Consider the following 72,089-nt stretch of genomic DNA (forward strand, 5'->3'; position numbering starts at 1 on the left):
ATCACGAATGTACTCTTCAACCCACTCTGTGGTCTTTCCCGTCATCTTGATCATCTTGGTTATAAACCCTTTAGGTCGGATTGCCTTGGTGTAAATGGAATGTCTTCTAACATTCAGCATGGTCATCAAAGTCGTATACTCCTCTAAGGTAGGGGTCATGTCTACTTTACCGAAAGTGAAACACCTGTAAGCTGGATTCCAACACTCGGCAAGGGTTCGAACAACCACTAAATCTATTAGTACTCTCAGCAGCTCTACGCTGCCGTCATATATCCCTCTGAACAGTATCTTGTTATTATCATCCCAGGTGGACCAAATTCTTGATAACTCAGCCCAGTGTACTTGTCTGACTCGGTTAATTACCTTTTCTGGCAAAACTGAATCTTCGATAGTGACAAGGCTATCCCCAAAACGTGTCTGCCCATATTCAGACCAGGTCTGAACACTGATTGCATTCTCAGTCCCATCGGAAGACATTGTTGCCTTAAGTTTTTTTTATAATAACTAGGTAATCCGGGAATCAATACTGTTTATGAAATGATGTGATATGATAATGATACATGCAATCAGGAAACAAAGAAAATAAGTTAGTGATATTAGAATAATTCAAAAAAATATAAAAGAATAATTAGTAAAAAATTAAAGTATCGAATGTGAAATAATCAAAAAATTTAAAATCCTAATATCAGGCAATCTAGTTCTTCTAAGTTATCTGCATGGCTTTAACGAGGTAGGCTTACTAAATTCTTTATATGAGGTTGGATTCTAGCAAAGGGTTCCCAAGCCATATTTACAACCTGCTAAGGTTGCCTCCGATTATGGCCCTTTATAGACTTGCGAATCGGGTTCAACTCAGGGGATCGCACCACTAAAAGCGTATCTCAGATCTGGTATCCGGATAGGAAATTTAGGATGCTTTCTAGAGATACTTTGTCAGACCCACATAAGGAAGCCCAATGCTCCTCGTGAGGTGTGACGTTTCTATCTACTTAGGTAAATCGGGTTGAGCTCGGGTTAGAGCTTATGATATACAACAGTCCTAAATAGTCACGGAAATGTAATCATTAACCAGAGAGAAAATCTATTTTTTCTTTTGAAATAACATAATGAACCATAAATTAAATAAGATCGAACTCGTAATTTCTAAATAATAAATATGGGGTAATCAACTCGTCACTTGACTCTCAATTTGTTTAAGAAAAACAAAGGTCCCCAGCGGAGTCGCCAAGCTGTCGTCACCATTTTTCGCCCAGGCGGGGAAAGACAGATACAGACTCGGGGTTTTCTCTTTGAAAATATTTAAAAATGTGAAGAGTCGCCACTAATCATTTAAGGTGAGATTGGAACACCATAAAAAACCGGGTGATTCTAATAAAACATTTTATTTTAATAAAATATCGAGTTTTAGAGTCTGTGAAAATCTAGAAATCAGGTTTGAGAGTCGGTTATGTGTGGGGCAGGATTAGCACCCTCACAAGCGCCCAAAAATTGGTACCTAGTTGATTACCCTATATTTAAAATTAGAAATTTTGAGTTCGATCTTTATTTAATTTAAAAATCATTAATGATGCAAAGTTGAAAAGGGTATTCGTTTATTGAGACCGATAGCATTCACCCCCGAGCGTAAATGCGGGAGTTCAGCTGCTGTATCTAATAACCGAACATTGCCTTATTTTTCGAAAACCATGATGCAATTTTGAAAAGGATGCCGACTTATTTAGGGAATTACCAGCAGTCACCCCTTGAGCACAATCGCGGAGGATATACTATTAACTCCTTAATAAGTGAACAATGCCTTAAGTTTTAAAAATAATGCAATCAATCAAAATTTTATTTAATCCTAATTATACTAAAAATAAATTAAGACTTTTTCTAACCTACGGTGTCAAATTATGAAAATTAAAGAACCTAGGGGCTCAAGCCTAAGAACTTAGGCTCTAATATTAATCATGTTTGATTTTAATTAATTATTGAATCGAATAACCAAGATGGTCCCTCGAGCGTTTACGCGAGGGCCGACTCGAATTATCCCTTAAATTAAAAGACTAGTTTGAAATTTAAGCTAAAATGGAGGCTCTATTTAACCTATTTAATTATGTCAATATTTAAAGTCTAATCGAAGTTCGAGGGACTAAAAGAGCACATGACTAAAATATCGGAGTTCTAAAAGATTTAAAAATCTAAAGACCGAAATTAATAATTTCTAAAATTAAAGGACTAGTTAAAAATTAATTATTACTTAAAATATTAAACTAAGATTTTTAGAAAAAGATTAATTATTAATTAATTTTTAATCAAACAATTAATTTGAGTATTCAAGCGTATAATGCGAAAACTACTAAATTTAAACAAAATAATAAAAATTACAAATAATAAAGAAAATTAAAATATACAAGGATCTAACTATAATAAAATTTAAATATAATGACCAAATTACGAGAAAATAAAAGAAAGTAACTCAATAAAAAGTAAACAGGGACCAAAATGCAAGAAAATAAAATTCAGTAACTAAATTAAGACTAATAAGGACTAAATCAAAATAAAATAAAAATGCATACCAAAATAAAAATAAAAGGTGCAGTGACCAAAGTGTAAAAAACACGCTAAAATTAAAGGTACTGAAATAGTATATTTACCAAAAAAATAAAGCATGCATAGAGAAATGGTGAAATATCAATTTTGGTCTTTACAGTGGCTAAAATTTAAAAAACGAGAAAGTTAGAGGCATTTAAGATGTAATTTTACCATTAATCTAGCGTATATATACAAACCTTTACTCTTTTTGTTTCATTTTTACCCAAAACACAAAAAAAAGGAAAGAGCTCTTGAGAGCTCTCTCAACCATTCTACCGCCGGCTACCTTGCTCAACCCCGGTCACCGGCTGGCCGCCACTCCGGCCTCTGTACACGGTGGCCGGAAATTCTAAAATCAACCTAAATCACCCCAAAACAATATATCTACCCATTAGGAACCCTCCTCGGGGCTAAAACTAAGAAATAAAGCCTTAAAGTACCCAAAAACACCCTGAAACCGCTCGATTTCCCCGGATTCTGACAACCTCCGACGAGGCCCCCTTTGGCTCAGGTAAGCCTCGATCCCTCTTCCTTTTATTTTTTATTGTAAAATGCATGTTATTTATACTTTTTATTATTCAAAATTGAACAAAATAAATAAATAAATAAATACATATTATTATTATTTCGAAATAAAATAAAAAACTGAAGAACCGACTACCTTGCCACACTGATTTTATTTCTACTGGAAACCAAAAAACTCATTCCCTTCATGATACATTTTGTTTGGCTTTTATAGCCAAACGTTTACATAATTTAATCATAAAATATTACAAATGTTTCGGTGATTTTGCGCATGTTTCTGCAGGAATCACGGGATGATGGGAGCAGGTGTAGTGGGTAAGCTGCTTTTGACTTATTTGAAAATTGGTGATTACAATATTTATATTTATATTTATCTTTTAGTTATTTTATTTTTCTTAGAACTCTCGGGTTGTATCCGGTTGTGAGTAGCACTTAACAACTTTGGATACATTCTTCGATTTTCTAAAATCTAGGATTGGCAATCGGTCATTCCTTTAATTGTCACAACTCCTTCACTTCAAAAAGATGGATTAATTAGAAGATTGTTTTTATTTACTGTTGGGAGGAAAAATCGGTTGGTCATAATTCAACTTCTTGTGAACAAACTTAGTGACGGTCCGTTAAGGGGAATCAAGATCGGGTTTGATTCTCGATGGGACACTATAAATCGACTCGGGCTTTCCCAGCACTTAAAGTTGTCTTGGTGCTAACGGCGATAAACATGGTTAGTCCAACAAAGATTGAATTTCAAATATAGTCTAGGAAGTGTCGATCGACCGGAGAGAAAAATCAGCTGAAATGGTTGAGCCTTATTGACTGTAATCGACGTGAACCCATAAGACAAAATCTATTTTGATGATCAATCGAAATTGAATCTAAATGAAACCTAAGTCTAAATCATCATTATTGAATTATTTTATCCTTACTTTCTTTTTCACCTTTCATTATTTTTAGTTTATCATTTATATTTTTACCTTGTCATTTTTTATTAATAAATCAACTTCTTTTATTTTTATAGTTAATTTATTCACGAAACGACATCGAACTTCCTCAGTCCCTGTAGATAAACGCTACTTCTCTATTCTACCTTTATTTATTTATTTGATAAATAAGAATTATTTTTATTTGACAATTTCGACGATTGTCAAATTGACGCTGTTATCGGGGACTTCGACAAAAAATTACTAATATATTTTTTTGTTTTGATCTATGACCAGATCGCTTCCAAGAGAATTAACAAACTACGAACCTAAAATTGAAGCACTTGCCTAGAGATTACATGGAGAAAAACTTTGGAGAAGAGGCAACATCGCCAATTGAAACTAAATCCATATTTAGGAGAAATCTAAAAAACCGAGGCTTTATTCACATATAACGAAGAAGAATCATAACACATGGATGATCCAATGATCCGAGAGCTAACTGCTACACCTAATGAATAACAGTCGCTTTGCATCACATTCTTGAATGGTGAAATGCCGTTTGAATTAAAAAAAAATGGGACTAATCCAACGTTTACCAACCATCCACAGCTTACAAAATGAGAACCCTTACAAACATCTGAATGAGTTTGGAAGAAAAGAGTACCTCATATATATAAATAAAAACATAGTTCAATACAACCAACGGTAACAAACTTTAAGTGCACAACGACACCGTTACATAGCATTTACACCTTTGAGCCAAATTTATAAACATCATCACTCAATTCCTTTATTAGTTATTTATTTGCCTCTGAGTTTGGACTCTACCGCACAAACCTCAAAATAACCGTTTGATTCATCACCATCGTCACAATATCCCTAACAATAGTCGCAAAGTGAGCAGGACTAGACGCAAGATTATCAATCCACTCCAATACATTCTTGCAATCACACTTTAAGATTAATCTTCCTTTCGACTCCCATTCTGAATTCAAAAAGAAAGACAACCCTGCTTGTAACATCCATAGCTCGTATACGTCTCGAAATACTAGTTAAAAATATTATATTAACATTATAGAAATTTTTTGTACTTAATCCCTTGAAATTTTGTTTCTTTTTAAAACTTTTGTTTAACCTCTTTAAATCAGATTTTAGGAAGCAACTAGGTAGTTCAATGCTATTTTATAAACAACATAAAACTTCTTAAATTCAGCTTAATTTAAAAAACCATTTAAAACATAACACATATATATACATTTCATTTATAAATTCGGATATAACTAAAGCTAGCCAAAATAAAATGGTCCTAATTTACTATTACAGACCATTTTAAACAAAATCGATAAAATAAACCAACATATATAATATAAATACCACTAAAAGTCAAAATAACATCATAAATGTCTTACTGATATTGATAATAAGGATGATCTTCAAAAGATGCTTGGAAGGCTACTCAGTGTACGTCATTTCTTTTATCCGAACCTACGCATGAAAATCATTACATGCTAAGTAATATTTAGTGAGGTAGTAATAACTCAAGATGAGATAAAACAATTAAAGTAACATAAATACATTTAAAAGTAGCTCAAATAAAATCTTTAAACTTTCAAACTGATTTATTCAAGCCATTTCTTCATCAGAAACCCGTAAATCATCATCATCTCATGATTTTATAAAACTCATAACAAACATTGTCAGATATAATAATCATTTCATTTTCCTTTTCATTCAGACACATTTCATAACTTTCATATTTCATCTTCGTATCTAAAAGTGTATTTAAGAGAAGTCAAGGTGCGTGAGTCAGACAGAATGTGCACACTAAACACTTCACAGTGCAATCATCAGAATCAAAATATGCACTCCAAGTGCAATCATATCATTTGCACCAATGGTGCCATTCATAATGTACACGAATGTACCAGATCAGAATCAAAATTACTCAACTTAATGGCATGTCAAATGTACCTACGACTCTCAATACAACATACAACAGGCTTTCAGGTTATATCATATTCATTTATAAATCAAAATTTCGAAATCAGAATCATTTTCTATTCATTATCATAAAAATCATAATTTGGGCAGTTCATACCCTAAACCATTCATAAAACTTTTATGTAAACATTATAGAAATATTCTATAATTAAAATAGAAATCATACTTTAAAACTAATGTGAGGTTGACTTATCACAAGTCTTCCTCGATCAAAATAACTAAATAAATAAATTGCACTTACCTTTGCCTCACTATCAAACCTTTAATATGATACTCCTTTACTCACATGTTTTTTCCTTTCCTTTTGTGTCACTTTGATCACTAGGTTTATCATGATCTGACAACATCATATAATAACACAAAATATTCAAACTATATGTTAGTCTTATACTAACATAATCTAAACTTAATAACAAAAAAGTTCTATAAAATAAAAATTGATACTAAATCGATATAAAACTAAATCATAGTTACACCATAACTTCAAACTTCCGAAAATAGTCATTCAATTCCATAAATATTCATTTCCACCAACAACCCTTCATCTTTCACGAATTTGCATTTAAAACTCTATTTATGAATTCTTTTTAGAATTTATATCAACTTTTTCATTTAATTCATAATGGTCCTTCATCATTATGCTTACTACAAATTAATTACTAAAATTTTCAGCATATAAAATATACTCAGTCCAATACTTTAATATTTAAAAACTTGCAATTTCACCCTAATTCATAATACCATTCGAATTCAAACACCAATTTCCCAAAATTTTGCAATTTGATCCAAACCAAAAACTCAAACTTAAAATTCAGCATCCAAATTATGAATTCCAACATTCTAGTATTATTCTCAACTAATACCATCACATTTGTAAACTTACAATTAAGCCCTTAATTTCCAAAGAATTCCACCTTAAATCTTCACCAAATTTTCAATTTGGTCCCAAATCAATATTCTAACTTAAAATTCAACATTCAACAACTAATTTCCAACATTGAACACCCATAATTAAACTACCGAGATTAAGAAAAAGAATACTGAATACTAATACCCACACTTTTCTTGAAACCAGTTGAGTAACAAACATTTTGATGAATCCCGACCCAGAAAACTCTCGCATGCAACCGGAGAATAAACATATGTGCTCCTGCACAACATCAAAAACGGAAGATAAATGTCATTTCAAAGCTGTCAGAAGGTTATTACTTCCCGTCTATACATCGATAGCTCGCACAACATTGACATTTCCTTTCACCCTGGCAACATCCAGAGGCGTTTGATCATCATCATTCATAGCCAATGGATTTGCTGAAATTTGGAACCGTCACTTATAAGACAACTCTACGCAGTTCAAGTAGATAACTTGGTTTTCACACCGAATTAAAGAAATAGGTAAAGCACAACCTCCACGGGAAGTAATTTGACTGTATTTAGAAGTCCCCTCTTTGCTTCGTGGTGCAATGGAGTCCCACAAAGGTGACCTAAACACAGATTAAAATCCCAAAACTAAAATCAGTTCATAAAATTCATTTCACAAAGTCCCCAAAAGCTTAACTTAAACCAATATCATTAATGGCAAAGAGAAATTACCAGGTCAAAAAAGGGAAATTAAACTAAAAAAATTCCTTCAGATTCATACATTTCTGCTGTTACTTCCCAGCTAATGAACATTCAGATTCATAATAAATAAAAACTAAATCAATAAAAGCGAAACCTGGACGATAAGCGTTAACATTGGCTTCGAGTTCGATTAAAGTTTGGGCTACATCAATAAGCGATGGATTCAAACAAGTCAATATCAAGGTGATCAAACACGAGAGGAAAAAAGATTACTTATTTGATACCTCAAGGCTGGCGCCTTCACGGAAAAGAGATTTAATCCCTTCAACGTTACCGTAATTCAATTGATTGTATAGCATTTCATCTTTCGATTGTTGTTGCCCCATTCACAAACGCCTCTGTTTGGCCCAATGGAAAATTCGACGCGGATTTCATTTCCTTTGGTTTTCCCGGGAAAAACTGTTTCTCGGAAAATTGAAATGGAAATAAATCAGAAATTAGGATGGAGAAACTGGATTTTTTTATTTAAATAATCACATATATTTGGAGATTTGATTTCTTAACAGAAAATAATTTTGGGTAGTCAAGGAAATGGTGATGATCTCAATCGATTCAAAACATAGTTATTGATAGATTTTCATATCAATCATTAATTTATAATCCATTAACACATAAAATACCTTTTGGCAAATGCAATTTTTGAATCATTTGGATAATACATGTTTAAAAATTTCTTAATCACTTATATCCATAATACTCAAACCCGAAATTTAAAAAAGTAATAATAATCTTTTAATCATTAAAATTATTTAGTTCAATAGGTAGAGAATTCAGTGTAAATGAGGATAGATAAAATCATTAATAAATATTATGTTAACATTAATTTTAACATCGACTATCATTTTATTATAATATGAGTAAGTTTAAAACGGAGAATTGAGAAGATGTATGTAAAGGTAGAATTAAAATATATTATTTCAACCATTAGCTTTGAAATTCCAAAAACTTCAATTTTTTTTTGTAGTTTTAGTTTAGAATAATACAAAATAATAAATTCAACCATAAAAGGCAACGGGGTTTTCCGTATGAAATGCAACTTTTAATATAAAAATATATTGTGTCAACGTGAATGCATTACCAAAACAGAGAGAAACAAGGATGGAATAGATGAGAAGTCAACAATGGAGTGGACAAGTGGGGTTCATATACCATTTTCGCTCTTTTCCCATATTTTTCTTTAGCTTTTTCTATAAAAATTCCAAATCCATGTAGTTCCCACTTTTTCCTACAATCTAATTCGTTTCCTTTTTTTTCTATTTATTTAAAAATTTGTTTTTTTTTCAATTCTTTTGATACATAAAAGGGAAAAATTATGTTTTTTCAATTACAAAGCCCTCAGCTATGGCTATTGCCTTCTAGAATTTCAGGGCTGACACAGCCCTCTACTTCTTCTACTTCAGCCAGTTACATTTTCATGTTCAAGTTTTTATCTTTTTCTTTGATTGAACATGAATTGTTTGGATTTAAGCATATGGGTGTGATTGGAATCCCTGGAGTAATTTGCATTGGTGATCATATGATTTTAACACTCCTTTTTCTCTCAACTTTTATTGTTGGTGGATTCAAAGAATGAAATGAATTTCTCTGTATTGATTGTTCATTGTGGTATTGGACCAAGTTTATTAAGTTCCAATGCATTAGCATAATATGCATAATCATGGCTATAATTGTTGCAAGGACATATAAACGGCCAGGACTATGTTTACAAACACTAAACAAACATAAACGAACATGTTTACGAACAATAAATAAACAATACAAATAAACTAATACGAACAATAAATAAACAATACAAATAAACAAATACGAACATGATATTAAAATTTTAAACGAACATGAACTCCTTAAAAATAAACAATCGAACACAAACCCAACATTATATTTAAACTTGGTTCATTTACACCCATATGAACTTCTGTTAATAATCTTAAGTGACTGATTGCCTTGTTTGTGAACATAATCGTATGTTATTGAAGATGTGTTTTGCTTGATCAAACACATAATCGTATGTTTCCAGTTTCAGATAAAGGATATGCTACGAAGGATTGCCTTTTGTTTTTTGTTTTTTAAGCATAGTTGGGTGTATTTGAGCTATTATGCATTTAATATTTTTTGTTGTTGTAGAACACAAGGCTTAAGAAGCTCAAACAATATGATACTTTTCCAGAAATTAACATAGAAATTTTGGTGGAATATTTCTTCGTCTAACAATGTCGATAACTTTATATACATTCGAGGTGAGTCCTAGCCATTTGTGTTAATAGTTTGTGAAATCAACACCTATGTTCAGTTCCCATCAATAAGTAGTTAATCATTATACACTGATGTTAACCATGGAAGTGTCATTGCTTTTGAAGGACACCCTTTCTCAAACTTGTACCAAATAGGGTTAAATGGGTGAATTTGGATTGTTACATCAAAATAGTCCACACGACATTACCCGTTGAGGTTGATTTTAGTTGAGCATGTTAATCATGACTTGTTTGATAAGTATGGTTAGCTGGTCAATCTATTCCAAACCTAACTTGTTTGATAAGTATGAGGATTGGCTCGTGTTTAGTTCCTTTGGTAAATATGTTAGAACACCTTCTTCTTACTTTTTATTTTCATTCATTTAGAAAAGATATTGGCTCGTGTTTAGTTCCTTCATGTCATTGTGTCATTTTCAAGTATCTCATAATTCGGATTATGGTCTTCTAATTTTCTTCTCTTGGGTCGTTCATATATTGGCTCACAATACTTATCAAGAAATCTATCTCAGATCTGGTGAGTGATAAGTAGATGAGTTTACCTATTAGCCTTTGGTATTGTTCTTTATTTACTGGGCTCCCCAATTCTTTTCTTAACTTAAGATTTCCCTCCATTGGTGTTTCGACAGGTTTGTATCCCTTTATTACTGTTTCTAATAGTATATCAAGTGTAATTTCTTTGACTTATCACTATTCATTCTTTCAACCTTAAAACCTCAATGCATAAGAAATATCGCAAATTTCCCACGTCTTTTGTCTCAAATTCCCTTTCTAGTAGCTTATTTAATATTTCTATCTCCACAGTGTCATCACCAGTTATAATAATATCGTTTGCATAGACTATCAGAATAGCTTTCTTCTTGTTTGAAGTTGTTTCGACGAACAAGGTATGATCAGATTAGCTTTGCTTGTATCTATCCTGAATGATTACCTCTTTGAATCTATTCAACCATGCTCTCGAAGATTGTTTGAGCCCATATAAAAACTTCAATAGTCAACATGCTTACCCTGTACCACTCTTCACACCTAGTGTGATTTGCATATACACTTTCTCTTCTAAGTTATCGTTTAAGAAGGTGTTCTTGATGTCTAACTGTTGAAGCACCCGGTCCTCATTGACTGACAGAGACAATAATACCCTCATAGTGTTCAATTTTTCCACAGGAGCAAATGTTTCTTGGCACTAAGTAGTACGTGCATAACAAAAACATACTGAATGATATCATTTTCTTTTAAAACATACTGAATGGTATCATAACTAGTAAGTGCCCCACAGGGCTACTGAGGTAACCCCTAATTTTCAAAACCTGATCATTTTCTTCTAAAACATACTGAATGATATCATACCTAAAACATAAATAACTGTTATACAAATATTTTACAAAATCGGAGCTCCGTGACACATAATTTAAACCAAAATAATACAAACACTGAGTTTAATGAACTAAATACATGACTAAGGTCATATGAATACATATGCCCACTAAAGCTATAGTACAATACTCTATCGGAGATACTGAAAGTCCTATTATGACGGTGCTCCATGAACTGCCCAAGCAACTGACCTGTTAACAGAAAACATTCGAAGGCTGAGCTTACAAAGTTCAACAGTATAGTCGCAAATCTAGAGCATTATAAGAATTTCATAAACAAAGGCATGCTGAAGACATGATACTGAGTAGAAGGTGCACACGTGACCTATATCAAGTTCTACCTACTTAAGGCTTTACTGCTCTAACACTGAAGTAGGGATCTCACACTTTCCTTAATCCTCTGTTAAGGGCCTTGCCATGAGTACACCACTAAAGGGTCTCTAACCCTATTGACTAAACATGCTACGCATTATCTAAATGCGAACCTGACATACCGTGCATTATATGAATGCAAACCTGACTAGTATTTAGTCTCACATAACTTTAAGACACTACTTACTAAAAGGAACCCCAATGTCACATAGCATCGTCGTAATTCCCACAAACATACTGAATGATCTCCTTGTCCTCACATAGCCATCAAGTAGATCACTGAGGGGAACCTGATGTCACATAGCATTGTTACAATTCTCGCACAAATTGAAGCATTGGCTCGGTATCACAAAGCCTTCAAGCCAAGATTTAACATATCTGACGTAGTGAATTAAAGAGATTATACATGCATGACTGACACAAACAGACATATGATAGGTCTGGTGGTATGAATGGAGAAATTTTCATGCATGTCAGAGCAACAGCCTAGCCTACGTTGAATACGGAATAGCCTACAGGTAAGAGCCATAATTTACGTGCATTAGAAGCTTACCTGACTATACTAAACTGGCATAACTACCCATATATATCTAAGGCCCGCATACCACATAACAATGACATCACTAACCCAATCCTCGTGAGTGTTTGGGCCTCACACCCTAGTTAGCCCCTGAAGTGCCTCGCGCATTAACAATGTCGCAATAGGGCAACTAAGGTAACCTAACATAGTTGGACTCACTAAGATGAAGTCAACATCACACTAGTTATTATCTCGCTCGTTCTCTCATCTACAATGTTAAGCGAAGACTTATTATCTGAGGAACTAGCTAGCCCTATACCTGGTTCAGGTTTGTTTCTGAGTAGCGGTACTCTATTTGATCTTATCGTACTTCCCTTTAAAACTTCTTGAATTGAAAATGACGTCTTACTTTTCCTGGGTTCACTAATATTCTTGAAGCTCATACTTTTTGCGACCATTGAATTTGACATAATATCGTACCATTTATCGGATGTCTTCTTTAATGATCCTCGGTCTCAACTATCCGTATACATCCTAGATTGAAGATACTTTGACGTATTATGCTTAATATGGTTATTACTGATGTAACTTACTCTTACGATTGTTTTTAGGCATGTTTGCTCGTCTATGTCCCTTACGGACTAAGTCTCACTATTACGAATCATCCTTAGCTTTTACGGACCATTAATGGGTCAAATCTGACATCCAAAGCGGCTAGTATCGATACTATACTTGAAACATCGATATCCTAGGGTCAAGTATCGATACCCCTATAAGTACCGGTACGAAAAATGTTTTCTGTTGTAAAATTAGGCCTCAGTATCGATACTGACCTCAATATTGATACTGAAACAATGAGTATCGATACTGCAGCCTCAAAATCCCTAATATTTTCCATAATTCTTCCAATATCGATATTGTTCATCCCAGTATCGATACTCGAACCCTAAAAGGCTTATTTTAGGCTCGAGAAACACTTGGAAAACATCATAAAGGCCATAGTTTGATTCTAAATCATGCACCAACATTATGGATAGTTATCTAGGGTCTTAAGGTGTCATAAAACACATATTAAACATCAAATTCGTGATTTATGACATAAATCAAAAGTGAAATCATAAATGCTCTACTGCACAAATCTTAGCAAGTTCTTGTGATTTATGAAATCTTAATACTTCAATTGATTAGAAATAAACTACATTGATTTTAGAAACCCAAAATGAACCTTCTTTAGCTAGCAATCACCCTCCTCAAGGTTTGGATGATGAAAACCCCTCTTTTTCTTACAAAATAAAACCCAAAGTTTGAATCTTTAAAAATGATGTTAATAAGGGGTTTATTAGGACGAAAATGAAGTATAAAAGAGTTCAAAATTTTACCTTGCTAAGGAACTTGTAGAGAAAATGAATAAAGAAAAGAAAAGAAGAAGATGGAGAAGAAGATAAGATACCCACGTCCAAAATGAAGTAAAACTCCAAATATTATCTTTAAATTCCACCAAAGGTATAATTACACTTTTGGTCTTTCGTATTTTGTCTCTTATTTAAAAATCCCTTTTTATGGCTAACTGGGCCCCAAAACCAACTCAATCAAGCCCAACAACTTAATTTTATAAAATTCACGAGGTCCACTTACCTCTTGAGTAAACCCAAAACTACTAGTCCAGAATTTGGGGTCTTACATGCAAAATGTTTACTAAATTTCAAAAAGAGGAATTTTTTTAAAAGTTATGTGACATCTCTGACTCATTTTTGAAATCGAATATGGGAATAGGTTGTTACAATATGCCTATTTTTTCGCTCGACTATCTCATTTTGTTGAGGAGAGCTGACACACGAAGTGATATGACTATCCCTTTTTTTCTGAAAGAAAGACCCCAAAGTCTTAGCAAAATATTCACTGCCATTGTTAGAATGAAATATTTGGATTGAAATTTGAAATTGATTTTCAACCATCTTCTGGAACTTTTTAAAGATTTCACTAGCATCAGATTTTGTTTTCATGAGGTGTGTCCTAGTGGTTTGAGTATGATCATCGTTAAAAAAATAAACCACCGAAAAACCTGTATTATTTCTACTCGGAATGGTCCCCAAATGTCATTGTGAATCATTGCAAACGGTTTGGATGGTTTGTATGGAGAAGATGGATAAATATTTTTTCTTTGTTTTGCAAGAGGACAAATATCACAAGAAAAAGTTTTGGGACTTTTATTGATAAATAAATGGGGAAACAACTTTGCAAGATAAAAGAAACTTGGTGTCTTAAGAGAAAATGCAATAACATAATGTCGGTGGAAGTATCTACCAAAGAGGTTTGTGATGCAAGACTAGAAGGGATATGTTGTTTGATGGTTATCAGAAGTAGGTAAATTTCCCCACAAAACTCAACACTCCCAATCACCGTATCTGAGCTCGAATCTTGAAACTAACAAACATCACAGTCAAATGTCGAGTACAATTTAAATCGATAGGTAACTTGCTAATGGAAATAAGATTGCAAGCAAGATTTGGAACATAAAGAACACGTGATAGTAGGATGTTTAAATTAATCGTAACAGTCCCATATCCAACAACATTCGAAAGGGAGCCATCTACTATCCGAATCTAAGAACTAGATGAGTCTTCATTGAAGGATTGAAAGAGTTGAAGATCACATGTCATATGGTCACTTGCACTAGAATCCACAATCCACACAGGAGTGTTGGATTTGTGAGCCAAAGTAGGAATGGAAACGTTACCTACACAAGAAGAGGATGTCGGTGCATACATATGTAATTGGACGAAGAGTTTCTACAATTCTTCTATTTCTTTTATGGTGAACGAGCTTCCCTGTGATGCAGTAGACATTGCACAATTTCCCTGAGTGTTGCGCTGTGACTGTTGCTTGGAAGATTTCCCATTACTTGGTTTACCGTGTAGTTTCCTACAAGTGTCCCTCACATGTTCAACCTTCTTACAGTAATCATACCATGATCACCCTTCTTAGGGTGAGAGTTGTTATGAGACTGAGTAAGTAATCTATATCCTTCAGTGGATACAAGATCCGAAAGCAGTAGTGTGCGTCAACTCTCTTCTCGTCTAACTTCATAAAATACCTCTTGAATTTAAAGAAGAGGTTTAAGGCCTAAAATTATTCCTCGAACTTCGTCAAGTTCTTGATGCAACAGGATAAGAATTGGAATATTCGACTTTTTCCATTATTTGTTTAAACAATCAGGCATCATCCATACATCTTTATTCATGAGATTTGAATAAATCTAGTTGTTGCCATAATTGGGACAGGAGAGTAAAATAATGGGTGACACTCATATTGTCCTGCTTCAGATTAGCAACTTTACATTCAATCCAAAATAGGATAGTTGAATTTTCTAGATTTGAATAAGTAGCATTGGCAGCGCTCCATATTTCAACAGATGTTTCATATTTAATTTAAACATACAAAATAATTTACATATATTACTCAAAAAGTTTACAAAAACTATTCAGAGCTTCTACCATTTAGTTCTTTAAATACATGCCAACACTATAATACAACAAGGAAACCTATTGTTAATTCTTCTGATCTGATCTTTGCAGAAGTTACGATGTCTCCTCTGCCTATCCTCTCTTCGGAACTAATCGGATCCTACGTGTGAAACACTCATACGGTAAGTCATAGACTTAGTGAGACATGTAAATAAATAATGGAAACTATAACTACTTAACAAATGCATGTACGTTTCATACAACACGAAGCTTATATGCACACATATAATTATTATCATTCATTCCTTTTATCATATGATATTGTACTTATCATTTCTATATATGTCATAAAACACATATATCATTTTGACAAAGAAACACACATAGCATCATATTAGGCTTATTTATTCTTTTTAAAGCCCATGTATACATTTGAGAACTAAAGATATGTGAGTACATAGAGGTTGTGCACATATACTATCACTACAGCTCGTATAAATTCACTCTAGGGGCACATAGAATTTGTCCCGAAGGACCGTGTAGAAATGTCCCGAAGGACCACATATAACACATATGCCCCGAAGAACCAGATAAATATTCTAATGGACCAAATAAGTGTACCAAAATACCGCATTTATGTTCCTAAGGATTACATGTATGTCCCTAAGGACCATGTAGAACCCTCGACTTTTGGCATGCCAACTATACCCCTGACTCTCATAACAAAAAACATGGGTATTATCTTTTATGTTTGTCACATATACCCATTCATATCACATAGTCGTATAAGTTCATAATTTTATATCACATATCATGTAACATTCTCGTAGAGTCTCATATCCCATTATCACATATATATTATGTCACATTTTTTTGTATTTATATAGACATGTAATCACATATATCACTTTCACATATCTTTTATCATATATCTTATCTCTTATGATCATATAACTTATTATAACCCTAGGATCATATTCACATAATTCATCACACATACATTCATTCACATAGATCACATATGGATATGCACTTAACGTCTAGACATATGCATATACTCAGGTACACGTAAGTATCATATCACTACATGCTTGTATTTGGTACTCATGTAATCTAATATCAGAATTAAACTCATCGCAAGTCTCAATTCCCTAACATAACTTATACTTAATATCATGTATTCACCTTGGTCTCACTAGTCAATATCGATCTCTGATCGTTCTCTCAGAAATTGCTACTTTGGCGACTTGTCGGGACTTTGTTTTCGATCTATATCTACACAAATATACATTGGATACTCATATCAACATTCTAAATATCATAATTCGATCCTTAATAATTAAAACTAAAAGAAAGGCTTTATACAAATTTCCACTTTGAGTAGTATCGGTACCCTATGTATGGTACCGATACTTCCCTAGCTATGGTATCGATACCAAGCTTGGGTATTAATACCCACTTTCGATTCTGTGTTCCTTATTTCCAAAATGGTACTGATATTGGCCAAATGGTATTGGTACTGATGCAGGGGGATCCGAGACAGATGATGCTGAGCTGTCAGATTGCACGTTGATGGCGCTGAGATACCATGAGTTGGCAGATCAGCGCAAAGGCGGGAATTGATTGTGACATGTTCCTTATTGGGGTCGTTTTGAGTATGTTTCAGTCTTTTGGCCATAACTTTGGCTACAGGTGTCAGAATCGCGCATAAGACCCCAATCCGGAAAGCTCTTTTCGACGCGCACGCTCTCCACATGGCCTTTTTTTCAACCTCAAATTCTGCCGTTTTCCCCTCCGAATCACTAGATTTAGTTATTTTTTACTATTTATGGTAATATTTCGATTGTTAATTAGGAAGTCAATTTAAATCCGATTTAGACCGGATTTTTGGGAGATTGCTTATTTTATTTCGAATTTCAATTTAGAGTGATTTTCGGGATTTTGCTATATTTGGCAAAATTCGAATAAATACGATTTTTGCTATTTTTGGCAAAATTCGAATAAAGACGATTTTTTTTGCTATAACAGTCCGGCTTGTGGACTGCTTTTGAGATAGTTATTGATTTTATGATATTTTATTAAACCCTAGAGACTTTTTTCTCTGGTTTTTGGGCGAATTTTCTCTTGTGAATCGTCTGTCGGAGCTAGCCTACAGGATAATCACTATTCTGTCTGGCGTCAGGTACCCATAGTATCGATACTACCCCCTTAGGTATCGATATCCCTTGAATGACTTGTCAAATTTTAGCTTATGGTTTCTATACTGATTCATAGAGTATCGATACCCTCTTTTAAATTTTAACCCTTTTTCTCATTGAAGTAACGTTACTGGATGAACAGTACTGATACCTCATGCCCGTAATTCATCTTTTTAGCTCGAAAATTTACTTATACTTACATATACCTTCCGTTTTTAACTTCTTTCATACTACTAAACTTAAATACACATACTCCAATCAATTAATATTCATATAATACGTCCTTATCTTCAAAATCTCATCCTATATCTTGAAATCAAGAATCCTACCAATTTTCCAACATGTTCTAATTTCAATTCTAGCACTTCATACTTCTTAATTTGACTGATGACAAGTCAATTTTAGTCTCAAATTCTACTTACTAACTCTCTTCCAATATTTCACTTATAAACCTCTTATCTTTAATCATTCCTAACTCCTCCATCTTTTAATTTTAAGACCACTTAAGCTTTTCTTAAGCTTAAATAGCACTCAAAGAACAAAACCCAACTTAAAATCCAAGAAATAAAGAGCTAAATCTTAACTCACATTTGGAGCTGGAGCTAACGGGAAGAAGAAGAAAGCGAAGAAATAAGCTTCCAGATATCTCTCTCAATTCCCACTTGTTTATCTATTAATAAAGGAGATAAAATATCCTTTAAGCTGAAAATACCATAATGCCCTTCACTCCTTCCATATTTACTATTTAATCCAATACTAAAATATTCATATTTAAGTCCCTGAACTTTTCCATTTTTCTTAAATTAGTCACTAAATTTCATAAACTTTCATTTCAGTCACTAGTCTGATTTTTGGGGTGTTACAAAAATTCTCAGCAAAAACCGAATGAGGCAAGGGAGATAGAACCTCTAAGATATCATATGAGGAGTTAGCAGCGGTCATGGTTGACATTGGTTGGGTGGAGAAGTGAATTGAGGGCTTGGGATATGTCGCGAATTATCAGGGGACACTGCTATAAGTGACAATAGGAGAATTGAGGAGATAGGTGCTACGAAGACTGTCGTATGGGCTATGCGGTGAGGTGACAGGGCTGGTCAGAGAGTTACCAAACTGCGGCGGAAGCAAATGGGTCGTGTTGAATGGCCGTAATAAACAGGAGTGATGCCGTTGTGATAAGGGCACCGCTGTAAGGGAGACACCACGAGGATGGCGCTGTGAGGAGGATGGGTCGTGCTGCAAAGGTGGCGGTCCAGTGAGGAATTCACCAACGGTGTTGCTGCGATGGGGACTGCACGACAGAGAAGAAGGCACATCAACGAAAGTGCGCTGCTGATCGGAGGTTTGTCACCCGATGGTAGGAGTAAATTTAGGATCGACTCCGGCAACTGATAACATGTAAATAACCGTAAAGCCATAGAATAGGAAGAAAATAATTATCTTTTATCTTGATAATTGTTATTTAATTTACGGGAGTACATGCCTACTTTTATACAATTCATGGAGTTAGTTCACTACTAGAACTAGATTACCTTGTAGAGTCTTACTCTACTACAATATCCTAATTATTAGGATTAGAATTAGAATGAATCTAGGAAAACCTATTCAATCGTCGTACAACTAACAAAGTGTGTTTCAGATAATTCAAATAATGAACTCCTTAGGAAGGACCTGCATAATAGTTCTCCGATGAGTCCTAAATCTTGAATTTCCAAATAGTTAATAAGGATTTTATTTCTTGATGATATAATATGTTCTTTCTGACTTCATATGAAGACCTGCATTCATGATATCTTTCTTTTCCCAACCATTATCTTCTTATGATTATGCTGTCTTTCCTTGGATTGTCATCCTTGCAGGTGAAGGATCACCATAGTAAACTGGTCTCTAGAACTCTGTCATCGCTTTTCTTACCGAGACTGATGCGACTAGAGTTTGTCAACTCAATAACAAAGATAGTCCATGACTTATTTCGACATCTACATCAGACATAAGTGGATACAAGCTTACCTTTTGCCTGCTTATCTAATTCGTTGAATAAACTAACTCCATGAATTGTACAAAAGTAGTTCATTATTTACATAAGCAAAATGACAGAACAGTTCAGAGTAAGTAGTTCTTACCAGAGCTCGTTTTATCTCTTCCTTTTTTTTTTCTAATAGCTCATCATTTACATAAGCTGACATAGATGCCTTTGAAATTTCATTTTTTGGTGACAGAGAAACATGCAAAAACTCAGGGAAGGAGCACAAATGCAAGTTTTGGAGTCTGATCATATTATCATTTGCGGTTTAAAAGGTTGTATGTCTTTCATTCTAAAGCAACTAGATTGATCTCATGAATTTGCTGTGCGTTTAGGGACTGCTACAGCAAGGTAAACATTATGCCTCCACCGTATTTTTTATTTCCTTTTTTTCATGCATAATTATTCGTTTCGGCACACATTATATTTTCATAGGAGGCAGAGAATTCTTCTTATGTCAGATCTTCCGAGAAAGCAAATGGACAAACTAGCTGACAACGTTGCCAAGGATCTTAACCATATTGATTTTCTTACAAAGAGGTACAAGAACAATGCCCTCCTCCCCAAACATACAAACTTCATAAAACGTATTTGATTCGAAGTCTATTCGATTCATTTCATTAAGTTTCCATTTCTTAAACATTGGCTTTTGCTTGTGCAGTTGTAGCCTTAGTTTGACAAAATCATTTCAAAGAGCAGCAGCCAATAAGGCACGCACCATTGTCATATTGCCTACAAGAGGAGACCAGTAAGACCTGTATCGACTTCTTTTCAAAGAACCATGTTGCGAAGTTTAGTTGAAGATTTACGTAATAATATTACGTTTCCAGGCTTTGCTACGCTCATGTTTAGTGATGACTGTTTGTTAACTGATTAGGTATGGAATTGATTATGATGCATTTCTATCTGTATTAGCACTTCAACCTATTCCCAAGGTCGAATCTGTACTGACAATTGTCGAGGTATTTTCATTTTCATAACCATGGGAATAATAGTACTCGATGAGAAATGTCGAGTTTAATTTTGGTCCTTCATTTTTCTGATGCAGGTTTCAAATTCCACTACATGTGAGCTCTTAAAGTCAATCTCCTGACTGAAAGTAGAGGCAGTAGAAAATGTCGCTTCTAAACTATTTGTTCAATGTTCTCGGCAAAAGGGGCTCAAAAAGATATATAGGCACTTATTTATAAAAGTAAAGCACAAGATCTCATTGACAGTTGTTATTATTGTGATGTTGGAAAGACAGAGAGCATAAGTGCATAACGATTATGATGTCCTGTTTACTTCTTGACTCTTAGATATATCAGGATGGTTCTGATTCTTTAAGCTCGAGCTATAAAACTCGGTATCGTTGTCCATGTCGTTGTGCTCTACCTTTCTTCACCGTCACTAACTAGTGCCGTGTTATTGCAGAGAACGTATTCAATCTTTTCCGTTTTCCTAGTCTAACAGGACTGACTTATAGAAAAATAAGACGGGGTGTCCATGTGGTAACACTTTCGGCTTAACTTTGTGTTCATAGAGGTAAGAACTTCCGTGCTGTTTCCTTGTGTTGGTTTCTTTTGAGGCAGTTGTTTGTGGTATTTATCGGGATGGTCAGATATACTTCCATCCCAAGGATGATGAAATTCCTAAGGAAACTGACGAAGTCTGTCAACTTGAACATTTTACGGTTGTGTTCCTCCGCATTTAAAAGTTAAGCTCTGCAATTTGGCATCAATAGATATTAACATGCAGATATACCGGTCTCTTCAAATCACTTCGTTCTGTAGGATGGACTGTGTGGTTTGCAGGACCGAAACGTAATCTTTTCCTTTTGGAACAGAAATATGACTTGTCGATTTGTCGGATAGCTAAACCTTGTACCCTTGAAGAAATCATTATAGCTTTCCCTTGTTGTGATTTCTGATAGAGAATGTCTTCTAGGAGGTAATGATCATTAATAGTTGATGTTTCGATCAGTAAACTTATCCTTTAAGGAATTATTTACTTTTCAGAGCCATCTAGAGCAGACAAGCAATCTGCATACTCTCTTCTTCTTGCCGAAAATATCTGCAACAAACTCGGAGTGACGGTAAGTTTGGTTCACTGTAATCCTCGATAATCTCATGATCTTGAATTTTAATATCCGTGACAAACTAGTTCGAGAATGGTTGTCGAGTGTTCTGCAGGTGCAAAATTTGTTTGCAGAGATAGTCTACTGGAAATTTGGCAAACAAGTAATTTGAACTTTTCTTATTTCATTATCTTCGATTTTTGAGGTTTTTCATGTATTGTTGAAGTGCTTCAATCAAACCCTGCAGATTATGAGAATCAAGCCATCTCTAACTTATATTGCAGCCGAGGAAGTAATGAGTCTCGCAACAGCTCAAGGTCTTGATGTTACATAAGCAATATTCGTATTGTTTCGATGTTTAATCTTTTAAAAAAAATAACTGTATGTGTTGCATAACAGTGGCCAAGCACAGTGATCTTAATGAGGAATGGAAAGACATTTTGAATGCTGAAGGTAATGAAATATACGTGAAGGTAATGGCAACTTTCCGTTTAAGTAATCTGCTACAATGTTACTTACCGATATAATCCTTCATACATGTAAAAATGACCTCGGAAAAACGTTGTGGAGGTGCTACTTACCTATGTTTCTTGACAGGATATTGGTCTTTACATGAAAGGACAGAACCCATCGTTCTCTGAGCTAACCAAGAGAGCATGCTCAAGAAGTTGCGATAGGATACGTGAAGGACAATCGATAGGTGCCCAAGGCTCTTGCTCGATTCTAAACATGTTTTACTTCAATGCTTATTCGGTTCTTCGTTGCACCACAGGTTATTAACCCAACTCCAAAGACAACCTCTCTCCATAGAAATGACTGATTTACTGATAGTCATATCCGAGCTTGAAGGTGAGCAACCTATTGTCGTCTGACATGCAAGTAACTGCGGTCATTCTTGTCCCCCTTTGCACTTTTTCTGTTTTAGTTTTTCAATAAGCTTTTTTGGTTCCATGGGTGTTGATTCGTCGACAGTTTGCATCATTGGGCTGAACTATGATGTTTTAGTTTCATAGTTAAGGCGTCCCATGAATCCATCACCTTTGATCTACTTTTAATCTTAGATTGCTGTCTGTCGTAGGAAAAATGTTGTTAATTTTGTAGGGAAATCAATATTTTTTTTCCGCTCCCAAGAACACTACTGTTACTTTCTATATCAAAAGTAAATGAAAAAGAAACACTTGGATGAGTCCAAGCAGTAGAATTAACAAATATAATCATATAATATTCTCATTGCAAAGAAAGGGGGGGGGGGGTTGAGAATGGTTCACAGGGTAGCCACCCGGTAGATTTGGGAGTCTGAGGGAGATGTTGGTGAAGTCGTCTCCCAGTTTGGCTAAACAAGGTCTCCATGCACGGTGGTTGACCGGGAACGGTTTCAGTTCTATTGGAGAAAAATACAAAACTAGAACATCCGACCCTTAATCATCAGTGGATTCTATTTCCAGACATGGGATGTGAGATATCATAGGCCAGTATGCCCCTTTACCTTCCAAACAATGTAGTTTCAGAAGTTGACAGTCCCTGATGCAAAATCTTCCAAGGTCTGCAGGTAAGCCTTCCTTCGGTAAGCACTGAAGTTTAGGACACATGGAGATTTCCAGCTCTTTAAGCAATGTCAGATCACAGAGCCGCACGGACAGAGATCGCAAATTATGAAGTCTTGATATATACATAGACATTAGACTAGTGGGAAGCAGGCACATTTCATCTGGAAAGGAAACTATATCAGGTGCACCGGCAATGGTCAAATCGCTGAGAGAGGCCAGATCATACAGGTTCCATTCCAACAACGGTTGCTTAAGATTTTCACAGTTCCAGATCTTGAGTGCCAATAGGTTAGGAGGCCAGCCAGCTTTGGGAAATGACACAAGACCAGGACACTCACCGATTGTTAAATAATGAAGGGAGGTGAGACTTAACATCTGATCAGGAAGGGACTTGAGACTCCTGCACTCGTAGATATCAAGTTTTCTCAGGTTGGGAAATTGCAAGCCGGTTTCAGGGAAGTATTTTAGAGCAGTACACTTGTGTAAGTTCAATTCAGTCAGATGCGTGAGACAGTTTATGCACTCGGGCAAGCATGTCATTGTCGAGCAATTAAAGACACTAATGAGCTCGAGTGACCCATTTTTGGGCAGCATCGTATCAGAAAGGGGTTCCAATCGAAAGCATCTCCATATCTTAAGTATTTTAAGGCTGCTGGGAAATTTGCCTTCTGGAAATGAAATGAGAGAAGGGCAACCGATGATCTCCAAGTTCTCGAGATGAGATACGTTGCTTGTGCTGTTATCGATCTGCATCAGTCCCTGTGGTAGAGAAACTAGAGCTTCACAGAACCTGATTTTCAAACGTCGAAGTGCAGTCGGTAACCTGCCATTTGCAAAAAATGTGAGAGCCGGACAATCTTCGATCTCCAATTCTTCGAGAGGACAACTAAGCATCGTAATTGCACTAGGCAGAAACTTTAGACTCTGGCAATCTTTGAGCGTAAGATGTTTCAGCATGGGAAAGAAACCTGTCTCAGAAAACCGTGAACAGTTCTTAATTTTCAGATGCTCTACAGCAGTAATATTCAGCAAAATATCACCCGCCGCCTGTAATGATGTCAATCCAATGCAACTGGAAATGGAAAGAACTCTAAGTGCTCCCGGAGACCGGACAACCCCATTCTGAAGATGCTGAAGTACAGGCAGACCCTTGGTTGTGACAGCTGTTAAAGAGGATGGGCCGAGAATGCTACCCAACAACTCTTCATTGGAATCTTCTACATTTAACTCGTTAAGAGACGGTAAACTCATCGATTAAGATTCTAATTTCGGGCAATGCTTGATTACAAGTTTCACGAGAGAAAGAAGACGACCAGGTAACTTTCCAATCAACTTGGGACAATTCTCTACCGTAAGCTCGAGGAGACAAGGGAATTCTTCCCCCGAGTCTTCATTAGCTCCGCTAGGAGAAGACCAGCACGTCCATTCCAACATATCCTTAAACCGTAGAATTTCCAAAGATGGAAAAGGCTTAACACATGTACAACCATGTCCATAAAACATCAAACCCACCTTTTGGACTCTATCCATTCCTACTATGGACAATATTTTTAGTGAGGGTAATCTCCCAAGTGATGGAAGTAATATGCTGTTTCTGCAATTAAGGAGTTCTAACCACACTATGTTAGTCAATGAAGGATCACCTAACCAAGAAGGAAACATTTTACCACCATAGAACAGAATTCTCAGTTTTTCCATATTCTTACCGGGCATCAGACTTTCGAGAACATGCATATGACCTTCCTCGTTTTCAGAATTAAGGGACTCGTCACTCCATTGCAGATCCAACTCGGTTAAGCCATCCTTGTCCTTGAGGTTCCCATTGCTAGCATCTCGGAAATCTGCAACATTTTCCAACCCCGAGATGGAAAGCTTCCCCCGCAGATTCAACAAGCCCCTCAATTCACTAACAGCAGATCCAATGCCCTTGCCAACAATTAATTTGGATAAAATCTGAAGATTCTTCAATTTTCCAATCTTAAACGGCATATCCTGTAAATTACTAGTACCGGCAAGATCAAGAACATGAAGGTTCACCTGATTTTCGATAACTCGTGGCAAATTAGTAAGTTCTGTGCAGCCGTGCAACTTCAACGTTTGCAAGTTGATAAGCGAACCCACAGATTGAGGTAACCGTTTAATTCGACTGCGAGACAAGTTCAGGTAGCGTAATTGCTTCAAATGACCGACGGAATTCGGTAGCTCACGGATGGAATAACCACTCAGACATAGTACTCTTAAGCATCTCAACCTTGACAGCATTTTCTGCAAGACATCACCACTCAAATAGCAACAAGATGCCCAAGTCGGCATACAAGTAGGTAATGCAGCCAACGTTCTCAATTTCTTCGTTTGACGGAGGACTTCGAATCTTTTTGCGACATCGTATTGTTTACGAGTGAATGCTAAATAACGAATCCTTTCAACAGCCATGCATAACATATCACCCTCAAGCATATCCATGTCCTCGAGATTAAAGCATATATCTCTGGAAACGGATTTAGCCAAGTCATTTATGAGGTCATGCATCACAAATTGCGTTTGGTTGCTGTTCGATTGTTGGAAAAACGATCGCGAGAGTAACTCGTTGAAACATTTTGAACCTAAATCCTCCATTCGTGCACCTCCTCTTGGCTGTTGTAAGAAACCCTCCGCCATCCACAAGAGAACCAGCTCGTCCTTGTCGAATTCGTTATCCTTTGGGAATATGGCGCAATAAGCAAAGCATCGTTTCAAAAGGGAAGGAAGATGAAGGTAGCTCAATCTCAGAGCCGGCATTATGCCGGTTCTTTTGTCAGGCAAATCCCATATCTTGCTCGTCAGTATGTCCTCCCATTCACCCTGATTCACTTTAGTCCTAAGTAGTCCTCCCAAGGTCTTAGCGGCAAGTGGCAACCCTTTGCACCTTTCCACTATCCGCTCGCCAACGGCTTTTAAATTCGGGTATTCATCGAAATTCTTGGCTCTAAGAGCATGACAGGTTAATATCAAGAGACAATCATCAATCGACAGTTCCTTCAAATGGTGCCGGCATCCCCCACAGCTAGGCGCAACCGATTCATTCCGAGTCGTGACCAGTATTTTACTCCCGGAAGCCCCTGCAGCAAAGGGTCTGCATAGAAGATCCCAATGGTCATAATTCTCATTCCACATGTCATCTAAAACAATCAGAAATTTTCTTCCCCGCAACTCCTCCTCGAGCACTTGAAGTGAATTCCAATCCTTCGACTCATCGATATCAGAAGCAACATCATGAATCAAGGTCTTTGTCACCTTAAGAACATCGAATTCCTCGGAGACACAAACCCAGGCTCTCAACTCGAATGAAGTCTCGATTCGAACATCCTTGTAAACTAACTGAGCAAGAGTAGTTTTCCCTAACCCTCCCATACCTAAAATCGAAACCACACCGATTTTGCCTTCACCAATTTCTCCGCCATCCATCATCAACAAGTTCACAACGGCATCTGCATCACTTTCCCTACCATAAACACGAGACTCATCAACAAGAGAAGTAGTGACTCTCTGAAGCACCTTCTCAGACCCACCTTTAACAATCTCTTCTAACTTCAAAATCCTCTTTTGTACCACCAACTCATCCAATCTTGCAGTAATTTCTTGTATTTTCGGTTTGATCTCGGCATCAAACTTAATAATATTCATATTGATAGCACGGAAACACGATGGGACGATAAACTTCCATACCTTATTAGTGCTTGCCGAAGGCTGCCGAGTGTGCTCCGTTAGTTTCCGCCGCAAAGCCTCGGTGGTGAGCTCGTCAACGACATCCTCGACATCAAAAGCAACATGCTGTAATTCGTCGAGCCAGTGTTCGACGGCAGGGCTTGTGATTTGCTTCTCTTCGGCATCCTCGAGCGAGGCATTCATTTGACGCAAGAGCTTCTGCCACTTGTTCATTTCGGCTGCGAGTTGCTCGTCGCGTGTGAATCTGAGGAAGTCGGGGGACGACAGATTTTCGCATAGGGAGCGGAAGCAAGCGGAGAGCGCAGTATCAGCAACACTTGACACAATAACTTCCATCTCGATTTCTTTAAATTGAGATGACCTGAGAGCAGACGAGGGAGAACAAGGAGACCACCGGAGATGCAAATTCCAGTGCCGTCCGTCCACTCCAAACTACTAACCCAAAAACTTGGCGAAACTAAGAATAATTAATCCTCTTGCTTTTAGCTCCACTAGAGAGGTGTGGCGTGGAAACTGAAGACCCCAACAACCAGAACTTTGGAACCGGGGCTAAGCTGGAAATTTCCTTCAGGGTCAAAATGAACTGTACTTTTTTTGTGTCGATTAAAGTATAATTTTACCACTATATTAATTTTGAGTAGAGTAAACGCAAAATTTCTTTTGGGTAAACTACGCATATAGTCATTTGATTTTCAGATCCTATTTAATCAACTTTAAATTTTTTAATTTTATCATTAAATTTTACTTTATTATAAGTCTTTAATGAAGTTCATTTTTTGGTAAGTTTATGCAAAGAGACTCCTAAAACTTTCTTCTCACATCCATATTTTTACTCAAATTCGAATATTGGATAGATCGATAAAAAGTAATATATCTCAATTTTTAGGTTAATTAAACGTTGAAGATTGTGGATTGATCCATCATAAAATTAAAAATTTGATTTAAATTTCTTTGATTTCGAGAGAATTTTCAAGGAAATCAACCTACAAATAATAAAAAATTGAGGTAGGAGAACATTTCGGTACTCATATGTATTGCAAACAATAGTTGCTCATGGTGAAAAAAATGTCAACCGCGAGAAAAAAATAATAATTAAATGTTCAGGCAATAAAAGGTTTAAAATATAATGTTTTGAATGTTTTTTACATGATTCATGTTCGAATAATATTATCTGAGATTAAATAATCATTATTTTATATGTTATAATAAGAATATTTATTTGATTTTTTAATTATGTAAAGATCATATCATTAATCAAAGATATATTTTTGTATAAAAGAAATCAAATACATATTTATAATAAGAGTAATTATTCTATGTACTACAACGTAAAAGAACTATTTTATAAGCAGAATTATATTATAATTTGTTGTCATTATGTTTGAGATATATTAAATAAAAAATTTACAAAAATATTAACGATATATTAATTTTTTTACTTTTTTTACCATTAATTACATATTTATATATTAACTTATCACATAATCATCAAATTTATTTATTATATTCAATTAGTAATCAGCTTTAGGAAAAGCTAATGTCCACTAGAGTGTGCAAAAAAAAAAAAAAACTCGTAACTGTTAATCGATATAACCGTTATATTTAACATATTAATTAACCAAACTGTTAATACTAAAATGTTTCGGTTAACCGAACCGTTGAAAATGATTGTTAATTGTTGAAAACATTTTGATATTTTGATATAACAAATTAAGTTAAATGAATTTTAAGATTTTCCAAAAGATTTTCTAAGTATATTCGATATAATTATTCGAATATCAAAATATTACTCCAAATCTTTCAAATGTCATTTTTAATCCTTACTCAAGTGTAAAATTAAGTTTTAATCTTAAAATAATTTCAAAACAATTTTACAAAGTATTTCGAACCATTTCAAAGCCAAATATTCCAGATTGTCCAGAAGGAACCGATTCCCCCCAAAGGGGTACCGATTCCCCTTGAATGGTTTGGCTCCGAGAAAAATAGAATGCTCGGAGGGAACTGATTCCCCCCCCCCCCAAGGGGGTATCGATTCCCCCCTGTGTAACGGTCGAAATATTAGAATTTTACACTTAGGGAACCGATTCCCTATGAGGGGTACTGATTCCCCCCACGCTCCAAGCAGTTTTATTAATTGTTTTCACACTTAAACGGCTCCATTAACTTCACTAATCATCACCAACGTTCAGAATCAATTGAAGGAGTATTTAAACAAGCTTAGAAGCCACTGATCAATAACAAGAAACAACAATTATCAAGAATTGAGAGAGAATCAAAGAGAAAGCATCAAACTCATTGTTTGAGCACTTCAAGTCTATTTTTCATTCAATATTCATTGTGCTTTCAAGAACACCATTTGTGCTCTATTGTATTTATCCTTGAGTGTTCTTTCCTTATTCTAGAATTGTGCAAACAATCTACCTTGTGAGGTTTACCTTGTGAGGTTTTCCTTGTAAGTTTGCAAATTTGTGTATTTCTCTTTGAAAAAGAGTGTGCTAAAGAATTTGGGGTATAATTCTTGAGAGAGTTGTAAGGTTACTCTTTGTCCTCAAAAGAAAGAACAAATGAGTGAATTTGTTGGAAAATCCTTAGTGTGGATAGCTAAGGTAGTAGACGTAGACTTTGGTTGAGAAAGTCGAACCACTCAAATCGCTGTGCAAATGTTTTCAATTTTCTGCAAAAGCTTCCACCAAAATTTTTATTACCAATTTACCCTTCTTGGCTAATTCCATCGATCGATTAACTCAACAATGGTATCAGAGCCTCACTCATTTGAAGGTTTAACCACCTCTTGAGTCGATTCGAGAAGATTTAAATCGATAAAGATGGCGTCACTTATGGTTCATTCTCCATGGAAGAGTCCAGACTAATTGACGTCCCTCCTTACTTCAATGGAACAAATTATAGTCATTGGAAGAGGTTCATGATGATATTTATCCAAGCAAATGATATGGAAGCTTGGATGATAATCGAGATAGGATATTCCTCTCATACAAAGAAGGCAAAGAAGTGGAGTGATCAGAACGGAATAAAGCTCAACAAAATACAAGGCTATGCACATATTGTGTTGTGCAATTGATCTAATGTTATAAAGGAGTTTCTTTGTTCAAATGTCAAGGAGATGTGGGATAAGCTTGAGGAGATCTATAGAGACAAGGAAGAAGAAGAACCAATAAAGGTGATGTCTCTATTAGCTCTCACAGAGCCAAAGGTATCTTCTAACTCAAATAGATTAAATTCAAAATCTTTTAAAAAGTTACCAGATGCTTATGATGAATTATTTTTGGAGTTTGAGACCATGAACTCTAAATACAATAAATTGATTTCTAAATTTATTGCTAAAAATGATATTCTTTTGAAAGCTAAAACAGACTTGGAAAATCAAAATGAAATGTTGAGAAAGGAGTTAGAGCTTTCAAAAATAAAATCTGAAAACTTTGAAAAAGAAATTTTCAAATTAAACAAACTTCTTCTAGAAACAAAAATGGATTTTGAAAATAAAAATGAAATCTTGAAGAAGGATTTAGAGCTTTCAAAAATGAAATTTGAAATTATTTAAAAAGAAAATTTCGATTTGAAAGTTAAGCTTGAATGTTTAACAAAAGAAAAAGAGATCATTTTAAATAATTCATCTAGTTCAATAATGACAATATGTTCACATTGTCATTATCATGGTCATACGGAACATACTTGCCTTTAAAGAAAGGAAAGCGATTTAAAATTAGACAAGTATGGGTTCCAAAAGGAACAAGAGGCATTGAAACTAATGTTCAAGGATCCAAAGCAATTTGGATACCAAAATTTACTTAAATGTCTCTTGTAGGTGTGTGGGAGCAATGGTGATGAAGATGATGATATTCAAGATGCTCTAGCCACACATGAAAAAGGAATGGGTAACCTCTAAACTTAATGTTTTTATTTTATTTGGTTACTCACTTAGTTTATGCATGCATGAGTGTTAGGATTTTCAGAAGCTCGAATCGACAACCGGAACGGTTTGCAAAGAGGGGTCGGAACGGTTTTGTGTTTAGGGAGTCAAGAGATTGAAAAATAGAGAATTGCACAGCGATTTATAGTGGTTCGACTTTCTCAATCAAAGTCTACGTCCACTACCTTAGCTCCTCACCAAGGATTTTCCAACAAATTCACTAATTTGTTCTTTCTTTTGAGGATAAAGAGTAACCTTACAAACTCCCTAGTTTTTCCGGGCTAAACTAGAACCTTTCCCTAGCTTTTACACTTGCTAAGCTAGAACCTTTCCCCTTTACAAAAGGATAAGAAATGTAAACAAGAAAACCTCTCTAAGGTAGGTGTTTACAAGATTGAGCTCACAAGAACAAAATATATACAAGAGAAAGATGAAATAAGAATGAAAAATTCTTCTCTTGTGTTTGATTGCTTGGATAGTTGTTCTATATTATTTCTTCAAGTGTCCATAGCTTGTATTTATAGCTTGGAATGTGTTTGAAGTCATATCTAGCCGTTGGGGATGTTTTGGAGCCGTTTGGGAATGATTTTTCTGCAAAAATAGACTACCCAGAATGGGGGGAATCGGTACCCCTTCATAGGGAATCGATACCCCTTCATAATATTCAAATATTATGACCGTTGGGCTGATGAACAGTGAGGGAATTGGTACCCCCTTGGGGGGAATCGGTTCCCCTTTAACATACTGAAATTTTTTGAGCCTCGGGTTAATGTTCAAACAGTGATTTACTGTTCAAATAGTAATTTACTGTTCAAATAGTAATTACTATTCATAAAAACATTTTTGTGCTCAATTTTAAATTAAAAGAACTTTGAATTATTTTTGTAAATTTGAATAAATTCAATTAAGTCCAAATACATTTTGTAAATTCAATTCAAGTCCAAAAACCATTTGCCTAAATTGTATATCGAAACATAGTTAACTATCTCCCCTTTTTGATATAACAAAACATTTGAAAAATTATTTTTGGCAAAAAACTCCCCCTTGATAAAATGTTTAATGAAAAAGATACTAGTCCATTTTTCATTAAAAAATTGAATTTTTCAAACTAAACTCCCCCCTTTTTGTTATATCAAAAATAATTCGATCTTGAAGTTTAAAATAACTATGGAGAGTAAGTAGTAAATTTTACATTTTAAAAAATCATTTGAAAAATCAAGCTCCCCTCAATAAATACATTCCAAATAAAATTTAGCTTTAAGAACAGACACTTAAACAAATTGAATTTCAACAAAAAAAAACATGTTAGTAGCACATGAAATTCAATATATCCAAGACTAAAATACTTTATGCAATACCAATTGTTGAAATTTGATATCAATATCAATTGTTAAAATTAAGTGCATATGCATAAAGTTTTCCAAAAATGCTATGCATTTGAAAATTTTGATATCAATTGTTAGAGAGATATCATTTTCATTTAAACCACATGCGTAAACGTTCAAATTTAGGCCAAAAATTAAAATTTATAAAATCAAAGTATTTTGAAATTTGATATCAATTGTTATTTTTGTGCTCAATTTTAAATTAAAAGAACTTGAAATTTTGTAAATGAAAAAGATACTAGTCCCTTTTTCATTAAAAAATTGAATTTTTCAAACTAAACTCCTCCCCCTTTTTGTTATATCAAAAATAATTCGATCTTTGAAGTTTAAAATAACTATGGAGAGTAAGTAGTAAATTTTACATTTTAAAAAATCATTTGAAAAATCAAAGCTCCCCCTCAATAAATACATTCCAAATAAAATTTAGCTTTAAGAACAAGACACTTAAACAAAATTGAATTTAAACAAAAAAACAAACATGTTAGTAGCACATGAAATTCAATATCCAAGACTAAAATACTTATGCAATACCAATTGTTGAAATTGATATCAATATCAATTGTTAAAATTAAGTGCATATGCATAAAGTTTTCCAAAAATGCTATGCATTGAAAATTTTGATATCAATGTTAGAGTAAACCACATGCATAAACATTCAATATAGGCCAAAATTAAAATTTATAAAATCAAAGTATTTTGAAATTTAGGCCAAAAATTAAAATTAAAATTAAAATTTAATGTTCAAATAGTAAATTACTATTCATAAAAACATTTTTGTGCTCAATTTTAAATTAAAAGAACTTTGAATTATTTTTGTAAATTTTGAATAAATTCAATTAAGTCCAAATACATTTTGTAAATTCAATCAAGTCCAAAACCATTTTGCCTTAAATTGTTATACCGAAACATAGTTCAACAATCTCCCCCTTTTGATATAACAAAACATTTGAAAAATTGTTTTTGGCAAAAAACTCCCCCTTAATAAAATATTTAATGAAAAAGAGACTAGTCCATTTTTCATTAAAAAATTGAATTTTTCAAACTAAACTCCTCCCCCTTTTTGTTATATCAAAAATAATTCGATCTTTGAAGTTTAAAATAACTATGGAGAGTAAGTAGTAAATTTTACATTTTAAAAAATCATTTGAAAAATCAAAGCTCCCCCTCAATAAATACATTCCAAATAAAATTTAGCTTTAAGAACAAGACACTTAAACAAAATTGAATTTCAACAAAAATAACAAACATGTAGTAGCACATGAAATTCAATATATCCAAGACTAAAATACTTTATGCATACAATTGTTGAAATTTGATATCAATCAATTGTTAAAAATTAAGTGCATATGCATAAAGTTTTCCAAAAATGCTATGCATTTGAAAATTTGATATCAATTGTAGAGAGATATCATTTTCATTTAAACCACATGCATAAACATTCAAATATAGGCCAAAATTAAAATTTATAAAATCAAAGTATTTTGAAATTTAGGCCAAAAATTAAATTAAAATTAAAATTTAATGTTCAAATAGTAATACTATCATAAAACATTTTTGTGCTCTTTAATTAAAAGAACTTTGAATTTTTTTGTAAATTTGAATAAATTCAATTAAGTCCAAATACATTTTGTAAATTCAATTCAAGTCCAAAACCATTTTGCCTTAAATTGTTATACCGAACATAGTTTCAACAATCTCCCTTTTTGATATAACAAAACATTTGAAAAATTGTTTTTGGCAAAAAACCCCCTTAATAAAATATTTAATGAAAAAGATACTAGTCCCTTTTCATTAAAAATTGAATTTTTCAAACTAAACTCCTCCCCCTTTTTGTTATATCAAAATAATTCGATCTTTGAAGTTTAAAATAACTATGGAGCAGTAAGTAGTAAATTTTACATTTAAAAAATCATTTGAAAATCAAAGCTCCCCCTCAATAATACATTCCAAATAAAATTTAGCTTTAAGAACAGACACTTAAACAAAATTGAATTTCAACAAAAAAATAACAACATGTTAGTAGCACATGAAATTCAATATATCCAAGACTAAAATACTTTATGCAATACCAATTGTTGAAATTTGATATCAATATCAATTGTTAAAATTAAGTGCATATGCATAAAGTTTTCCAAAAATGCTATGCATTTGAAAATTTTGATATCAATTGTTAGAGAGATATCATTTTCATTTAAACCACATGCATAAACATTCAAATATAGGCCAAAAATTAAAATTTATAAAATCAAAGTATTTTGAAATTTAGGCCAAAAATTAAAATTAAAATTAAAATTTAATGTTCAAATAGTAAATTACTATTCATAAAAACATTTTTGTGCTCAATTTTAAATTAAAAGAACTTTGAATTATTTTTGTAAATTTTGAATAAATTCAATTAAGTCCAAATACATTTTGTAAATTCAATTCAAGTCCAAAAACCATTTTGCCTTAAATTGTTATACGAAACATAGTTCAACATCTCCCCCTTTTTGATATAACAAAACATTTGAAAAATGTTTTTGGCAAAAACTCCCCCTTAATAAATATTTAATGAAAAAGAGACTAGTCCATTTTTCATTAAAAATTGAATTTTTCAAACTAAACTCCTCCCCCCTTTTTGTTATATCAAAAATAATTCGATCTTTGAAGTTTAAAAACTATGGAGAGTAAGTAGTAAATTTTACATTTTAAAAAATCATTGAAAAATCAAAGCTCCCCCTCAATAATACATTCCAAATAAAATTTAGCTTTAGAAAAGACACTTAAACAAAATTGAATTTCAACAAAAAATAACAAACATGTTAGTAGCACATGAAATTCAATATATCCAAGACTAAAATACTTTATGCAATACCAATTGTTGAAATTTGATATCAATATCATTGTTAAATTAAGTGCATATGCATAAAGTTTTCCAAAAATGCTATGCATTTGAAAATTTTGATATCAATTGTTAGAGAGATATCATTTTCATTTAAACCACATGCATAAACATTCAAATATAGGCCAAAAATTAAAATTTATAAAATCAAAGTATTTTGAAATTTAGGCCAAAAATTAAATTAAAATTAAAATTTAATGTTCAAATAGTAAATTACTATTCATAAAAACATTTTTGTGCTCAATTTTAAATTAAAAGAACTTTGAATTATTTTTGTAAATTTTGAATAAATTCAATAAGTCCAATACATTTTGTAAATTCAATTCAAGTCCAAAAAACCATTTTGCCTTAAATTGTTATACCGAAACATAGTTCAACAATCTCCCCCTTTTTGATATAACAAAACATTTGAAAAATTGTTTTTGGCAAAAAACTCCCCCTTAATAAAATATTTAATGAAAAAGATACTAGTCCCTTTTTCATTAAAAAATTGAATTTTTCAAACTAAACTCCTCCCCCTTTTTGTTATATCAAAAATAATTCGATCTTTGAAGTTTAAAATAACTATGGAGAGTAAGTAGTAAATTTTACATTTTAAAAAATCATTTGAAAAATCAAAGCTCCCCCTCAATAAATACATTCCAAATAAAATTTAGCTTTAAGAACAAGACACTTAAACAAAATTGAATTTCAACAAAAAATAACAACATGTTAGTAGCACATGAAATTCAATATATCCAAGACTAAAATACTTTATGCAATACCAATTGTTGAAATTTGATATCATATCAATTGTTAAAATTAAGTGCATATGCATAAAGTTTTCCAAAAATGCTATGCATTTGAAATTTTGATATCAATTGTTAGAGAGATATCATTTTCATTTAAACCACATGCATAAACATTCAAATATAGGCCAAAAATTAAAATTTATAAAATCAAAGTATTTTGAAATTTAGGCCAAAAATTAAAATTAAAATTAAAATTTAATGTTCTAATAGTAAATTACTATTCATAAAAACATTTTTGTGCTCAATTTTAAATTAAAAGAACTTTGAATTATTTTTGTAAATTTTGAATAAATTCAATTAAGTCCAATACATTTTGTAAATTCATTCAAGTCCAAAAACCATTTTGCCTTAAATTGTTATACCGAAACATAGTTCAACAATCTCCCCCTTTTTGATATAACAAAACATTTGAAAAATTGTTTTTGGCAAAAAACTCCCCCTTAATAAAATATTTAATGAAAAAGATACTAGTCCCTTTTTCATTAAAAAATTGAATTTTTCAAACTAAACTCCTCCCCCTTTTTGTTATATCAAAAATAATTCGATCTTTGAAGTTTAAAATAACTATGGAGTAAGTAGTAAATTTTACATTTTAAAAAATCATTTGAAAAATCAAAGCTCCCCCTCAATAAATACATTCCAAATAAAATTTAGCTTTAAGAACAAGACACTTAAACAAAATTGAATTTCAACAAAAAATAACAAACATGTTAGTAGCACATGAAATTCAATATATCCAAGACTAAAATACTTTATGCAATACCAATTGTTGAAATTGATATCAATATCAATTGTTAAAATTAAGTGCATATGCATTAAGTTTTCCAAAAATGCTATGCATTTGAAAATTTTGATATCAATTGTTAGAGAGATATCATTTTCATTTAAACCACATGCATAAACATTCAAATATAGGCCAAAAATTAAAATTTATAAAATCAAAGTATTTTGAAATTTAGGCCAAAAATTAAAATTAAAATTAAAATTTAATGTTCTAATATAAATTACTTTCATAAAAACAGTTTTGTGCTCAATTTTAAATTAAAGAACTTGAATTATTTTGTAAATTTTGAATAAATTCAATTAAGTCCAAATACATTTTGTAAATTCAATTCAAGTCTAAAAACCATTTTGCCTTAAATTGTTATATCGAAACATAGTTCAACAATGAGGTTTTAAATGTTGAATAATTCTACATGATTATGTTTTATCTCATGTATGTTGAAAAATATTGTATGATGAACATAGTAATTTTTGGTAATGTTTTATAAACTCTAGTTCATCATATTAATTATTGGTCAAATTTTTTTTAAAATGTAATTGATATCTCTTTAACAATTGATATCGATTTTTCAAGAACTTTGGTTTTGCAAAATTTTGACCTTAAATTTTTCTTAATGTTTATGCATATATTTTTTAAATATTATAAAGTTTTAATGCAGAACATGTTCAAAAACTTTATGCATGTGCTCTTAATATCGATAATCAACATTGCATAATGTTTTATATGTGAATGGATTAAAGCATAATCCGATTAGAAGAATTTGACAAAAGATACAATGTCTTATTTTTTAAATTAAGTGTTTGCAAAATTGATTGACATTGTATCTACTTTGATTATGCTTGTTGGTCATAGAATAAGAAACATATACATGGTGCATTTAGATTCTATTAATATGACTAATTTATGCCTAGTTGCTAAATATGAGCATGATAGTTGGTTATGGCATAGGAGACTAGGACATGCTAGTATGAGTGTTTTGCAACGGTTAATTCAAGAGATTTAGTTCGAGGGTTGCCTAAACTAAAATTTGATAATGATAAAATCTGTGATGCTTGTGCTAAAGGAAAACAAAAGCGAGTTTCTTTTAAATCCATTAACGACGTATCCACTAGTAGAGTATTACAATTGATCCATTTAGATCTTTTTAGGTCATCTAGAACTACTAGCTTGAGTGGAAAACAATATGCATTTGTATTGGTAGATGCCTATTCTAGATATACTTGGGTTCTACTCTTAAGTACTAAAGATGAAGCATTAGAAAAATTTATCACGTTTTCAAAAGTAATCCAAAACGAAAAAGGTTACTCTATAACTAGTGTTAGGAGTGATCATGGAACTGGAATTTGAAAATCTTGTATTTACTGATTTGTAATTCTAATGGTATTAGCCATAATTTTCAGCACCTAGAACCCCTCAACAAAATGGAGTTGTTGAGAGGAAAAATCGAACTTTAGAAGAAATGGCTATAACCATGCTTTGTGAAAACAATTTGCCAAAATATTTTTGGGCTGAAGCCACAAATGCCGCTTGTTATGTTATTAATCGAGTAATGACTAGGCCTATTTTGAAGAAAACTCCATATGAACTTTTTAAAAATAAAAAGCCTAATATTAGTTATTTTCATCCTTTTGGATGTAAATGTTTTGTTTTAAACAACGATAAAGACAATCTTGGCAAATTTGATGCTAAAAGTGATGAATGAATTTTTCTGGGTTATTCTTTAAATTCTAAAGCTTATCGAGTATTTAATAAAATAACTTTAGTTGTAGAAGAGTCTATACATGTTGTTTTCGATGATAATCCCCTTCTGAGGAAGAATTCTTCTGTGAATGATGATGTAGGTATTATAAACATAAATAACGTTGGACATGATGTTAGAGAGCCATCATCAAAGGAAGAAACGAAAGATGAGGAAACTCAAGATCCTCTAGAGAATCCAACCATTGAAGAAAGGGAAGTCTCTTACCCAAGGGAATACAACTATGTCAATGAAGGTGAAATAATAGGTGATCCATCCAAAGGGGTAACAACTCGATCTTCTCGTAGAAATATTGTAATTATGTTGCATTTATCTCATGCATAGCCTAAGAATATTAAAGAACATTAAATGATGAACATTGGATTAGGGCTGTGCAAGAAGAGTTAAATCAATTTGAGAGAAGTAAAGTATGAAAGATAGTTGAAAGACCTAGTAATAAATCTACTGTAGGTACTAGATGGGTATTTAGGAATAAGCTTGATGAAAGTGGTAATATAGTGAGAAACAAGGCTAGACTTGTTGCTCAAGGTACTAGATGGGTATTTAGGAATAAGCTTGATGAAAGTGGTAATATAGTGAGAAACAAGGCTAGACTTGTTGCTCAGAGGGCATAGACTATGATGAAACATACGCTCATATAGCTAGGATGAAAATTAGAATGTTATAGCATTTGCATGTTTCAATGAATTTAAATTATATCAAATGAATGTTAAAAGTGCATTTTTAAATGGTTTTATAAAAGAAGAAATGTATGTGGAACAACCTCCTAGTTTTTAAGATTCAAAATTTCCAGATCATGTTTTTAAATTAATAAAAGCTCTTTATGGTTTAAAACAAGCTCCTAGAGCTTGGTATGAAAGATTGTCAAATTTTTTAATTGAAAAAGGTTTTTCAAAAGGGAAAGTTGACACTACATTGTTTTTAAAGCATAAAGGTAAAGATTTATTAGTAGTACAAATTTATGTTGATGATATAATATTTGGTTCTACTAATGATGTTCTTTACCAAGAATTTTCTAAGTTAATGCAAAGTGAATTCGAGATGAGCATGATGGGAGAGCTCTCATTTTTCTTGAGACTCCAAATCAAGCAAAGAAAAGATGTCATCTTCATCAATCAAGCTAAGTATGTCAAGGATATGCTCAAGAAGTTATGACTGAAAAATGGGAAACCTCATGACACTCCAATGAGCTCATCTACAAAGCTTGACAAGTGAACGAGATAAATATGTGGATGTTAAATTATATAGGTCAATGATTGGCTCTTTCCTTTATTTTAACCGTAAGTAGACCGAACATTATGTTTAGTGTTTACTTATGTGCATGATTTCAATCATGTCCTAAGGAATCACATTTACTAGCTGTTAAGAGAATCTTTAGATACCTTAAGGACACTCCTAGTTTAGGACTTTGGTATCCTAGAGACTCTAGCTTTAGCTTGCATGCCTTTTCTGACGTGGATTATGGAGGATGCAAATTTGATAGGAAAAGCACCTCCGGTACTTGCCAATTCCTTGGAAATATGCTGATTTCTTGGTTTTCAAAGAAACAAATTATGTTGCATTATCTACCACTTAAGCGGAATACATTTAAGCCGGTAGTTGTTGTGCACAAGTTTTATGGATGAAACAACAACTTTTTGATTATAGAATTGAAGTAGATACCATTCATATCAAGTGTGAGAATAGTAGTGCTATTTGTCTCACTAAAAATCCCATCCAAGACTCTAGAACTAAGCATATTGAAATTAGACATCACTTCATTAGAGACCATGTCGTTAAGTAAGATGTAGTTCTAGATTTGTTGATACATTGCACCAATTAGCGGATATCTTTACAAAACATTTAGACAAAGAAAGATTTTGGACACTTAGGAGAGAATTAGGTTTAACTGAACTATCTTCACTTAGTGTTTAAATTAATTTTAGCACTTTTAAGAAAAATACTTATAATAATAATAATTTTGATTGTATTCTTTGCTATTAGCTAGGGGGAGTTTATGATTCTTAGTAAAAATTAATTTTATGTTCAAATGTAGATTAAAGATAAAATTGATTGATTGAACATGATTAATTTTCAATATATGAGTTGCCAATACCACTAGAGCAAATTAATTTAGCATTATAAGTGTTTAAAATCAGATTTTTAGCATTTTGGTGCAGGAAGAATTGATACCCTCTTAAAGGGGAACCGATTCCCCCTTTGAAGGGGAACCGATTCCCCCTGGAGGGAATCAATACCCCCCATGTGTTCTGGTTTTTAAACACCAAAAAATCTAATTATCTCAAACCCTCTATTTTCTCTTCACGCCGTTTCAACCTCTCCATCTCCCTAAATCTCTACTTTGCTTCAAAACAACTTTCTCAAGACGGAATTTTATCATATTTCATCTTCTAAACCTGCTAGAATCATTAAAATCGTGCAAACTTCATCCAATCTCACTCAAATCCGAAAATCTTCAAGGTATTTTTCTAAAACTTCTATTTTATCAATTTTTTATTTTAGGAGTAGTTTTAATTAGTTCTAGGTTGAACTATATATCGGACATTGGTTATATAATGATTTTACGACCAATTTCGTCAAAAATACTCAATTTTTCAAAATTATCTTTAAATTTCGAAATAAAAAAATTATTGTTTTAATTGATGTTTTTGATTCAATTATGTTGTTTTCATAAAACCTATACATATTATGATTTTCAAACATTATTTTCCAAATAGTTTTTCAAAACATTGCCCTTTAAGATTCAGTTTAGAGAACCTTGAAATATTGAGGACTCATTTGAGTTTTGGGTTTGATTATATTGCATACATGTGTTTAAATTTGCAGGTTACATATTATATTCCAATTCTTAAACCATGTCAAATCCTAAATGTCCTAGGACAGCGTCTAGTCGCTCAAGTCAAAACCATCCTCTTATTCCTCCACCTAATCCAAATGACCCAAATATGATCATTCTAAACTCTTGCTTCAACATACCTGGTCATATACAAGATCTATACCATAGGCATCATACTTGTTTTGAGTCTCAACTGACTGAATTTCAACGGGAAAAGCGTGAACGTATGGATGCTCTCACACTTGAAGTGCGAGCATATTATCCTACTCCTTCTGATCCTCCTATGGACGACTAGACCTATCTTGCATTAGTTTTCTTGAACTGAACTCCGAACTCAGAACTTTGAATTATAAAACATTTTGATGTTCATGGATTGTTTTATTTTGGATGTTTGAATTTGTTGGATGATTGGATATTTGAACTTACATGCTTATATATTTGGTTTGGTTTTAACTTTCATTCTGAGTTTAATGTTTATTTGTCCATCATTTTAGATACATGGCCAATTTTATCATTTCACTTTCGTTTAAGAATATTGATTATGAAACTAATGGCTAACGTTTCTCTTGATTGTGATCTTAGCATCTTAAAGCCTTATCTTTCTAAATAAATTGGCTAAATATTTTTCAAAAACTTGTTTACAATCATTTAAAGGTCTTTTTGATTTAACAAAAAGGGCGAGAAGTGTTTTAAAGAGGAGAAGTGTTAGAGTAAGGGGGAGTAATTTCAAACTTGATTTCAAAATCTTAAAATTACTAAAATGTTTTGTTATACAAAAAAGGGGGAGATTGTTGAAAACATTTTGATATTTCGATATAACAAATTAAGTTAAATGAATTTTAAGATATTTTAAAAGATTTTCTAAGTATATTCGATATAATTATTCGAATATCAAAATATTACTCCAAATCTTTCAAATGTCATTTTTAATCCTTACTCAAGTGTAAAATTAAGTTTTAATCTTAATATAATTTCAAAACAATTTTACAAAGTATTTCGAACCGTTTCAAAGCCAAAAATTTCAGATTGTCTAGAGGGAACCGATTCCCCCTGAATGGTTTGGCTCGAGAAAAACGAAATGCTCGGAGGGAACTGATTTCCCCCAAGGGGGTACCGATTTCCCCCTGTGTAACGGTCGAAATATTTGAATTTTACACTTAGGGAACCGATTCCTTATAAGGGGGTACCAATTCCCCCCACGCTCCAAGTAGTTTTATTAATTGTTTTCACACTTAAACGGCTCCATTAACTCCACTAATCATCACTAACGTTCAGAATCAATTGAAGGAGTATTTAAACAAGCTTAGAAGCCATTGATCAACAACAAGAAACAACAATTATCAAGAATTGAGAGAGAATAAAAGAGAAAGCATCAAACTCATTTTTTGAGCACTTCAAGCCTATTTTTCATTCAATATTCATTGTGCTTTCAAGAACACCATTTGTTCTCTATTGTATTTATCCTTGAGTGTTCGTTCTTTGTTCTAGAATTGTGCAAACAATCTACCTTGTGAGGTTTTCCTTGTAAGTTTGCAAATTTGTGTATTTATCTTTGAAAAATAGTGTGCTCAAGAATTTGGGGTATAATTCTTGAGGGAGTTGTAAGGTTACTCTTTGTCCTCAAAAGAAAGAACAAATGAGTGAATTTGTTGGAAAATCCTTAGTGTGGATAGCTAAGGTAGTGGACGTAAACTTTGGTTGAGAAAGTCGAACCATTCTAAATCGCTGTGCAAATATTTTAAATTTTATGCAAAAGCTTCCATCAAAATTTTTATTGCCAATTCACCCCCTCTTGGCCAATTCCATCGATCGATTAACTTAACATTAATGGTTAAGGTTACGGTTACGAATTTTGATAAATGGTTAACCATTAATAAATTAATTTATAATTAAATTTCTATTTTCTTATTTTTTCACAAATAATTTAATATAATTTTCTATTATTTATAATATATATAGATATATTTAATAAAATTTATATACAAATAGATTAATATATATATATATATATATTATTTCTTTGAAAATATTGAAACATACTATCGCAACGGTCCTTCAGGTGGTCTAGGGTTTGCATCTCGACTCGGAATTATGACAGAGTCGCTACTGATCACTTTGGAGTTAGGTGGATCAGACATATTGATTTTGTCTGTTTACCGAATCTGTGTCTTACCAGTGATTTTGTCAAATTCGAGAGTCGTTTACGATCGGGGAAGGATGGACACCCCAAATTGCTCTTTCAGTACTACAGGATTATCCATTCATTTTAATTGCAAAAATTAATAACTTTAAATATAAAAAATTAAATTCGATTCAAATTACTTACCCTGGAAAATTGGTTATTCTAAAATAAAATAAATTAAGGGGTTTATAAAATAAAGAAAAAAATAACTTGGATATGATTTGCACACATGAGGTAGACGAGTCACGGGTACCATTATATAAATGATAAATAATGTGATTTAAACAAAAATTAGGCCCCTCGAACCTAATCCCCGAATCTTTAGATTACTTATCCAAAACTATCTTCTAGCAGTGACATTATCGCTTCAGTGTCGATACTAAGCCTAGTATCGATACCCACATGTTGGTATCAATACCTATTAACTAATATTGCTGATTTGGGAAAGGTAGTATCGATACTCCTAGCCGAGTATCGATACTCTTTTGCTGGGGTATCGATACTGGCATGTGCATCAATACCAAAATTAGGTTTTATGCTTTAAAAAATACCTTAGTGTCGATACCCCTATTGAGAATATCTATACTCTACCTTGGGTATCGATACTTCCTTGAGTACCAATACCAAAAATGGCTACTAGAATCTGATTTGTAACTTTGGTATCAAGCCTACAATATCGATACCTGACCTACAATATCGATACTATTTGCATGAGTATCAAGACCTCTAGCTATAAAACCCTTTATTTTAACGTATGAAGAACAATAACGATACTATTATTCTAGTACGATACTCATGCCCAAAAATACCCTGTTTTGAGCACAAAAAATACTAACTTTTGCCCCTGAAATTCATATTGAGGTTCTCATTTTTTATTTAAGTCTTATGGATGATTAAGGGGATCATAAAAAGGTTTTTAACATGCTGAAATGTCAAATGATGCAATCTACCATGGACATGCTTTATAGCTCACACAACCTACCAAAATACACCTAATGATCTACGTGTGGTAGAGATAAGTTAGAAGTGTGTAACCTTTGATTTATAAGTTGCTGAAAGTGTCCAAGACTCAACCCAAAACAAGTTTTTATTTCCTTCTAGCTTTGGAGCTTTCTCTAACTTCTCTCACTAAGCAAGAAATCAAACACTTGAGTTACTAACTGAATTTAGAGTTTAAGAAGGGTTTAAGAATACCTCTTAAGGCTAAAAATCTTTGAAAATGGATCAAAATCTACAAGTTCCTTAAACCCACACAAAACCCATTTCTAAAAACTAAGGCTAAATCTTGAAAGAGAGAGCTTGAATTGAAGCTTGAAATAAGGGGATTGAAGTTCTTACCTTTAGGTTATTGAATGGGATCTGAAATGTTATAAAGTTTCTACCTTCTTTTGAGATGTTAAGGAAAGTGGAGAGGCTTTTAAAGGGAACAAGAATAAGATAAGGAGAATGGTAAAAAATAGATATAAGGAATGCTTCAGACGTGATATCAACAAATCTTAATGGTTTTCAGCTTTTGAAAACAAAAATGGTATAATTACTTCATTGGTCCATCAATCTTTGGTCATAATTTAAAGTCATCCTTTATATGGCCAATTGGGATCAATCTAAGCCTAAATCAAATCCCAAATGGACCAAGTAGCTTCACAAGACTAATAGGTCTATCTAAACAATTTTGGGTTAGCCCAAACTACTTACCCAGGATTTGGGACACTACAACTCTTTAGAAATTTTATCCTCAAAATTTATCTGGATAGAAGAGGAGATGATATTGAAGCTCCATGGTCTCCTCGGTTTCTCAAGTTGCTTCCTCAATGCAATGGTTCCTCTACTACACCTTTTCTAAATGAATCATCTTGTTCCTTACCTCCTTCACATTCCTTGCTAAAAATCTTATTGGCTCTTTTGTATAGGTCATGTCTAGGTTGACCTCAATATGCTCTAGGGGTATGATATGAGAAGGATCATAACAATATCTCCTAAGCATGGATACATGGAACACATTGTGGATCTACTCTAGTTCTGGTGGCAAGGCTGGCCCTATAAGCCACTAGTCTAACCCTCTTTAGTACATCGTAAGGTTATATAAAGCGTAGGGTCAACTTTCCCTTGCGCTCAAAATTAAGAACTTTCTTTCATTGGGAAATCTTCAGAACACCTTGTTCCCTACTGTGAAGTCTATATCCTTGTGTTTCAGGACTACGCAAGACCTCTGTCACTTTGAAGCCTCTTTTATCTGGTTTTGGATCAACGAAACTTTCTCTGATCAAGTTTGTGCCTACCATCTTACCCTCACTAAGTTTTGTCCAACATAGCGGAGTCCTACATTTCCCCCATACAAGACCTCAAACGAAGCTATCTAAATGCTTGACTAGAAACTGTTATTATAGGCAAACTTCACTAAAGCAAGTGGTCCTCCTAGTTATCTTCTAGATCTATAATGTTACACTTGAGCATGTCCTTTAGAATCTAATAATTCGCTCTGATTAGTCATCTGTCTAAGGATTAAAAGCTATAATGAAGTTATTTTGGTGCCAAAGGATTCATGAAGGGCTTTCTAGAAGCGGGAAGTGAATCGAGGATCTCTATTTGATATAATGAAAGTTGGTTACCCTACAACCTCACTATCTCACGGATTTACAACTAAGCTAAATTTTCTAAGTATAGTCCATCCAAACTATAAGGAAATAGACTTAATTGGTTAAATGGTCTACTATAACCCAAACTGTGTCATGTCTTTGTCTGGTCATTGGTAACCTGGTAACAAAGTCCATGGTTACCATGTCCAATTTCCACTGAGGTATTTGAATAGGTCGAAGTAATCTTGAAGGAATATGGTGTTTAACCGGTGTGTAAACTCTGTAATGGTTTGGTATCACTACCAATTATGGTCCAACATGTAACTCGACTAACAATCTATCTTCTCCGATTAAACTTAACGTTCTACGAGAGCTCGTAACTCTGTTATTGAATTTCCACTCAAGGCGTCTGCTACTACATTAGCCTTTTCTGAGTGGTAATCTATCACACAGTCGTAGTCCTTAATTAATTCATCTAATTTGTTCTATCTGAGGTTTAACTCTATCTGAGTGAGTATATACTTGAGACTTTTGTTATCAGTGAAAATGTGACACTTCTCACAAAAAAGGCAGTGTCGCCAAAACTTTAAGGTAAACACCACTATTGCTACCTCAAGGTCATGGGTTGGGTAGTTTTTCTCGTGAGGTTGAAGCTAGCGGGATGCGTAAGCTACAACCTTATCCTATGCATCAACCCACATGCAAGACCACTTAAGGAGGCATCACTGAAAATTGTAAAATCTTTACTCGACTCTGGTTGGGTCAACACTAGGGCCTGAGTTAGGATCACCTTCAACTATTTAAAGTCTATTTGTCATTTCTCATCCCAACGGAAAACTCCTTTTTGGAGCAGTTTGGTCAGTGAGACATCTATCATATAGAAGACTTGAATGAACCAATAATTATACCCAACTAAACCAAGAAAACTGCACCTCCGACATATTCTTAAGCAACTCCACTTAATTATGGCTTGAATTTTCTGGGGATCAACTCAGATATTATCTTCTGACATGACATGACCTAAGAATGAAACCTTTGATAGATAAAACTCGTACTTCCCAAACTTGACGTAAAACTATATATCTCTTAGTATCTGAAGGACGATACAAAGAAGTAGATCATGCTCCTCCTCTGATCGAGAGTACATTAGGATTCCATTAATGAATACCACCACAAACTGATCTAGATATGGGTGGAAGACTCAGTTCATCAAGTCCACGAATACTACCGGGGAGCTGGTGAGTCCAAATGGCATTACTAGGAACTCGTAATGAATGTATCTTATCGTGAAAGGTGTCTTCACCATATCCACATCATTGACTTCATGAATACCGCCGGGGAGGTGGTAAGTCAATTTTAGAGAATACGCACGATCATCTAAGCTAGTCGAAGAGTATGTCTAACATAGGAAGTGGATAACGGTTCTTGATGATTAAGTTGTTCAACTATCTATAGTCGATGCATAACTGCATCAACCAATCATTCATCCTAACGAACAAGACCGACGCTCTCCATAGAGAGATACTCGATTAGATGAAAATCTTCTCAAACAATTCCTAAATATGAGCTTTTAACTCATTTAGTTCTTTCGGTGCAATGCAATAGAGACTAATGAACACCAGAGCTAAATCGATATTACCTCAATGCCAAACCTTAATTTATGCTTGGGTGGTATACCCAATAATTCTTTAGAAAACACAGCAGGGAAATCTCACACTACTAGGATATCTTCGAGTGTTGGAACTGAAACTCAGGTGTCGACCACATGAGCCAAGAAGGCCTCACATCCACTCTCGATCAATCTCTAGGTTTTTATGGCTAACACTACCCTTGACTGGCTGAATTTCTCATTGGTTATCACTAACTTGGTCCTATGGTCAGCTTTAAGCTTACGTTGTATGGCCTTGCACTTCTAACTAAAGTTGTGCTCAGATAATCAATCCATACCGAAATCATATCAAATTCTCTAAAGGGTAATTCCATTAAATCTGCTAGGAAAATATATCCCTAAATCTCTATTGGGTAGGTAACGCCCTGAATTATGTGTGAGAAGTTTTGAGTCTATCCAATCAGGCCTTAGAATATATTCCCTTAGCTTATAAAAAGTTTGACCTAAGTGGATTTAATTTTGGCTTAAGATAAGCATAATAAAAGTTAAATAGGTATACTCTTAACTATGAACCAAAATGAGGAGGACTAGACGAGTAATTAACCCATGTATTCAAATGAAAGCTGAAAACCCAATAAATGGGATGATATCACGTTTGACAACATTTTACACTTTTTTATCCCACATTTATCCCATTCTCACCATTATCTTCATATTCCTTCTTTGTCTTCAAGCCAAACAAAGGTGGAATCTTTCAAATATTCAAGAATCCTTTCTGAATTATATGGTAAGAACCTCCTTTTACTTCCCTAAGCTTTGATTCAAGCCCTCATTTAAAAGTTTTGGTTGAGTTAGTAAAAAATGGGTTTAGTGGGGTTTATGAAACCATAGGATTTCAATTCGTTTTTCATGAGTCTTGAGTTGTAGAAATAATTCTAGCATCATCCTAAGTTCTAAAATGAGTTAACAACTCTTTTTTCTTATTTTGATTAGTGAAAGAGAAATGTGAAAGCTCTATGGCAAGGGGCAAGGAAAAGCGACCCTTGGGTAATTCAAGGACGATTTTCACTAACCTAGCATCAAGTAACATTTTTCTAACTTTTCCATACCACATGTAGATCATTAAATGTACATAAATGGTTAGTTAAGTTCATGATGCATGCTAGAATAAATCTATTATAAATTCCGTATTTGACATTTGTAAGCATGAAATGTGACTTTTTTGACCTCTAAGACCTTAAATAAGTCTCTAATAAGATTGGTTTTCCTTAGAGGAGTGAATGATTAAGTTTAAAATACAATTTTGTGCCCAAAATATGGAACTTCAGGTCATGGAATTGATACTGGAAGAACAATACTGATATTGTTCTTTGGGTAGTGTAAAAACATGGGAAATTTGTGAGGTTAGTGTAACACCTTAATCCAGTTTGACCTGAAGATCCATGGATTATAATGTTACACGGGACTACCGAAATAGTGACCCAATTTTTCTTGCTTTAAGAACTATATATAATCACTAAAAATAATTCATCCATGGTGATAAAATAAAACGTAATAAACTAGGTTTACAAAATAATGAGGAGCACCCAAAATACATCCATAAAATAATACAAATACAGAGTTCCAAAAAGAGTTACGACTGAATACATGGTAAGAGTCCTTAACAGTACATGCCCTCTAAAGATGACTCAAGACATACTCTGAAGGTCTCTGGAAATTGGTCTACTGCACTGAAATATCTGGTGATGATAACTCCCCACAAACTGCATCTAAGAACTTGCGCATGGAAACACATTCCTAACACCGAGCTTACGAGCTCAGTACCTCATAAGAACTATATGATACTATATGTGTTCACTAAATGGATTGTAAATGACATAGGCCTAAGTATAGAACTATTGAACTACTAATTTATGGTTGACATCACGATGAGGCTGAGGGATTCTCTATCTCGGAGCTCGCACAACCCTCTAGTATTACCGATGTACCCATGAGCACACTAGGTGAGGTTTAAAATTCTACATGAAAATATAAACCCGCCAACTTATTCTGTCGAGCCTTGGGTCATCTAGTACCCAGTCGGTAAAGAAGTGTCGTAGCACAGACTTGGATCCACTAACTTTCGTATTCTTCTAAAAGGAACTCGGGTGTCCTGATTATTTCTTGAGTGTCAATCAAGGCTAATTTTATGTAAACTTAGCTGTTACAGTTTCTACTATTATGATACTATATACTATTATAGCTTGAAGTCTTATTTGATGTTACTCGGGTGTGTTTGGGTACCTCGGGTCTGATCTAAAATCCCTTGAATTAGTTATTAAAATTGTATATCAATACCATACTATGACCTCAATATCGATATCGATACCCCTGACTTGGTATCGATACTCTATGTGAGTATCATTACCAAAATTGTATTATGGAATTTTAGTCTCGATACCAATATGATCATTATCGAGACTGGGACCCCAATATCGACACTCTATAAATGAATATCGATACTCCTATGTGAAAATTGCCTATTTTAAGCTTAACTGAAGAACAATATCGATATTATTCTTACAATATCGATAACCCTACTACGAAAAGGCCTGTTTTGGGTCAAAAGATCCTATCTTTCTACCCCAAAACCCTAGTGAGGTCCTCAACTGATAATTAAGTGTTTTATGTGATATTAGGGGTCATAAATAGGTCTAAAACATGTTTAAACACCCAAATCATGCATCTACCATGTAAATGCTTCAAGCTCATATAATTATACTTTATTTCATCTAAATAAGTTACACATAGTAAAGTTGAGTTAGAACTGAGTTACCTGAGTATATAAGCTGCTGGAAAGGTAATGTCTAAACCCAAGGTAAGCTTTTTCTTTCCCCTAGATTTGGAGCATTCTCCAATCTCTTTCTCTAAGAAAAACAAATGCATGGTTCACCATATGATTTTAGGGGTTTAGAAATATTGAAAACACTTCTAAAGGTTAATTTTTTTAAAATTGAATTAAAACTCAAAGGTTCCTTAAACCCTCATAAAACCCATTTTCCAAAACCATGGCCAAACCTTGTGTTTGGGGGCTTAAAATAGAGCTAATGGTGAAAGGGTGATGATTCTTACCTTAGATTGTCCTTAAAACACTTGAAACTCTATAAAGTCTCTAACTTTCTAACTTGATTGAAGGAGAAGATGAAGAGGAGATAAGATAGTAAGACAAGAGTTGGTGAAGAAAAAAAGGAGACATGCTTTGGTCGTGATATCACCCATTTTAATGAGTTTTCATGATTTTGAAATTAAAATGGAAAAATCACCTCATTGGTTCTTCTAATTCTAGTTGCAACCTGGTTTTACCCCTTTTCTCATTATTGGGCCAATACCCAAGCCAAAAACAAATTTAAGTTGGGTCAAAGCTTTCTATAAACTAAAGAGTTAAACCAGAGTCCGCCCCATGTTAGCCTGAAACTCCTAGGTCGATATCAAGGCATTACAACTCTCCCCTCCTAATTAAAATTTCATCATCAAAATTTACCTGGAAAGAAGATGTGAGGGTACTAAAGCTGCATGTTCTCCTGGGTTTTCCAAATAACCTCATCAATGCCATGGTTCCTCCATAGCACCTTTACCAAAGGTATCCTCTTGTTCCTCAACTTTTTGACTTTGTTTACTAAGATTCCGATTTGTTTCTCTAAATAGGTCATATCCAAGCTGACCTCTATATGCTCTAAGGGTAAGACATGCAAGGGATTAGAGCGATATTTTCTGAGTATAAATTTTTGGAGGAACACATTATGAATGCCTTCTAACTCTGGTGGTAAGGCTAAACTGTAAGCCACTGGTCTGACTCTCTTAAGTATCTCGTAAGGTCATAAAAAGCGCAGAGTTAACTTTCATTTACACCTGAAGTGGAGTACCTTCTTTCAAGGTGAAACCTTGAGAAATACCTTATCCCTAACTGTGAACTCAATGTCATTATGCTTCAAATCCGTGTAAGACCTCTATTTTTCTGAAGCCTCCTTAAGACGACTATGAATTAATCGAACTTTCTCCTCTATCTCCCTGATCAAGTCTGAACCTACAATATTACCTTCACTGAGCTTTGTAAAACAAAGTGGAACTCTACAGTTGAGTCTATACAAGGCCTCATACGGATCCATCTGGATGTTCGACTGAAAACTGTTGTTATAGGCAAAATCTACTAATAGCAAGTGGTCCTCTTAACTACCCTCTAGATCGAGGATAATACACATGAGCATGTCCTCGAGAATCTGGATAACTCGCTATGACTAACCATCTTTCTGAATGTGAAAGGTTGTACTAAAGTTTGGTGCCTAAGAATTCTTGTAGGGCTTTACAAAAGTGAGAAGTAAATTGAGGGTCTCTGTCTGAAATGATGAAAGTCAGTACACCATGCAATCTCAGTATCTTACGAATATAAATTGAGCTAACCTCTTTAAGGCATAGTCTGTCATAACTGGGAGAAAGTGAGCTGATTTATTTAGGTAGTCTATTATAACCCAAACTGCGTCATGACTCTATCTGGTCATCGGTAAACTGATCACAAAGTCCATGGTTACTCTGTCCCATTTCCATTGAGAAAACTATATGGGCTAAAGCAAACCTGAGGGAACCTGTGTTCAGCCTTAGCCTATTGGCACACGAGGCACCTAGAGAGAAAATCTAACACTTCCCTTTTCATGGTTGGCCAAAAGAATAATATGCAAAGCTCATGATACATACTGCAATGACCTCGTAGAGAGTCTTATTGCACAATTGAGCATCTGTGGGTATGACTTACTGAATTTGAGTTTTCAACTATTCATTTGAACTTTGCGATCTGTTGGTTTCACCTACCAATTCTAGTTTAACTCGTAACTCGGCGAACAACCCACCATCATTGGATAAACTCAGTCATGTTAGAAGGCCTCACAACTCTGATATTGACTTCCTACTCAAGACGTCTGCTACACATTAGCCTTTTCGGGATGGTAGTCTATGACACTGTTGTAGTCCTTAAGCAACTCAACCTATCTTCATTGTATGAGGTTTAAATCCTTTTAAGTGAGGAAAACTTGAGGCTTCTACGATCGATGAAGATGTGACACTTCTCACCAGAAAGATAGTGTTGCCATATCTTCAAAGCGAACACCACTACTGCTAGCTCCAAGTAATGAGAAGGGTAATTACACTCATGAGGTTTAAGATGACGGGAAGCATAGGCTACAACTTTACCTTTCTGCATCAGAATGAATCCAAGCTTATTCAATGGAACATCCCTATAAATTTTGAAGTCATAACCCAACTTTGGTTGGGTTAACATTAAGGCTTAGGTCAAGATGACCTTCAACTATTCGAGCCCTCCAGTCGCCTTTATTTCAAACAAAGGGAGCTCCCTTCAAGAGTAGTTTGGTTAATGAGGATGCTATCATCGAGAAGCCCTAAACAAACAGACGATAGTACCTAGCTAACACGAGGAAACTGCACACCTCTGACACATTCTTAGGTGGCTCCTACTCAACTATGGCATGAATTTTCTGAGGGTCGACTCTAATGCTGTTTGCTTACACGACATGGCCCAAGAAGGAAACCTCTGATAACCAAAACTCAAACTTCACAAATTTGGTATACAACTGTTTGTCTTTAAGGGTCTAAAGAACAATGCGAAGATGCTGATCATGTTCGTTCTCTGATCGAGAGTACACCAAAATGTCGTATATAAACACCACCATCAACTAATCTAAGTATGGGTGGAAGACTCAATTTATCAGGTCCATGAATGCCACCAGGGCATTGGTGAGTCCAAACGACATTACCAAGAACTTGTAATGATTGTACCTTATCCTAAAAGCTGTATTTACCATATCCTCATTCTTGACCTTTAATTGATAGTAGCCTGACCGTAGATCTATCTTGTAAAAGATATATGATCCTCTCAGTTGGTCAAAGAGGTTGTTTATCATAGGGTGTGGGTAATGGTTCTTAATGGTTAACTTATTCAATTGCATGTAGTTGACGCACAACCTCATCAACCTATCATTCTTCTTAATAAACAAGACTGACGCTCCCCAAGGAAATTTTCTCGGTTAATGAAACCTTTCTCTAGCAACACTTGAATATGAACCTTTAACTCCTTTAGTTCTGTCAATGCCATTCGATAGGGAGCAATGGACACCGAAGCCAAACCTGGCATTACTTCAATGCCAAACTCTAACTCACGTTCGGGTGGAAAACCTGACAATTCCTCTAAAAACACATTGTGAAAATGTCGTACTGCTCAAATATTTTTGAGTGTAAGGATTGAGGTTCGAGTGTCAACCATGTAAGCCAAGAAGGCCTCATACACACGATCGATCATCATTTGGGATTTCAAAGCTGAGATCATCATTTGGGATTTCAAAGCTGAAACTATCTTTGTCTAGAGGGATCTCTCACTGGTCATTACTAACTTGGTCCCATAAACTTTCCCGAGTTTAAGCTGCCTACCTTTTCACCTTAAACTGACATCATGCTCGGTTAGCTAGTTCATCCCCAATATCATATCAAACTCCCTAAAGAGTAACTCCATCAAATTTATTAGATAGGTTTGATCCTAAATTCTCACTAGGCAGTGTTTGAATACTTTGTCCACAAGGACATCTAGACTAAGGGGCTCGTTACCCGAACATCTATCCTAAGATTCTCTACTGGGTTTTTATTTCTTGAACTAGGTTTGAGAAGATGTAAGTGTGAGTGGAATCAGGATCTATCAAAGCAGTAACTGGTAAGGAAAAGACTGTAAATATACCTCATATGACATCAGCCGTGTCAATTTTCTCTTGAGCTCGCACCACATATTGCTTGGAGGTCACTCTCGACTCTATATCAACCACCGACCTAGTGATCCCATGAATCTAATGTCCATGCATAGTGCTACTGCTCCTAGCTGTCCCTTGACCGCTATGCACTGATGGTACCGAACGCTGAGTAATTGTTGATGTTGCACCTTGAGCTACATGCAGTCTCTAGCAAAATGACTCATGGAACCATAACTATAGAAACATGCAAATCCTAGTTGGCATCCTCTCGAGTGTCTCTTCCCATACTGAGCACATATGGTATAGGTGAACCCTAGTTGGCTCATTAAAAGTACTCCACGATGCTAAATTCAATAGTCTTCTCCTTGATTTTGATCTACCCCCGTGATCTGAACTCTGCTTGGTTTTCCTGGACTGTACTTCTGGGGGTCTCGAAGAACCCTGACTATCCCAGGCCCTCTTGGCCAGAATCTGTGAAGGCCTCACTGAATCAGTGGCTCTCCTAATCTCTCTTATCGACTCACTAGACTGTTAAGCCTGCCTATCCAAAGCCCTTTCAACCAATTTTTTCTGGCGGGTTAATTGAGCGAAGACCTTAGGAGGATTAGCTGCAAGGTGAGTTAAAATGTCTCCACAAAGGCCCTCTTTGAACCGATAACAGTAATACTCCTCGGTAAGAATTCAATCTGCGATATATTTGCTAAGATAGAGAAACTCTCGCTTGTACTCCAACACTGAACGATCATCCTAAGTCAAGTGCATGAACTATTCCATCAAATCATCGGTGTTGATCTTTTTATTGTAGTTCTCTCTAAACTCAGCGAGGAACTGGTCCCACAATAGCCTTTACAGATCCATAACCATCTTAAAAGTCTTGCAACACTCTATCATGTCATTCTTTAGCATGGTAATGAGGTACTCAAGATTACCCGTTGGGGTAAGATGTAACTGGCCGAGGGTGCGGAGTGTCTCACAGAGCCACTAGTCGGTCGCAATGGCATTATTATTCTTTGAATAAAAAAAATTGATGGTCTTATATTTGTGGAGTCACTCAACTAAGGATTCCTTGGGTGTGCTCACTGGCTGAACTGGGGGTATTAGCGGGGTAGGTGGTGCAGTTGTAGTACTAGGGAGAGACCTAACTATCTGTCTAAGTACGTAGGTAAGGCCCCTGATAAAAGGTCACCTCCTCGACCCCTGTATCTATGGGTGCATGTCTTTGAACTGTATCCGGGACAAACTCATCACCAAAATCTACTGCTAGTGAGATATGAATCTCGTCTCTGCCCTCCTGACTATGGGTTGAATCGTCTTTCATGGGTTTTATTTTGAAATTAGAAAGAGAAAGGGTGTCATTGTCATCATTCCAGTTGTTATAGTACTATTAACTCCCTATAGGCATGTACATATAAAGATTGAATGACTCAAACGGGTCTTAGGAACAACTAAAAATGAATGCTCTGATACCACTAAATGTAATACCATAATCCAGTTTGCCCTGAAGATCCATGGAATGCAATGTTACATGAGACTACTAAAAAGTGACCCAAATTTTCTTTCTTTAATAACTATATATAATCACTGACAATAAAATCCATAGTGATAAAATAAAACATAATAAATTGGGTTTAAAAATAATGAGGAGCTCCGGAAATATATCCACAAAATAATACAAAACACTGAGTTCCAAAAAGAGTTACGACTGAATACATGATAAGGGTCCATAACAGTACATGCCCTTTAAAGATGACTCAAGATGTACTCTGAATGTCTCTGGAAATCTAGTTTTCTACACTGGAATGTCTAGTGACAATAACTTCCCATGAACTGCACCTAAGAACCTGCGTATGGAAATGTATTTCGAACGCTGAGCTTACGAGCTCAGTGCCTCACTAATAACTATATGATACTATATGCGTTCAATAAATGAAATGGTAAAAGAAACAAGCCTGAGTATATAATTATTGAATTACTAATTTATGGTTGCATATCGGTGCGGCTAAGAGATTCTGCGTCATAGAGCTTGCACACCCCTCTAGCACCGTCGATGTACCCTCGGGAACACTTGGGTGAGATAAAAATTCTGCATCGAAAACATATACCCACCAAGTTACTCCATATAGTCTTGGGGCATCTGGCACCAAGTCGACGAAGAAGTGTTACAGCACTGACTTGGATCCACTGATTATCGTATTATGCTAGAAGGAACTCATGTGTCCTGATTATTTCTCGAGTGTCAACCAAGGCTAGTTTTATATAAACCTAATGTTATTGTTTCTACTGTTATGATATTATTTACTATTATCATTGGAAGTCTCATTTACTGTTACTTGGATGTATTTGGGGTATCTTGATCCTGGTCTAAAATCCCTTGAATTAGTTATTAAAACTATTCGTTAGTACTTATACTGGGACCTCAGTATCGATACCACCTATTGGTATCGATACCCATGACCTAGTATCAATACTCTATGTGAGTACCGATACCAAAATTGCATTCTAAAATTTTAATCTCGATACCAATTTGATCAATATGAAGACCGAGACCCGAATATCGATATTCTACGAATATGTATCGATACTCTACAAATATGTATCGATACTACCCTTTGAAAATTACTTATTTTAAACTTGGCTGAAGAACATTATCGATACTGTTCTTACAATATCGATACCCCTTCTATGAAAAACCCTATTTTAGCTCAAAAGATCCTATCTTTCTACCCTAAAACCCTAGTGAGGACCCCAACTGATAAATAAGTTTTGTATGTGATATTAGGGGTCATAAATAGGTCTAAAAATGTTGAATCACCCAAACCATGTTTCTACCATGGAAATGCTTAAAGCTCATGCAATCCTACTTCATTTCATCTAAATGACTTACATATAGTAAATTTGAGTTAGAAGTGAGTTACCTGAGTGTTTAAGCTGTTAGGAAGGCAATAGATCAACCCAAGGTAAGCTTTTCCTTCCCCACATATGTGGAGCTTTCTCCAACCTCTTTCTATAAACAAAACAAATGCATGGGTTTCCATCTAATTCTAGGGGCTTAGAAAGGTTTAAAAAAACTTTTAAAGGTCTATTTTTTTAAAAATTGAATTGAAACTCAAAGGTTCCTTAAACCCTCACAAAACCCATTTTTCCAAAACCATGCCAAATATTGTGTTTGGGGGCTTAAAATGGAGCTAGAGGTGAAAGTGTGATGATTCTTACCTTAGCTTGTCCTTAAAACACTTGAAAATCTATAAAGTTTCTAGCTTTCTAACTTGATTGAAGGAGAAGATGAAAAAGAGAGAGGAGAAGAAGATATGAGTTGGTGAAGAAAAATGAGAGACATACTTCACATGTGACATCATCCATTTAAATGGATTTTCAGTCTTTAGAAATTAAAATGGAAAAATCACCTCCTTGGTCCCTTGATTCTGGTTACAACATGTTTTTACCCCTTTTTCTCATTATTAGGCTATACCCAAACCGAAAACAAATCTAACTTGGGTCAAAGTTTTTTATAAACTAAAGAATTAAGCCAAAGTCCAGCCCAGGTTAGCTTGAAACTTCTAATTCGAGATCTAGGCCGTTATAGGTAATATTGATACTCTCTTAAGGTGTATCAATAGTCGTGGTTTGGTTTTGATACTCAAGGAGTGATATTAATACTAGAGGCAGTTTTAGGATTCTAGTAGTTATTTTTGGTACCGATACTCATGGGAGTATCAATACCAGAGATAGAGTATTCATTCTACCTATAGGGGTATTGATATTGAGGCATTTTTTAAAACATCAAAGCCATTTTTGGTATATGTACTCGGGGTAGTATATATACCCACCTATAGGAGTATCGCCACTTTCAAAAGAGTATCGATACTGAAGGTTTTTCCCAAACATCGAAGTTGTTTTGGTATCGATACTCTTTGTGAGTATCGATACCCAAAGATCAATATCAATATTTTTGGCATAGAATCGATAACATAGTCATGAATTGGATAATTTTGCCAATTGGTTCAAGTGCTCTGATTTAGGGGTTTTGAGGTCGTATAAGCTGTGTACCCTAATACAAGTGAGAACAACAAAAGTAACTAACTGTATACCTAAAAATCCATCAAATTAGGATACCATAAGATTGACCATTGTCTGATGCTCGGGAAATAATCAGAATACCCAAGTTACTCTAGCATTATGATGATAGTCATTTATATAAAATATTCAGATATTTTTTTGACCAGGATGTTTTGAAATGATCGAATAGGCTCAGGATGTGAGTTTCTGATACACGTAAAATTTCGGTCCTCACCTCGAAACTCTTAAGGAGGTGGGATAGGCGAGGGAGATAAGTTTCGATGCACGTAAAATTCTAGTTCTTACCCCAAGACCATTTTGTCTCAAGATAGGCTGGCGTGTTATCTTAGATACACAAAAAATTCCTCAAACCATATCACTAGACTTATTTCATATTTGTTGATGAATTTTTTCATACTCATGACTTTATGCACTATCCTATTCATGTAATGAATTAATGTAGTATTACATAGTTATTATCGTAGCATTGAGCTTGTGAGCTTAATTTATGGAATGTATTTTCGTGCGCAGGTTAGTAGAGGATCAACGAAGAGCCTATAGTACTGATATATTCTAGATTAACTGTTTTAGACTATGTCTTGAGTTTGATAGAGGACATGTATTTTATGTGGACATTGTATTTGTTCGGGTCGTAACTCTATTTTGGTTTGTAAACTCAGTGATTGTACTTGTAATATTGGGGATACTCCCTTATTTTGTAAAACTTGGATTATGATATTTTATTGATAGTATGGTAAATTATTATTGATGTTTTATAAACTTTTTGAAAGAAATTTTTAGGTTAGTCACTTCAGTGGTCCGTGTAATGTTTTAACCATACGTTAGTGGTATCAGAGCGTCTAAATTTAGTTGTTCCTAGGGCCCAACAGTCAGAATCAATAAGCGTCTGTGTGAGTACATGCCCCTAGTGTGCCAAGAAAGCTTAAGTTTCTGGAATGGCGATAGTGACCTCTCTTTCATTCTTTTATTAAGTTTATATGTTCTATTTCATTCTGATTATTCAGTCAACTTTAATTTCTATCAGGTTATTATAAGTAGCACTTTGAGTTCTATCAGAGAATAAGAAATATGTGTAAGCTTCGTCTCTATTCCATGCTATGTGTTGCACAATTCGGGTATGGTAAGACTTCCAATCGTATTGGTCTCAACCTCATTGTTAGAATTTTGTTCAGCATATTTTGATAATACATTCAATTTTCATCCTTACTTCTTCTATGATGTTTTCATCCGAGCCATAGTATCGTGAAACAAATTGGAGGAATGCTCATGAATCAAAGGTTTTATTTGTCTCAATTTGATAAAAAATTGACCAGTATGTTGATCTATCATGCATTCGTAAATTCATAGTATGAGAGAAAAACTCATTAAAGTTTGCTAATTCTATCATCGTATCTTTCGATTGATATGCTAAATATTAAAAATATTTCACTTTAGCGTATATTATTAGAAAGATTTCTCATTTTTGTTCGAGGATCTTATTTCAAAAAATTGACCGGCTAGGAATTTGTTGACTTGTTTAGTCAAATACATTTTAATCATTTAGGGTTGCAGTGATACATTTCAAATGTAGTATAATGCGTTTAGTGAAGGTCTTTTGAAGACCTAATGAATAAAAAAGGTTGTATAGCTCGAATGTTAGTCTAGCAGTTTTGTTTAGGAAATTTCAAATATGAATTTTTTTTATAGGGGGAAGAGTTGTAATGCCCCGAATATCCTTTGGTTGTTTCGTGTCGATATAATAGAGTTTATTTCATAGATTATTATAACACGAGAGTTATTGTGTTCGAATTTGAGTTTAATCGGGTAATAAATTAGTCTTGTAAAATATAAAAAAGGGAATTTTTAAGGTTAGAAAAAGTATAGGAGAACCTAGAGTGTAATTTTACCATTGAAGAAAAACATGGCTGATTTGGAAGAATTTCTAGCTGATTTCACGTAGGTTAGGGGAGCTTTTGGCAGACCACTTTTCTCTTTCTCTTCCCAAAACTTCTCATTATTCATCTCCTCTCTTATCTTCATTCTTTCGTCTTCTTTTAAGCTACAGAAATGGGAAAGCTTGCATCTTTCTTCATCTGTTTCTTCAATCCAAACTCTAGAAGTAAGATTCTTAGTTTAGAGTTCTTAAGCTTCATGAAAAGCTCGTTATATTCTTCAATGGTTGTTTTGAGCTTCATGAAGGTTTTAAGGAGGATTTAAGCTCCAAGAGCTTTCTCCAATGTTCCGATTCAATTTTCTTATGTTATAGTTGTTATTTAACAACTAGTGTCCTTCCTTTTCATGTTGAAATCAAATTGTGTCTTTTGGTTGGTGGAAGAATGGTGCAAGAATCCCCATAAAGGCAATGAGTTGTCAAGGTCGATTTTTGGAGGATCTAGAAAGGTATTTGGGTAGCTAGGAGTTGAGGTAACAGCCTATAACTCTTCCTTACTTCTTATATGTCATTTAAATAAGTGTACTTGCTTGTTTGGGATAAGAAGAGCGTGTGGGGTTTATGTTATTGATTTGTTGTCATAGATATTTTGGATGTTATTATAGTGTAAAAAAATGTATAATGACCCCTTATAACTTTCATAAGCTTTAATAATCAACATAGACCTTAGAATAAGTGTTTAGGATGCGTTTGAGGGTGTTTTACAAGCTAAACAGTGTTGTTCTAAGTGATAGTATCAATACTGTATGTATAATATCGATAGTATTCATGTTCTAGGTGAGAATATAATTTTTCAAGGCCTCGGTATCGATACTGAAGTATTAGTATCGATACCGGCCCTTTAGTATCAATACTAAGGGTTGTATTATTGATATAGTATGCTCGGTATCAAGACCGCTGGTCTTCATACCGAAAAACTAGTCTCCATACGAAATGATAGGTCTTAATACCTATAACACCCCAAATTCTAGGCTAATAGTTTCGGGTTTACCCAAGAGATAAGTGGACCCTGTGAAATTCATATTTTCAGTCGTTGGATCGAGTTAAGATTAATTCGGTTGAGTTTGATGCCTAATTAGTCAAAAATGAGATTTTTAATTAGTTGAAAAATTAGGAAAGACAAAAAGATTTATTTACCCATTTTCAAAAGATGAGCTTTATATTTTCATTTTCTTCTCTTCCCATTTTCTATCATTTTCCTTCTCTTCTTGTTCTTCTTCTCTAAGGGGTTAAGCCAAATGTAAGAGTTCAAGCCTTTTTCAAGTTTCATTTATGTTCATTATCCCTCTAGTTAATGTCATTTAGTGATTAAAGTTTTGGGTTTTATAGTTAAAGAGAAAAGTGAGAGTTTTTATCATGACAATCACCAAGGAAAGGAGTTTAGTTAATCAAGAGGTTTAATTTTGTGTTTCAAACACCAAGGCAGTGTATTTTTAATCCTTTGGAGTGTTAAGATTACCATAATTATGAAGTTTTGCTATGATTTGAGTATTTAAGAAATTTTAGGGTTTATAATTGACATCATTATCAAATAATGTTTTAAAGGTTTAAAGGACATTTTATGCTAATTTAAGATCCTAGTTAACTCCTAAAGTTTTAGTACTTGATTTGAAACCAAACTATGGCCTTTATGATGATTTTAGGTGATTTTTTGAGCCTAAAATAACTATTTTAGGGTTCGAGTATCGATAATGGGATGAACAATATCGATACTAGATGAATTGGGGCAAAAATTGAGGATTTGAGTTGGCAGCATCAATACTGCCCCTCAGGGTAATAATATTGATACTGAGGCCCTATTTTCGCAACGTAATGTTTTTTCTATTGATACTTATAGGGTATCGATACTTGACCATAGGATATCGGTATCACAAGTAGATCATCGATACTACTCATTTCGAATGGCCAGTTTTGACCATAATAAGGCCTGTAAGTTGTAAGAATGATCTAAAATAGTATGAATGAGTTCATGAGGAACCTAAAATAGTAAGAATCGATACTACTCGTGGGAGTAGGTTAAACCAGAGGTAACCATTCTAAGAGGTATACATCAAAGTATCTTTAATTGAACACATCAATGGATAGTGGAGAACCAGGATCATTACAGAGGATTTACTGACCAGTGGTACATTGTGCAAGTTAGATTCGAAAATAGTGGAAGTCATGGGTTTGAGAACGTCAGTGAACCTAAGAGGTGTAAGCCATCCTTTCAATTGGAGGGATTTTGAAAGGAAGTTCAATAACAGAAATTAGAGTGTCATTACTCAGAATTGAACCCAAGTCAGGTATGAAACTAGCTAATAGTACAACCATTGAACATCAAGAACCTCATAAATCATCATAAAATCTCAAGAATGAGTTGAGACTTTGCTAGAGGTAGAAAATGAGTAAATTATCCTTTAGTAACTAACAACCAGAGTGGAACAGTATAGTAAATAATAGTAGTAGTTGACCAATAAGCCTTATTGTAACACTTGGATAGAGAACGAGGAAGATAACATCTAGTAAGAAGATGACCTTACTTTAGTGAGTCTAGTTGAAGTAGGGTATACACAGGTTACCTTAGTTACCCTAGTGGGACATTGTCAGCACATGAGGCACTTTAGGAGCCAGTGAAGACATGAGGCCCAAACGCTCACGAGGGGTCAGTTTCCGATGTCAATGTCTTATAGCCTCTGGCCTTATGTACACATGTATATTCAAATTAGTCCAGTTCAGATAGTGACAATTGTCTATTGGTATAGGATGTTCAAAAACACCTGAAGCAAGTGCGTGACACACTTTTGTGGCTAATTTGGGTGCGAGGCCTAACACTCGTGAGGGGTAGGTTAGTTGGACGCGATATCCGTAAGTTGCTAGTGTCTAATGGCTTTGTGAGACTAGATACCAGTCATCATTGCATATAGATCATACACAGTCGAGTTAGAGTTTCATTTAATAATGTAAAGTAGTTAATGTGTAAGTAGAGACCTGATTAAGGTGTACTCATGGCGAGGCCCTTATTAGAGGACTAAGAGATGCGTGAGTCTCCTACTTCATTGATAGAGTAGTAAAGCTTTAAGTAGGCAATACTTGATCAAGATCATGTATATGCTACTTCTTAGTACCCTATCATTAGCACACTTATGTTTATGAAACTCTTAATACTACTATAGATTAGTGATTATACTATTGAGCTTTGTAAGCTTAGCCTTCGGATATTTTCCGTTGGTAGGTTAGTAGCTTGGGTATTTCGTGGTGCACCGTCTTAGCATGACTTCTAGCACCTCTTTCAGAGTACTATACTGTAGCTTGAGTGGGCATATATATTAAGCAAACCTTACTTGTGTATTATTTTATCAAACAGTGAGATGCGTTATCTTGATTTTAAATTATGTGTCATGAAGCTTTGATTTGTAAAATATTTTAATAATTATTTTACACATTGTAGGGTACTATTGAGTGTGTTTTAAAAGAAAATAATTTTTTTTAAAATCATAGGTTGCCTCGATAGCCCAATGTGGCACTTTAGACCTAAACGAGTTTAGGGTGTTACATTTAGTGGTATCAGAGCATCAGATTGAGTTAGTCCTAGGACCCAGTGGTCATTTTTAGTAAGGTGCCAGTGAATACATGCCATTAGGTACTGAAAGTACTTGTATAAGTCAAGAATTTGATGATGCTTAATTCCTTAATATGTGTTGTAAAGTTTTATGATGGATAATAGTTTTGAGTGTGGTTCGAGGAGGCAGTTCTATCAACTAGTTTAGGGAGATCGCTCGGTGTACGAGTATAAGAGAGAATTTTTTTGTTTGACTCACTACGCTCTAGAGTTAGTTGCGACTAAATCTTCGAGGTGCAAAAGGTTCTTTAAGGGACTTCGTATCGAGATCTTTGAGGAGCTTGTGGCAAACTCACTTAAGCTTTTTTAGTATTGGCACAATAAGTTAAGACTATAGAGAAAATGCAAAGTATGGGGAATAGTTTGTTGAATGAGTCCAATGCTCCGAGTTCGAGGACTAGTAGATCAGTAGACCTATCACAGTAAGTCACAAATAGGACCAAAGTTTTGTGTGAGCAGGGAAGAGTGACGCTAGCTTTGTTACTCTAGTTGGATCAAAAGTTAGATGTAGGGTCTCGTAAGAGACCACTAGTTTCATCGTCGTTTGCAAGCTTTGGAGAGACTCATAGAGTTTTAAAGTATCCAGAGTGTGAGCATTGTGAAAAAATCATTAAGTAAGGTGCTACAAGCTTTCTAGGAAGTGCTATAGGTATGGATCCTTAGCTCATATGGTGAGAGATTACTTTACTTTGGATAGTCATGTGTCAGTTTGACTGAGGGGAGTGGCCCAGTAGCTCGTCAAGGCAGAGGTTCTACCTAGATTGGAGTTAGTTAGATGTCTGAATAGGATTGTAAATGAGCAGATTTACTTGTTCTTGATTTTTTGGTGCGTGATCCCACCCGTCAGCTTGTAGAAGAGCATGGTTGGGTTGTTGATGTATCAAAGGATATGTCAGGTTTATTTTCAGCTATTTTAGTTGTTCATGTGGCTTTAATAGGCTTAAAATCATGCATTCATAGATGATGTCAAGTGAGTTAGGTTAAAAAAGTGTTCATGTAGGGAATATGTGAGCGAGAATCCAAGCTTTTAGTTAGTGGACCTTAGTAGAATAGACCATAGTGACCTTATATATTCTTTGAGGACTCGAGTTAGATTTAGTAGCCGATCTAAGGGAATTTGTAGCACAAGTATTGCTTGGCCTCAGGATGGTGGGCTTGGAAATGGGAGAATGAGTGGTTGTTCCTCGACGAGTGAAAGGTTAACTCTAAGAGAATGCCAAGCCACAAAGTCTTCCACCCTTGTGTATTCCCTAGGGAAATATATGAATGGGTTATCAAGTTGATATAAAACTATAAGGACTTCTTGAGTCCCCAGTTGAGAGGATTTGTGTGACCGACCCGTAACGAGTTAAAATACCAAGTTTAGTGTTGGAAATAAAGGTCTTCGCGAGAGAGGTAAGAATTCCCTAGTCACCTATCTAGAAATATCATAATGTATCTCAGTTACTGCCAAAGCACTTAGTTACTAACTGGGCACAGATGCCCTAAGTATTCGTGAGGAGTAAGTAAGTAGGGTGTATAATCCAATACTTTAGTTTTGGAATTCCACCCTAAGTACTGAGGATAATATAGGTAACATAGCGAGTTGCAAATCTAGAGGTGCAATTCTCAAGGTGCAGAGAACCCTCCAGTTTCATTAGTGTGCATTTGTGCAGGAGTAGTAAGCAATTCAAGTAAGTGAGCCAATCCTCGTCAGTGATGTCATCATGTTGGTATATGAGTGCAATCCATATAAAACACATAGTAGAATGCAGTATTGAGCAGTACCATAGATTTTCGTATTTCAAACTAAAGGAGATCGACTACGTTAAGCTTCATTCGACTAGCGTTAGTTATCAGCAGATAGTTCAAGGGTGGTAAGTGATAATGACTGCAAGATGTCAAGTATTAGAATCCTTAAGTCAGAGTCCAATTGGGAGAGATCTTCCCTTGGTGAGGTGTGCTCTCTAGGAGCGCCAAATGTTACTGGTTTCGATAGGAAGTGGTCAATTTTTAGTCGGGAGTTTTTGAGTTACAAGTAAAGTTGTAAGGACTTTTTCCTCTCAAAATCAAGTTAATAGAGTTAAATTACTTTGAGGATTCTAAGTGGTTAACCTAAAGATGTGTTGCGTTTAGATCGAGTACATTTTGAGGACGAAATTTCTTTTAAGGAAGGGAAAGTTGTAACACCCCAAATTTTGGGCTAGTAGTTTCGAGTTTACTTCAGAGGTAAGTGACCCCCGTGAAATTCATATTGTAAGTCGTTGGGCTAGTTGAGTTTAATTGGGTTGAGTTTTAAGCCCAATTAGTCAACAAGGAGATTTATAATTAGTAGAAAAATTGATGAAGGACAAAAAATGTTATTACCCATTTACAAAAGATGAGCCTTTGTATTCTTTCATTTTTTTCTCCCTCCCATTTTCTCTCATTTTCCTTCTCTTTTTCTTCCTCTCCAAGGGATTAAGACAAAGACAAGAGTTAAGCCTTTTTCAAGTTTCATTTTCATTCATTATCCATTCGGTAACATCATTTTAGTGATTAAAGCTTTGGGTTTTTATAGTTAAAGAGAAAAGTGAGAGTTTTTATCAAAAAAATAAAAAACAACCAAGGTAGTGAATTTATAATCCTTTGAAGTATTAATATTACCATAAGTATGACATTTTGCTATGATTTGAGTATTTAATATATTTTAGGGTTTATAATTGATATAATGATCAAATAACATTTTAAAGGATTAAAGGACGTTTTTACACTACTTTAAGACCCTAGTTAACTCTTAAAGCTTTTGCAATTGATTTAAAACCAAACTATGACATTTAGGATAATTTGGGTGATTTTTTATCTTAAAATAACTATTTTAGGGTTTAAGTATCTATATTGGGATGAACAGTAAGGATATTGGATGAATTAAGGGAAAAATTAGGTATTTGAGTTGGGAGTATCGATACTGTTAGGCCCTATTTCTATAACAAAATACATATTTGGTACTAATACTCATAGGGGTATCAATACTTATCCCTAGGGTATCGATACTACTCACTTTAGATGGTCTTTTTTGACCCGTTAAGGCCTGTAAGAGCTAAGAATGATATGAAATAGTATGAATGAGTCCACAAGAGACCTGAATACCTAAACATACCTAAAAGCAATCGTGGGAGTAAGTTACAACAGAGGTAACCATTCTAAGCAGTATATGTCAAAGTATCTTTAGTTGAACACATCTACGGATAGTGGAGAATGAGGATCATTACACAGGATGTACCGACTAACGATACATTAAGCAAGTCAATTTGAAAACAGTGGAAGTTGTAGGTTTGAGAATGTTAGTGAACCTAGGAGGTGTAAGACGTCCTTTAATTCAAGGGATTTTGAAAGAAAGTTCAATGAGAGAAATCAGAATGTCATTACTCAGAGTTGAGCTAAGTCAGGTATTGGGTTAGCTAATTGTACAACCAGTGAACATTATAAACCTCAAAATCGTAAAATCTTGAGAATGCATAGAGACTTCGCTAGAGGCAGAGAATAAGTAAATGTCCTTCAGTAACTAACAACCAAAGTGGAGTAGTATAGTAAATAAAAGTAGTAGTTGACCAATAAGCCTTCATGCAATATTCAGGATAGAGAAGGAGTAAGATAGCATATAGTGAGAGGATTGTCTCACTTTAGTGAGTCTACTTGCGGTAGTGTATATCCAAGTTAACTTAGTTTTCCTAGTGGGGAATTTTTAGTGCATGAGGCACTTCAGGAGCTTGTGAATGCGTGAGTTCACGTTAGTTAACGATGCCAGTTTCGTGTGGCCTTTAGGCCTTAGGTATGCATGTATAGTTGCTTCAGTCCAGTTCAGGCGGCGATGATCGTCTAGTGGTATAGGATATCTGAGAAAACCTAAAGCAAGTACGTGAGGCACTTTTACGGGTGACTATGTGTCGAGGCCTTAACACTCGTGAGGGGTGGGTTGGCAGGTATGATTTTCTTACTCAGATACACTATAGCAAGTGTGCGAGGCACTTCGACAACTAATTTGGGTACGAGGCATACACTCGTGAGGGAGAGTCAACCGGACATGATATCTATAGTTTGCTAGTGTTTGATGGCTTTGTTAGACCAAATACTAGGTAAAAGTGATATAGACAATACAAAGTGATGTTAGAGTTGCATTTAGATAGTGCAAAGTAGTTATAGTCTGAGAATAGACCCAACTAAGGTGTACTCATGGTGAGGACTTTTTTCGAGGAAAAAATTAAGCACAGTCTCCTACTTTAGTTATAGATCACTAAAACCTTAAGTTGGTAGCACTTATCAAGATCATGTATGTGCCTACAACTTAGTACCCTATCCTTAGCACAATTATGTTTATGAAACTCTTAATGTCGCTTTAGTTTGGCAATTTTACTGCTAGGCTTTATAAGCTCAGTCTTTAGATGTTTTTTGTTGGTAGGTCAGTAACTTAGGCAATTCTTGGAGCACCATTGTAGTAGGACTTCCATCATATTTTTCGGAGTACTATATTGTAGCTTTAGTGGGCATGTGTGTTGCGTGATTTAAGTGTTTGACAAATGGTGCAAGTGTACACGTCGTAAGTTATAGTATAAAAAATATCATCTCCACAGGGATTGGTGTAACTCTGTATTCAAAATTCTTGCACCGTAAAATAAATAAATTGTAATAATAGGAGTGTGAATAAACAAATAAAATAAATAAGCAAGTAAATAAAAGTAGAGTGATAAGAGTAGGTTAAGTTATCGGGAAGTTCAGTGTCACAACTGTTTGGATAGTCTAGGTAATTAATTGTCGAGGCAACTTGATTACCTTTACAAATGAAAATGATTCAATTACTGTAGCAACTGGGTTCCCTCCTTCAAAGCTTGACAGAGAGTTCTTCAATGCCTTCTTGTTATCCCTAACTAGAAAGACTGATTAATTATGCATGCATTGGTGATACATCCCTGTATTAACCATGGGTGAACAACAACTGATCTTGCGCTCCTTTTAGTCGATGAAATCTGAATCTTATCCCTAAGATGGATTAACCTTCACCAACATTCGTTCAAATGAAGATCGTGCTCATTCCTTTATTGAATCTAGCTCTCTCGATATTAGATAAATGGATAATTCTATAGATATTGTCCCAATTCAATTAAAATCAATTAAAGAACCAAGAATTAACAAACTTTGAATTCAAACTACAATCAATAACTTAAACAAATCAATAGTTTTCACAACCACAAAAATCCAATAACCCAAGCCAATTCAAACTACTTCATGGCTGGGTGTGAAATGTTACACACAAGATAAACATTTCCCAATAACATGAAAAAATAAAGAAGAAAAAAAGAAGATAAGATGTGCTAGTTTTTTTATCTCTCTCTTACATCTCCCCCTATTTTATTGCGTCTTGGTCTTCTTTTATAGGAGAGGATTAGGTTTCTTTCATTCTTGTAGAAGTATAGTTTTAATCGGATTAAAAGAATCAACAAATCTCTTCTAATATAATAGAAAAATAAATCTTTTTTAATAAAAGAGGAATTAAATCTCTTTTATCTTTATCTTTAAATCCTTTGCAAATAAGGATTCTTTCCTTCCTTAATTTCTGCTTGAATATCCTACCTTTTAGGATTTATCCCCTTGTGCCATGATTATCTTCAGAAACCATAAAATTTTCTGCTTGCTAGGGAAATTTCTAATCTGCACAAATCAACACACAATAGTAATATCTTTTCCACAAAAACAAACTAAAATGCAATATCAAACTTAGTTGTGAAGGAAACTATGAAATCATGCATGAATAACTAATAATGCAACTAGACAGAACCTAAGTCAAACAATAATTACATGTAAAAGAGTAGAAAATATAGTACTTTTATATGCTTAACACCCCTAAAACTCAAATTATTGATTATCCTCAAGTAATGCATTACATCCATTTTTTTATATCAATTAGACAACATTACTCTTACACTTGCTTTCCACCTGTTACCTTAAAACCTTAGCAATATTCTGCCAATCACCTTTAAACCTCAAGACAATAAGAAATTAACTCAATTCAACCTATGATGCTCGTATAAGTGTGTGCTCTTAGTCGAGAAGGTTCACCACCATGGGAATTTGCAAAGAATAACAAAATTATCAAATTAAATAGTAAAACAAAAGATGTCACAACAATTAATTAGCTTAACTAGAGATTTAGCTTATCACAACTACCTGCAAGTACTTGAGTAGTAAGATGCTGTCAACAATGAACCCCTAACCTTTTATGTTGAGTTAACCCGTGAAGACTTTTATTCACTCATGTTATTCACGACTATCTTTCCTACTTAGTATTCACTAAGCATACCAAATTTGCTTTAGAAGCGGAGTGTTCTAGAGTTAAAAATTTGCTGTGGCAATTATTCAACTAGAGCCCAGTATGCACCTTTAGCAAATCACATAGAAATTAAAAAAATGCATGATAAGTATTCGTCAAAATACCTACAAGTTAACCAAACACGACATTCGGTAAACAATTATTGCATCACAAGAATCATTAAGGCAATCTCAAATTATCTTTAAGTGTAAAAATTCTCCATATTAAAATGCTATAGGAAATTATCTCATCATAGGTAAGTAAAAAGGCTCGATAATTGTTTATCTTTCTAAATGTTATGAAAAGTAAATGTGATGGAAAACTTGATTGAATAACACAAACAATACAAAACGATAAAGTATGACATAACATATGCAATATGATAAAACTAATAATAACTCCCCAAACTCGAGATAAAACTAAATTAGATGACTAAATGAATGCTACTAATTATAAAACAAACCCCCAAATTCGAGAGGAGTATTATCCTCAATGCATGCAAAACGAATGGGTTAGTCAGAAAGGTCGTCACCTTGAATGATGATTATACTTCGAGCCATTTGTTTGATTTTGTTTGCTTCTTGTGGTGGTTGTGAAGGTGTTGCTGATGGTGCGCTCGAAATTCTTTGTCCTCAACCTCATCGCCAAGCAAAACAAAAAGATAATTATTAAATAACAAGTTAAATTAAATTAAATAAATAAAGACTAAAATAAATATAAAAATTAAAATAAAAGGAAAAAATGCAACCATAAAATACCGAAGCAGAGCATATTCATTCTTATCCGAGCGTAATAATTTCATTGTTGGGCTCAGCATGGACACTGGTGTAGTGCTTAAATTGTTATCCATTGACTTTAAAATCATGTCCATCGATGGTGGACTTGGCACCATGGGAGAAAGGTTTTACTACCTCGAATGGCCTAGACCATCTCGATTTCTTTTTTCTCGGGAAATATTTTAACCGAGAATTGAAACGAAACACTAATTGCCCTGGCAATAGTTTTAATTATAACATGGGAGGTTCCTTAATATAAGATTTTCGAGTTTACCTTCCTTACCTGAGTAGTTTAAAGGTTCAAAATATTACTCGGTCGATTTACTATCCAGTGAGCTTCATCTTGCTTTCCATTATCCAATTCTTCAATTTGCTCCGATTGGGCAGTAGAATTGCCATGTCATTCTCCTCTACTTCAAAATTGAATTCGGTGGCGGCATGAATTACTTGGCATTCTTCTAGATCGTCAGCATGCTTTAAGGTTGGAAAATATTCAGTTTGACTTTTTGTTCATTCACTCTCATTGTGAGTTCTCCCATTTTGACATCAATTAAGGTTCTTCCAGTTGCTAGGAAAGGTATTCCAAGGATAATAGGTGTGAACTCATCTGCTTCACAATCTAGAACAATGAAGTAAGCATGAAAAATAAATTTATCAACTTTTACCAGTATATCTTTAATTTTTCCCTCTAGTTGCACGTAGGATCTGTCTGCAAGCTGT

The 72,089-nt window shown here is 34.3% G+C and overlaps 2 protein-coding genes and 1 pseudogene across 2 annotated transcripts; 1 reads left to right on the top strand and 2 right to left on the bottom strand.

Moving 5' to 3' along the window:
* Positions 1-19,906: 19,906 nt before the first annotated feature.
* LOC120151111 lies at positions 19,907-22,973 on the top strand (annotated as a pseudogene).
* Positions 22,974-23,316: 343 nt separating this feature from the next.
* On the bottom strand, positions 23,317-24,696 carry LOC120151120 (disease resistance protein RPV1-like). Its single transcript, XM_039163669.1, has one exon. It carries the CDS (start codon positions 24,694-24,696, stop codon positions 23,317-23,319), a length of 1,380 nt encoding a protein of 459 aa, XP_039019600.1.
* Positions 24,697-24,699: 3 nt separating this feature from the next.
* On the bottom strand, positions 24,700-27,695 carry LOC120151127 (putative disease resistance RPP13-like protein 1). Its single transcript, XM_039163680.1, has one exon. It carries the CDS (start codon positions 27,484-27,486, stop codon positions 24,700-24,702), a length of 2,787 nt encoding a protein of 928 aa, XP_039019611.1. The 5' UTR covers positions 27,487-27,695.
* Positions 27,696-72,089: the final 44,394 nt, after the last annotated feature.

This window comes from Hibiscus syriacus, unplaced genomic scaffold (genome assembly GCF_006381635.1).
Source record: "Hibiscus syriacus cultivar Baekdansim isolate YM2019G1 unplaced genomic scaffold, ASM638163v2 tig00002799_pilon, whole genome shotgun sequence".
NCBI classification, from domain to species: domain Eukaryota; kingdom Viridiplantae; phylum Streptophyta; class Magnoliopsida; order Malvales; family Malvaceae; genus Hibiscus; species Hibiscus syriacus.

Bases quoted from the DNA above. Each gene is read 5' to 3' on its own strand.
- LOC120151120 (XM_039163669.1), bottom strand. From the start codon at position 24,696: ATGAGTTTACCGTCTCTTAACGAGTTAAATGTAGAAGATTCCAATGAA.
- LOC120151127 (XM_039163680.1), bottom strand. From the start codon at position 27,486: ATGGAAGTTATTGTGTCAAGTGTTGCTGATACTGCGCTCTCCGCTTGC.